The sequence below is a fragment of the Marmota marmota genome, unplaced genomic scaffold (genome assembly GCF_001458135.2).
Source record: "Marmota marmota marmota unplaced genomic scaffold, marMar, whole genome shotgun sequence".
NCBI classification, from domain to species: domain Eukaryota; kingdom Metazoa; phylum Chordata; class Mammalia; order Rodentia; family Sciuridae; genus Marmota; species Marmota marmota.
In genome coordinates this window covers 23,870,029-23,941,785 of record NW_026000082.1, presented here as the reverse complement: position 1 = coordinate 23,941,785, position 71,757 = coordinate 23,870,029, and the positions used below count along the sequence as shown (strand labels likewise).

Genomic DNA, 71,757 nt, shown 5'->3' with positions numbered 1-71,757 from the left:
CACACGTGCCAGGCAAATGCTCTACCACTGAACTACAACTCCAGCCCCCCTATATTTAATTTTAATAAATTAGGATGTTATGATATTTTGCAATTTGAGGGGTGAGAGTTTTGGGGGGTTTGTTGTTTTCTTAAGGAGTCAATAACAGGTTTATCTCCTAGAGGTGCCAGGAATTTTCCATATGGCCAGCACAGGCATCATTAATCAAAGTGTTTGAATAGAATATGTTTTTCTGCTTCAGTTTCATGTTGGACTATGGCATTTTTACATTCTACATATTTCCTTCAAAGGATTAAATTAACCCTCATTTAAACTGAAGTTCTTCTTACTCTGTTCTCCACAATATTCCTTGAAAATGTCAAGAAAACTTTTATGCCTTTTATTGAATGATGATAAAAACTCAACTTCAACCTACATTCAGAAATCAGGCCTTTCCTTTTAAGTTTAAGCTCAGTTACACCTCACTGCATTGGTTTTCTTTCATTAACCATTTTTAAAGGTAATATCATGACTATAAATGAATTATAGTACTTTTTTGATCAAGCACACTAAAAGCTCTAAATTAAATTTTGTCTCTAAGTTATTTTAGAAATATACGTGCTAATTTCACTTAGGAAATAATTCTAAGTTTTTGGAACCTTCTTTTTTTGGAATTGTCTTCAGAATCAATTTGTCAACCACTCAGGGCAATCAAGGTATTTTTTTTTAAGTACTTTTTCAGTTGTTGTTAGACCTTTATTTTATTTATTTATATTTGGTGCTGAGAATCAAATCCAGTGCCTCACAACATGCCAGGCAAGTGTGCTACTGCTGAGCTACAGCCCCAGCCTCTCAATCAGGATATATATAGTTATAGGAAGGAGTTGCCTTTTCTCAGCTCAACAGTTTTCCCTTATGTCCTATATGAAGCCCACATTTCGTCCTACCTAGTGCTTACCATTCCTGTCCAATCTATTCTATTCTTCTCTATTCAGGTCCCTCATCTGAGAAACTCCATAGACAACAGGAGGAGGGGTAGAGAATCCATTGTTCCCAGCCTGATGTAAGAAGCCTGTGAAAGGACAGCTGTGTAGGTCAAGGTGGCAAGGATCATGCAATGGTCTGTCTGTTCCAGCTCACTGCAAATTAAGAGTCATGGAATTTGTAATAGGGTAATCTGCATTTCATAAATTAGTTTGTCTCCTTTCTCAGGTGGAAAAAGAAATACAGTACAATAAGTTAAAATGTATTTGCAGTTCTAGACAAATATAAACTGCCACCTAAAGAGTTTCTGTCACTAATCTCATTCTCTTAATCTCTACAAGATTTTGTCAAGAAAAAATAAAGTCAAAACTCATTAAGGCATAAGTTTAAGACAGAAAAAAATCAAAACTTTATGCTAAGTTCCATCCAATCATCTTGGATTTCCAAAATTCTCTATTTGCCTTTTTTGATGAAACATCCATATTAATCAAGTTCTAGGTTTTTCCCACCTCTAAGAAAATGTTATACCTTGAGACTTTTTTCTTTTACCCTATAGAAAGATTGCTAAAAATATTCTTTTATTTATATGTGGATGATAGATTGTCATTTTTCCAATAAAACTTTATTTTTTCTGATTACATGCAAATTTTTAAGAATCAAATACAAAAACTATAATAGAAACAAAAAGTGGAAAGCAGATATCTGAGTTTATGAGTCCTAATGTTCTGGAATAGGATTGGGATAGAGGCTGGGGTTGTGGCTCAGCAGTAGAGTGCTTGCCTAGCGTGTGTGAGGCACTAGGTTTGATCCTCAGCACCACATAAAAATAAAGGTATTATATCCACTTAAAACTAAAAACAAAAATATATTTTTTTTAAAAAAGGATCGAGATAAAGTTTAGGCTTTATAAATAAAAATGTAAAAATTTACATAAAAATAAAATGTGCAACTGCAAGTTTGAAACAAAGCATGATATCTGACAGCAGGAAAAGTAAAAGTTGCATTTAAAAAGGCAAGGTAAATAGTAAAAATAAAGGCAGAAAAAATAAAAGTATACCAGTTAGTATTATTGGTAATACTAATATTATTAACTGCAAGTGAGTTAAACTCCCTATGATGAATAAACACTTTTTTTATAGGCACTTAAATCTTTTTATAATTATAATATAAATAAGACTCAAAACATCTTATTTCCAGTGGTTAGAGTTGATCATCAGACACATTGCTACCCTGTACTACACAACATATCTGACAAACATATCTGACACTACACAGGCAACAATGGAGTATGTCACTTTCTGAAGGGTACCCTCTTCCTCTGGTCTGAAGTACAATGTAGAGTTTCTGAGATGTAGGAGCAGTGAGGAAAGAAACTACAGGACCAAAATTGTCTTTTCTGTACTGTTATTTGAATTGCTTCTTTGAACATTTGTTACTGATTTAACAGGCAGTTACTCAGTTTTAGGGGTTGGTTTTCTTTCTTTTCTTTTTTTTTTTCTTTTTGCTTAAGATTATAGAAAATTTCAAACATACAAAAAAGGTAAAGAGGAACGTACAATGAATTCCCATCTATGTACTTCACACCTACTTAATAAAATTGTTTTCTCACATTTCCAGATGTCTTTGACATTTAGTATTCTAGTACTGGACATATATGTATATTGTTCTGCAGAGAGCTTTCCACTATTGATTTCATTCTTTCCTTGCATATCCTCAAACCTACAACATGATTTTCAAGAATAAAACCAAAATGTTATTTACATTCAGTTCAAACATGTTCTTAGATTTCCAGAAGCTTATTTTTCTTTATTTGAAGTCTGTGTTTTTATTTAGTCGTCAAAAACATCTGAAATAGTCATGTGTAATGTTAAGCAGGGTATCCTCCTTCATACCCCCTTCCCTCTATGATATGTTATTTGGGATATTTTTACTTTTATTTTTCCCCCGCTTTTAACTGAAACACTCTAGATGCCACTCTTTCCTTTTAAAAAAAGTATTTATACTCACAGATTGATTTTTCCAATATGAAAGTTTCTTTTTTATATTTATAAAAGAACTGCTTATTAAAAGATATGCACAGTTGGACCTCCATATGAAAGGGTTCTACATCCATGAATTCAAACAAAATTCCAGGTCAGAAACAGTCAAGAAAATGGGTTGTGTTTGTATTGAATGTGTAAGATGTTTTTCTTCTTATTATTCCCTAAGTAATACAACACAACTATTTCCAAAGCATTTATATTGTCTTAGGTATTATAAATAACCTAGAAATGATTCAAAGTATACTGGAGGATATGTGTGGGCTATATGCAAATACTATGCCGTTTTACTATAAAAGTGACTTGAGCATTGCTGATTTTGATATCTTCGGGGTCCCTGGGACCAATCCTCCATGGATACTGAGGGGCAACTGTATATAAATTTTTCTTTAATGAAGAAAGTATCATCTGAAATCTTATTTTTCTGAGAAAACCATTACTAATACTTCAGTTTCCCTTTATCATTCATCTCTTCATACCTCTATATAAAATAAGGTCTTACATAAGCATGTAACACAAGTTATATTTATCAGGAACACACTAAAATACAATCTCTTTATTTTTCTTTACTCACCTTTTATTATCCCATACACAGCCATTTTGTCTATACTCTTCCATAAGTAGGGAGGGTTTGGGATGATGTTTTAGAAAATAATTTTATTAGATATACTTCTCTGCTACAAGCCTGGCTTTCTCCCAGAAAGAACAAACCTTTGTGTTTGATGACTCCAAAAGTTGGGGGCCAGGATGCCCAGAAGGTCCTTGCAACACATGTCCTCAGGGACCAAATGTTTCCCGGGGCTCTCTGCTGCTGTCTGCCTCACTCTCCTACTCTTGGGGCAGCTGCTGTGCTAGAAATCTCCTTCTGGGCTTAGGGCTAGGTTTCTTTCTTCTTCCTTTTTTAATACCTTTATTTTATTTATTTTTATTTGGATCCAAGTTGTAAAGTTTGTTTAGCCATTTAAAGAAAATCTGCTTATGGCACAATTTGCCTCAAATCCATTCCAAGTTGTAAACTTTGTTTAGCCACTTAAAGAAAATCTGCTTATTTGGTGCTGAGGATCGAATCCAGTACCTCATACATGCTAGGCAATTTCTTCTACTGACCTACACCCCAGCCCCCAAGGCTGGTTTTCTTAAACTCTATGTGTGGCCCTTAGGCAGCTGCTGAATCCCTTCAATTTACCCTTCCCAGACCTTTATTGGAAAACTTTGTTTAGGAAGAAAAGAGCAATGGGCAAGGTGGGCATGCCTATAATCCCAGCGAATTGGGAGGCTGAGGCAGGAGGATCCGTAGTTCAAAGCCAGTCTCAGCAAGTTAGTGAGGCAAGCAACTTAGAACCTGTCTCAAAATAAAATATAAGAAAAAAGGATGGGGATGTGGCTCAGTGGTTGAGTGCCCCTGGGTCCAATCTCTGGTACCAAAAAAAGAAAAAAAGGAAGAAGAGGAGGAGCGGGGGAGGAGAAAAGAACAGAATGCAAGGAACATTGATGTATGAATTGTAAACATACATTGAATGCCAGTGATTTAAATAATAAATTAATTTGGGAGAAGGCTGGAAATAACATGAATATACTAGATAGTAACCTTGAAAAAGTGGGATAAATCAGGGTTAATCCTGGGAAAGGATGGAGACATTAATTTTATACTGTGTTGAGAATATGTGCTAAAAGTTGTTGGCTAATCACTGAAAGAAATAGATCATCACAAATCACTAGAGTGAAAGAAAGGGAATAAAGAAAATGTAAATACAATGGAAAACAGAAAAGGAAAACTAATGCCACAAAAAGGCATGGTAAATAGAAAACAAATAAAATGGCAGGATCGTGCCAATGTACATATCACTAGCTACAATAAACGTAAGAATAATCATAATGTTTCTCATTTGATCTTGTGGTTTTTTTTAAAAATAAATCTGCCAGAAGCATTTTCAAACTTTCATTGCAAAGTAGATAACAAGCGCTCTGCCTGAATCAAAAGATCTTCTGGTGATGCCCATCCTCAACCTCCCTCCCATCCAAACAATTTTCTACTTCTATGAGAAAGTTGGTTGGCAGAGCAGGATGATGGCTTAGGATGATGGCTTAGGATAGGGAGGCCAGTTTGGTTCAGGCAAATAAATCCTGGAAATGGAGGGGTTGTCTGGCCCCAAGTTATCTTTGGCTCTTCGTATAATGCAGGCACTTGAGAAACTCAGCTGTTGATTCTAGTTTCCAACCTGTGCTGAAAGACAAGTCCAGTTAAATACATCATATCCTGCACATAGATGTATCAAAATTTAAACTAATCTCCCATTCTTTTAAAAAATTTGTTCTTTTTAGGTATACATGACAGTAGAGTGTATTTTGACATATTATACATACATGGAGTATAACTACTCATTCTTGTGGTTGTTCATGATGTGGAGTTACACTGGTCATGTATTCATATGAACACAGGAAAGTTATGTCTGATTCACTCTACTGTCTTTCCTATTCCCATCCTCTTCTTTTTATTCCCCTTTGTTCAATCCAATGAACTTCTATTCTTCTCTCCCTCCTCCTTATTGTGTGTTAGCTTCTGCATATCAGAGAGAACATTTGCCCTTTGGTTATTTCAGACTGGCTTATTTCACTTAGCATGATAGTCTCCAGGTCCATCTATTTGCTGGCAAATATCATAATCATTTTTCTTTATGGCTGAATAATATTCCATTGCAAATATAAGTCACATTTTCTTTACCCATTTATCTGTTGAAGGGCACCTGGGTTGGTTCCATAGCCTAGCTGTTGTACTTTTTATGAGTTTATATTTTGACATTTTGGGTTTGGCTAAAATACTTATTTCTTTTTTGTAATCTGATTGCCCTTGGAGGGAAATCATTAGTTTAGGTTTAAGATTCTTAATTCATCCCATCCTCCGTCTTCCAGCAAGGAGGCAAGCTCTGAATAGGGGCCTAGAAGAAATCCCTCCTGAAAACATCTGCTGAGCCTGTGGCACATGGTGGAAAGTCATGCCCTTGAGTCTTTCTTGGCAAAGGTTTTTAGATTGCTTCCTTCATTGTCCTGATAAGAGGCATCAGTCAATGTGGATACTCACGACTCTAAACTTACTTAACAGCCAGCAGAGCACTTATTAACTAGCCAAGCAGAATGACACCAGCTAGCACTCTGTACCTGTGCTCCTGCCCTGAAAGGCAGCACAATGAGAATGCCAGGGCTAGCCCACTGGCTACCTACAAGAGGGTAAGCAGGCAGAGCAAACAGTATATATTTTTCCATGAAACTGACCCCAAAGTCTTGAGGACAAGAACAGAATAGGGGAATGAGATTCTGTACTGACCTAAATTAGAGTACATTATGTGTCAAAATACAAAAATGAAAAATGACATCCCTATCCTCAAGATTCTCACTGTGGCAGAGGAGATGCAAGGCCACTATTAACACCTGATGTGTTGCAACTGTCAGACAGGAAAGGAATACGTGCTGTAGGGCACTAACGAAGAGAGCAAGTGGACTGCTGGGGCTGTGTGGGCCACAGACATCAGGAGAGCACTCTACTGTGCAGCTACGGTGTTCTACGTTCAGTGGGGCCAGTCCAACTCCTCATCTGATGACTCCTCCACTTCAGTATGGCATGGTTGTCTGACTTTTGCTTAAAAACCCCTGCTTTTATAGTGCTCCCTCAAAGAGGAGGATCATCAGGTGGGTACAGAATAGTTTGCTTAAGAAGCTGGAAAAACCTGACAGATCTCCAAAACCTCAGTGCACTCAGTCTGGGCTAACAGCAGGCATTAGGACACACGGAAGGCTGCGTGCAGGTTCAAGTCCCACCCCCAAAAAATGGCAGGCAGGGGTTCTTCCCAGGCCACAGACCTTACACACACCTGCCTGCCTTCAGACTCAGGTGAAAAGTGGTTTTATGATCTGGGTTGGTTCCTTTAGCTCTTCGTATGTATGGTGGGAATAATCACCTCCTTAGGGTGTTGCAAAGACTGTATTATCATCCATGTCCAGCACAGAAGACTAACTGTTTGGTCACTCAGGGGAAATTCTCAAGGCTTTAGAAATAAAACACAGACACACAATTTATCTTTAAACCAACCTCCGGGACGACTCCTCGGCCCTCGGCCCTCGGCCTCAAGCTCTCCAAGGGGAGAACGAGAACTACACGAGAGGCTGGCAAGAGAGAGCAATCACACTTTGGAGTGGACTTTTATTAGGGGACTCAAAATTCTTGGGAAATCTCGTCCAATGAATGTCAAGGGGGGCAGGGTTGCAAGGAAGGTGAGGTGATTAGATCCCAGGGGATGTGGAGAAACACGCCCCTACATGAAGACACAGTCACTGGAACCCTAGAAGACCAGGGCTGCCTGGCAGTGTGACCGTGACCGTGACCGTGACCACTGCAGGACGCCACACTGCTCAGCAGGGGAGTGGACTCAGTCACTTGCGAGATTGGTCCCCCACACTGCATGAGGTAACTAACACATGGAAAGACTCTAACATAGGCCTCAGCACCCATTAGCTGCCATAATTATATTTTCTTAGGGTTCCTAAAATTAGCAATAAAAGGAAAGTTAACAATAAAAGGAAAAATTAACAATAAAAGGAACAAAGATACTAAGATGCTTAATTCAGTCTTTCCTTGGGACTCTGGAGACAGTGTAGCATTGTCTTCTCTCCTTTGATGTGGCAGAGAGATCATTCCACTCTTATTCTCTTTCCTAGAAAGTAACCTGTTTTCTTGATCCTTGAAAATTAAGAAATTTCATCCAGATACATGGAGATGTTACTTCATTTTTTTTTTTTTTTTGTACATTCTGGTGCTGGGATAATACTTTCTTTTCTTTTTAAAAAATATTTATGGGGCTGGGGATGTGGCTCAAGCGGTAGCGCGCTCGCCTGGCATGCGTGCAGCCCAGGTTCGATCCTCAGCACCACATACAAACAAAGATGTTGTGTCCGCCAAGAACTAAAATAAATGAATAAATAAATATTAAAAAATATATATATTTATGTTTAGTTATATGTGGACACAATATCTTTATTTTATTTTTATGTGGTGCTGAGGATTGAATCAGTATCTCATGCATGGTAGGCAAGCGCTCTACCGCTGAGCCACAACCCCAACCCTGGGCTAATACTTTCAATCTAAAGAATCAAATTCTCTTCCAGATTAAGTACATTTTCATGATTTCTTCTTTACTACTTCTGTTCTTCAGGATACTTTACATGTATGTAAGTTCTTCTAGATTTGTTCTTCATGATTTAATGTTTTTTCATAATTTCATCTTCAAATCCCTTTCCCTGAAGTCCTGGTGGGCTTCTTCAGGTTGATCTGTAGTGACCGATGTGATTTTCTGTGTTCTCCAGTCTGACACGCTATTGCCTGTAGCCTCCATGCAGACTTTTAATTTGACAGTCTTATTTCTCACTTCAGTCATCACTTTCTCATGCTCTGAGCTTTCCCTCTCCTCACAGGGAAGAACCTCTAGGATTGTGCCTGTGATGGTCAGGGCTTCTGCCGGAGCACAGCTCTCCACTGTCATCAACGAATCCATGCTGGAGAGAAGCTGTACCCACAGTGTGCCAGGTGTGGCAGGGCTTCTGTCAGAACACAGAACTCTGTGTGTGTTTAAGAGCCTACACGAGGGAGGCTGTTTGAAGTGGAACTCCTGAAACACAGACCTTCATGCTGTTTGAGTGAAGCCATTGGTTGGAGGAGAGTGGCAAGGACTTCAGCAGAGCTCTCACCCTAACAGTCTCATGGAAGAAACTGAAGAGGGCCTGCCACGTGACAGTGTGGAAAGGCTTTCAGCCAGAGCACAGATCCCTGAGTTTATCAAAGACTTTACCCAAGAAAAACACTTACAAACCCTGCTTGAGATGAAATCTTCAGTTATACAAGACTCTTCTTGTCCATGAGAGTCCACACAAGTGGAAGGACTGAGAAGTAAGTTCAAGTCTTCACAACGACCCACTTCCACACAGGAGGAAAACCCACAAGTAGGGAGACTGTGGTAAGAACATGGAGCATGTAGTGTCCCCTCTACCAGAAAGTCTGTGTCTCCCACAAACCTGTGCATTCCACAAGAATGAAGCTATGTGTGCTTTTCTCACCTGCATCCCCAGCTCCTAACAGTGACTGGCACAGAGTAGACACTTCTCATTGCTCAATGAGAACCCATGAGTGAGAAAACCCCTGTTCATGTGGTATGTGTGGCAAGGGCTTCAGAGTCCACGATGAAATCTTCTCAAAACATCTGTTATGTAGTAAAGATTCCATCCGATCACGGATTTCATCATGAGTTTGTCCCTGCAGGTCAGAAGTCCTGTTAACCTGAAGAACTGAGCAATGACCTTAATCAAAGATATATATTCAAATTATTGATCAGTGTTATAACTTTAAAATACCTCATCTTCAACACAATCCTTCAAACTGTGTAAATTATAAAATGTTAGTCAAAACTCCTAAGTTAGAAAGTATAACTAATTACCATCAAAGAAAAGATCCTGTGAATAACCTAAGTGAATTTATGTGTCTGTACTGACCACGTTGACATAGTTTGAGTCAGCCAGGTGTGGCTATTTTGTTTTACATTGCATCCTAAAAGACAAGTCAGACTCATCAAACAGGTTATCCAGGACCAGTGACTAACAAAGTCTTCCTTCTGGAAAGGGCCTAGCAAAGGGGCCCTTTCAGGCTAAAAGCCTACTGACCCTAATCTGGTGTCTTTATGTGCGTCATGTCACCAGGCAACTTCACCAAATAAGGCATCTTTAGGATAAATGTCTACGGAAGAATTAGTTAGAGAAAGAGTCTAAGGCGGGGTCTAAGGAAGGAGATTAGACAAGAGGAAAGCAAATCGAAAGGAAAAGGAAAGGGAGAAGAATCAGCTTCTGAGAGCTGAGTGGCAGGGCAGGGAGAAGAAAGCTTACAGGCTTCTTCAAATGTATAGACCCCCCCACAGGGCTGCCCTTGGAGGTCTGTGATGATGTTATGGTTTGGATGTGAGGTGTCCCCCAAAAGCTCACGTATGAGACAATGCAAGAAGGTTTAGGGGAGAAATGATTGGGTTATAAGAGCCTTAATGCAATCAGTGAATTGATCACCTGGTGGGATTAATTGAGTGGTAATTGAAGGCAGGTGGGAGGTGGCTAGAGGAGGTGGAACATTGGGAGCATGGCTTTGGAGTATATATTTGAATCTGGTGAGTGGAGTCTCTCTCTGCTTCCTGATTATCATATGAGCTACTTCCCTCTACTACATTCTCCTTCCTCTATGATGTTCTGCCTCATCTGGAGTACCAAGGGATGGAACTGGCTTTCTATGAATTGTGACCTCTGAAACTGTGAGTCCTCAAACTTTTCCTCCTCCACAATTGTGCTGGCCGGGTCTTTTAATCACAGCAGCAAAAAGGCTGACTAAAACAGATGGATAGAGAAGGACTCCACTGACATCAGGTCCAAGTGGCACCAGAAATAGAGGAGCTGCTGTGAGGGCCTGGGAAGGCAGCTCATGCTCCAGTGTTTCCCAAGTGGCCCTAATCAAGGGGAACTGTTGTCCCTTGAGTGGGACATAAAGGTATGAAGACAGTAATATGGCTGGCCCACTTCAGGTGGCATAAAAATCAGGGATCAGAGCCTGGGGACCCAGTGCTGAAGAGGGAAAACCTCGGGTAGTGGAGTAATGGGTAACATTCGGAAGGAATCAGTGATGGAGTCTCATCACTAAGTCTGTGAAGAGAGAAAGCATCAACATTTCCACCACATCTTTCACCTAAAAACAGGCATCCCCTCTGAGCTGTCATTTCTGGGGAATGGACACCTGTTTTTAAAAAAATGCAGTGGGCTCTTTAGGAGGACTGTGCCAGTTGAGCTGTCCAGGAATGTTTGGGCCAAGTTGGGAAAGAGGGTTGGTGTCTGCAGGATGGCACTCAGATGCTGTGGAATGGGCTTAGTAAGGTTCTCTCGACTCTGAGGATTTCTACTCTGCTCTCTTCTTTCTCCATCTCTTTCTTTGTCTTTGATTCTCTCAATTTTTAGATTAAAAAAATAATTTAAATTATTTTGATAGCATAAAATATTTTAGGCATACAGAAAAAATTAGGAAATACAATAGACAACCCTTTCCTCGCTATTGAGATTGTTAAAAATTTTGCACAGTGGTGCATGCCTGTAATCCCAGTGGCTTGGGAGGCTGAGACAGGACAGATCTAGAGTTCAAAGCCAGGACTGGGGTTGTGGCTTAGTGGCAGAGTACTTGCCTTGCACATGTGAGGAACTGGGTTTGATCCTTAGCACCACATAAAAATAAACAAAGATATTGTGTCCATCTATAACTAAAAAATTTAAAAATATATATTTTTCAAAAAGAGTTCAAAGCCAGCCTCAACACAAGCAAGGCACTAAGCAACTCAGTGAGACCCTGTCTCTAAATAAAATTAAAAATAGGGCTGGGGATGTGGCTTAGTGGTCAAGTGCCCCTGAGTTCAATCCCTGGTGATTCCCCCCAATTTTTTTTTGCCATGTGAATTTCAAATCTTTGTTGTTGTCAAGGAATAAAACAACAGATGCTGCTAAAGCCTCATGGCCTGTTTCTTCCGCTAGCTCTGCTGGGAGGCAGCCACATTTCCTGAATTGCTGTGTATTGTCCTGTGGGTTTTGTATTTTGATTATGTGGATGTCCTAGTATTAAAAATGTTTACATCAATTATATTGCATTATGATTACCATTTCCTTTTTTCATTGAACATCACATTATTAGATTTTTAAAATATATATATATGTATGTGTAGATATATATAGATAGATAGATATAGATATAGATATATAGTTGTAGTTGAACACAATATGTTTATTTTATTTATTTATTTTTATGTGGTGCTAATGATCGAACCCAGGGCCTCGCATGTGGTAGGTGAGCGCTCTACTGTTGAGCCACAACCTCAGCTCACATTATTAGATTTTTAGTGCTGAAGCTTTAGAATTAGTTTATTGATTTTAACTTCTGTCATAGAGATATTTAACAGATTCTTATAAACTTGTGATAATGACACATTTTTGACTATTACAGCTCTGTAGAAATTGTTGTGGCTACTTAAAGCCCTTTATTCTTTCAGACAAACTATAGGATCAGCTTGTCAAATTCCTTGAATGAAATATGTTGAATTAGGCGGGGGGATTCCTTTTCTCTCCTTTCTTTTCTTCTATTGGATTGTGTTTTATTTATTCTCCATTTCCTCTACAGAATTAGTAGTCAATTTTCTCTCTTTGATTTATGTTAGCATATATAATTTAACAAAGACCATAGGGGCTGGAGTTGTAGTTCAGTGGTTGAATGCTTGCCTCGAATGCGTGAGGCACTAGGTTCAATCCTCAGCACCATGTAAAATAAATAAATTAATTAATTAAAGATATTGTGTCTATCTACAACTAAAAAATTTTTAAAAAGACTATAATTTAACAAAGACTTTAACATATACAATTTAACAAAGACTACAATTTAACAAAGACTCTAGTTTTCTTTCTCCCATGTTCTATGTTATGGGTTTAATTTTGTCACATTTTTAATGTGATCCCAAATTTGTCATTATTATTAATGTTGTAAATAGCCAGTGCAAGTTTGGATTAATCTACACATTTGACAGTTTCTTACTACCGGTTTTTACATTTCCTTTTTCCTTCTGAGTTTAATGTCTTTGGCCTCCTGGAGCAGAGACAGCTTATGTAGTGGTAAAAGCACCAATTCTGCAGCCAGATGGCCTTGGTGTGATATCTAGCTCTGTCACCCTCTATGTGTGCCCTTGAGCAGATTAATTCATTTCTTTGTGTCTTGGTTTCTTCATTTGTGAAAGAGGGACAATCATATTATTTACTTCATTAGGTTATTATGGATCAAAAAAAATCAAACAAACAAACAAAAACAAAACAAAACCCCAAACAAACAGCAACAACAAAAAGGATCAAATGAATAAATATATATAAAATAGGGCCTGGTACACAGTAAGCCTTATAAAAGTATTTTGTGTATAAATAAAATAAATTATCCCGACTGGGGTTGTGGCTCAGTTGCAGAGCACTTGTCTCGTACATGTGAGGCACTGGGTTCGAGCCTCAGCACCACATAAAAATAAATAATAAACAAAATAAAGATATCGTGTCCATGTATAACTAAAAAAATTTTTTTAAATTTTTTCTAAATACTTAAAAATTTTTCAACAAGTCTGAGAGTAATAAATTCTTTATTTCTGTATTTTTTTTTTTTTTTTTTTTTTTTTTTTTTTTTTTGGTACTGGGGATTGAACTTGGGGCCCTGAACCACTGAGCCACATCCCCAGGCCTAATTTGTATTTTATTTAGAGACAGGGTCTCACTGAGTTGTTTAGCATCTCACTATTGCGGAGGCTGGCTTTGAACTCACAATCCTCCTGCCTCTGTCTCCTGAGCCGCTGGGATTACTACAGTTACAGGCATGCACTACTGCATGAGGCTTGTCTCTCTCCTTTACTCTTGTATTATAACTGGGTATAGAATTCTAAATTCAGATTTATTTTTCCTCAGTGATTCCTTAGCCTCTAAATGCTGCTTTTGAAAAATCTAGGGGTTGGGGTATAGTTCAGTGATAAAAAGCATGCTTAACAAGTGAGGGGGCCCTGGTTTTAATGTACAGCACCAAAAAAATGAAAAAGAGTCTGTTATTAGCCCTATTAATAGTCTGTCTTTTCTGTATGACCAGTTTTAAGATTATCCCTTACAAAAACAAAGCAAAAAAAAAAAAAAGATTATTCTCTTATCTTTATTTTGCAAAACCCTCAAAAGCAGAAAAGTATCCTGCCATGTATCTATGAATTTGTTTATGTTATTCCTAATTAGGACATTGTGCTTCTTTCTAGATGTTATTTTTATTTTAATTTTTAGATCTTTATTATAACTTACTACTTCTTTTATATTTGTCATACTTTCCTGTCTCCTTGAGTTGCGTGTTTAGAGCTTATTATTTTAGTCTCTCTTGTTTTCTTATAAATGTGTTTCAGTGAGTTACATTTCCTCTGCATGCTTTGCCAGCATCCTTTCCAGAATACAGCTTGGAAAAAGTATCCAAAGTCTTCAAAATATTTATGCCGATTGACTCAGAAATTTCTTAGCTAAGAATCTCTGTTAAGCAATAATCAGATGCAATGTAAAAAACGAATACATTAGCATGTTACTTGTACTATTATTATTGTTTTTTGTGGTACTGAGGATTGAACTCAGGGGTGCTTTATTGCTCAACTATATCCTCAGCCATTTTTAATTTTTTTTGAGACAGGATCTTGCTAAGTTGCCAAGTCTGGCCTCAGACTTGTGATCTTCCTGCCTCATCCTCCAGAGTAACTGGCACTATAGGTCTGCACCTTGGCATCTGGCTTTATTTTCCAATTTTTAATGGTACCCATTCTAATGGGAGTGAGTTACTATCTCATTGTAGGTTTGTTTTTTTGGTACTGGGGATTGAACTCAAGGGCACTAAACCACTGAACCATATCCCTAGGCCTTTTTTGAATTTTAGAGACAGGGTCTCACTGAGTTGCTTAGGGCCTCGCTAAATTGCAGAGGCTGGCTCTAAACTCACCGATCCTTCTGTCTCAGCCTTCCAAACTGCTGGGATTATAGGCATGCGCCACCACGCCCTGAACATTATAGTTTTGATTTGCATATTCCTAAATATTAGTGATGTTGAGCACATTTTTATCTGCTTATTAGTCACTTATATAACTTCTTCAGAGAAGCTCCTATTTAAATATTTTGCCCATTTTTAAATTAGATTATTGTTATTGTGGGGTTTTAGGAGTTCCCTACATAATGTGGATATTAATCCCTTATCAGATATATGACTTGCAAATATATTCTTTTATCCCATGGGTTGCCTTTTTATTGATAGTGCCTTTTTTTTTAAAAAAAAAAAAAGTATTTTTTAAATATTGTTTAGTTGTCCATGGATCCTTATTTTATTTATTTGTATGTGGTGCTGAGAATCGAACCCAGTGCCTCACACATGCTAGGCAAGCGCTCTACCACTGAGCCACAATCCCAGCCCCTATTGATAGTAGTGCCTTTTGATGCACAAAAATTTTTACATGAACTCCAATTTATTTTTTTTAAAATATAAAGTCAAATCCTGTTTTTCTTCTTTTTTTGTAATTTTTAAAATTTGTTTTAATTATTTATACATGACAGTGGAATGCACTCTGACATCATACATAAATGGAATATAATTTCTCATTCTTCTGGTTGTACATGATGTAGAATCACACTAGTCATGTAGTCACATATGTACATTGTCGGGAGCCACTCTGGACTGGAGCTTGTGTGTGTGGCGAACCAGCCATGGGCTGTGTGTGTGAGCATTTTGAGTGCACAAAGCAGACTGGACTGATGGTGCTGCTCTGTCTGGGCTGTGAGCGTTGTGTCCCTTTGGCTTGCTCTGCCTTTGATCCCCACACAGCACATGAGATGGGCATGGCCTTCCAAGATGTCAGTCAACCTGCTGACCTGCTAGACACCTTGAAGCTAGATTCAACCCCCTGAAACCTGACTCCTGGCCTCATTTGGATGGCTTCTCTCCAATAAAACCAGGTTCTAGGCATGCTCTCTCTCTTTTCTTGCCTGCCTTGCCTCCGTTGTGGGAGCTGGCTCAGAGGGGCCAAAAACAGAACCCAAAGAAAAAGGTATTTCTCTGTCTGTGTGTCATTATTTCGGATCAACCCAGTTCTCCTAGAGTGACCCTGACTGGTTTAGTCCTGTGTCGTGTCAGTACATAGGGCAATAATGTCAGGTTCATTCTATTATCTTTCCTACCCTCTAAACTTCCCCTCCCTTCACTCCCCTCTACCTATCTATTCCAAAGTAACTCTATTCTTCCCTAGTGCCACCCCATTTCGCTCCATTGTGAATTAGCATCTTCATAACAGAGAAAACATTTGGCCTTTGGTTTTTTGGGATTGGCTTATTTCACTTAGCTTGGTATTCTCCAGCTTCATCCATTTACTGGCAAATGCCATAATATCATTCTTAGTAAGGCTAAGTAATATTCCATTATACACACACACACACACACACACACATTGTGTGTGTATGTGTATATATATACACACACACATACACACCACATTTTCTTTTTTAAAATGTTTTTAAATTGTCAATGGATCTTTTATTTTATTTATTCATTTATATGTGGTACTGAGGATTGAACCCAGGGTCACACATGCCAGGCAAGTACTCTATCGCTGAGCCACAACTCCAGCCCTATACCACATTTTCTTTATCCATTCATCTGTTGAAGGACACTTAGGTTGGTTCCATACTTTAGCTACTGTGAGTTGGACAGCTAAAAACATAGCTGTGGCTGTGTCACTGTAGTATGCTGATTTTAAATCCTTTTGGTATAAACCAAGGACTGGTTTATAGATAGCTATATCTATTGCCAGAAACTTCCTAAAACACCCCTCATAATGAATTTGGAAATTCAGTTAAGCCTCCATTGCTGTCACTTGCCACTGAGTCATCTTCAATGTTGTTTCTTTTCCCTGGATGTCACCGCCATAACAACTCCATCTCTTTAGCTCCCATTCTTCTTTTAGAAGTCCCCCAAGAAGTCTCTCTCTCTTCCCTGCACCACCAAGTCTAGCATGGGCACCCTCCCATGTTTTCCATGGCACCCTGGGCTTCCCCTATTAGCACTGAGCTCCCTAAAATGGAGGAAACATCTCTGCTCTGTGAGTTTCTTTTTAAAAGTATTTTTTAATATTTATTTTTTTAGTTGTAATTGGACACAACACCTTTATTTCACTTGTTTATGTTTTTATGTGATGCTGAGGATCGCACATGCGAGGCGAGCAGTCTACCACTGAGCCACAACCCCAGCCCCTCTGCTCTGTGAGTTTCTAATGTGGAAGCCTAACACAACAAATAGAGGGAGATTCTAAACTCTCCTTGACCCATTCTCCTGCTCCAAAACCTTCCCTAGGTTTCCATGCTAGTGTTTAGTTTTTTTTTCTTTTCTTTATTTCTTTCTTCATATTTTTATTTGGCATAAAATAATTGTGTTTATGGCGTATTATGTGAAAATTTGATATAATGTATACTGATAAAATCAGCATAATTAACACTTCCATCTTTCTAAATACTAATTGCTTATTTATGTTGGAAAACTTCAAACTCCTCTCCTGTGGTTCTTTATAAAAGATACTAAATTATTGTAAACTGTAGTCACCCCACTGTGCTGAAAATACTAGAACTTATTCCTCCTGTGTTTTGGTAGCCACTATCCAACCTCCCTCCTTTGCCTTCTCTTCTCCTTTCTAATCTCTGGTGACTATTATTCTACTCTATACTCCTATGAAATCACCTTTTAGGGTTTTCTTCATGTTCAGTCTCTTTCCTAGGAAATGTGCAGTGGAGTTTCTCACAGTGGGGAAACAAGGGGCTCACTGCAGGTTTAGTTACTCTGGCAGTGACTAGTGACTAACCAGGGATGTAAGGTGCCTTCCAGAATTCCTTAAAGGATGTAAGGAGAGTAACGACTTCCCCTCTGCCTGTCTAGACTGGCCCTGATGGTCAGAGGATTCCCCTCCACCCCCTGGAGAGCTCTGTACCTTTGACCCACTGCCAGTCAGCCTGGGATTGTTTTATGTACTCTACATTGGGTTCCATTCAAACTGCACCACTAACAAACTGTCAGGTGACTTTGGACACCTCGTTACGCTTTTAATTCTTCATTTATAAGATGAAGAAAGCTGTATTTGGGGTTGTCAAAGGTGTCTTGCTTCCCAAAGTGCCCTAGAATCTTAAACTTTCTTAACAGAATCTGAGTCACAATGGAATCAAGCAAAGAAAGAATGCAGAACACTGAACCCACCATATAGACCTTCATTTCTCAACTGAAAGTCATGCAGAAGAAGCTGCCCTGCCTCGTTCCTGCTCAGCCTCCTCTTCATCCCCCGTCTACCCCTGCACTGGCTGGGTCTTCGGCTCCCTCCCTTCCTCCTCTCTTGCCTCTTATCCCTGTGACTTCTCTGTCTCATCGCCCTATGACTTCCTCCATCAGCAGTCACTTAGATCAAACTAGTTCTCTTCCCATCTCCTTCCCAAACCATCTCCCTCCTCTTACCAATCTTTCCTCATCCCATCTCCCTGCATGGGTCACCTCTACCCTGGCCTGTCCTCCTCCTCCTGTCACCTACCTTCCTCCTCTCCCTCTCCCTTCTATTTGCCGTCCCTTCCGACTTGCTCCCCTCTTCTCCCATGCTTCTCCCTTTATCCCTGCCCCTCCTCTTCACCCTTCCTTCCCCCGATGTATGGGCCTTGGACCCCTTGCTTCTGCTGGAACATCTGCCCCAGCCTGCCCTCATCAGGCCTGATGATACCCATACTCCATGTGGAGGCCCCAGATCCCTACCAAGAGGGGACCTGGCTTCTCCCAGAGCTTCTGGGATTGTGGTATCCAGCATCCTAGTGACCTGGTGGACATGGGGGACACTGAATGGTGACTAGCAGTAATACAACCTGGAGGAGCACCTCCCTCAGGTAAGAGTCTCTTTCCCAAGATTGCGTTCTCAGCCAGTACCTAGACGTTAATTCTCCTGCTGGCTGAATCCAGTGCATTCCTTCCTCCTTCCCCAGGATTATTTTTACATAAGATACTCCATTAGGGAGGAAAGTTTAGGAAAAATTCCAAGTGAATTCTGATTATCTCTAATAATCACAATTGTTAAGTCACATGTTCTGACATACAGACACAATAGGACACAGTATATGCACATACAGGTTACTATAACCTTGCAGAGAGATCAGCATGGACATATGAGGCAGCTTTAGCCTGATGGTGTGAGTGCAATGCTCCTAAGATGTTTTGTTTTCCCTTCCTTTTGATACAATACCAACAACTTGATTTGGATCTCTCAGTTTAGTTCTATTTCATATTTATCAGTTGAACTCCATTTGGTGATAGCATACACTTAATCTTGGAACAAGATTAAGCTCAGGAACAAAGGTCCAAGCTAACCATTCTTAGTTCATATCCTGATTTTATCATTGGCCTGTGCAGGGTCTCACTCTTGTTTTATTTATTTATTCACTTTTTTTAAAAAAAAATTTTTAGTTGTCGATGGACCTTTATTTTATTTATTTATATGCAGTGTAAGAATTGAATCAGCTTCACACACACTAGGCAAGTGCTCTACCACTGAGCCACAACCCCAGCCCTATTTATTCACTTTTAGCCCTTTTCCCACTTGTCCTCACCTCTGAAGAGACAGGAGGACTGCAAGTTCAAGTTCAGACTCAGCAACTGATTGAGGTGCTAAGCAATTTAATGAGACCCCATCTCAAAATAAAAAATAATAAAAAGGACTGAGGATGTGGTAAAGCAGCTCTGGGTTCAATCCTCATTACCAAAAAAAAAAGGAAAAAGAAAAAGACCTCTGAACACATTTTTCTATGTGCACATAGATATTCTTGTAAAATATGTGGCTCTTATTTTGTGGATTATATTTTTAAATTTTGTACATATCATGCTCGAGATTTTATTAGCCTTTTCCCCTAGCAAATTTTTTTTTTTTTTTTTTTTTGTGGTGCTGGGGATTGAACCTAGGGCCTTGTGCATACAAGGCAAGCACTCTACCAATTGAGCTGTAGCCCCAGTTCCCCTACTCTCTATTTTTAAGATCCATCTCTGCATGTACACATCATCTGCATTTCTAACTTTTGCACTGTATGTACTCCATATTGTACTTACCTCTGTTACATGCATCCATTTCCCCAGGGACAGAGGGAACCTAGACTGCCTCAAACTCTCCACCTCCATGGACTGTCTTTCACATGTTCACTTTTAATACCATGTGAGAGCTCTGTCAAATTGGTACCCAGTATGGGAAGTATTGGGTTAAATAGGTTGCTCCAATCTAAACTTCCACACTTACAAATACGTGTCCTCCCTGGGATTGAAATCATTCATCATATGTATTCATAAGGTCAGTTCAGTAAGATCCCTCTGGGCCATGGACATGCCTGAGACCAAGTGTGGGAAGTGATTTTATCAAACCCACAAGAGGAATTTTAGTTTTGTTGAGGCAAAAATTTTTATAACTAGTTTATATTTTGCAGATTCTCCTGTCCTTGTGGTGTTCTTTTATCCATCTATGGAGTTTTGATATGTGCACGCGCGCATGCGTGCACACACACACAAATTGAGACTGTAGACTCCCCATTTTACCACTGACACAGCAAGCATTAGCTAATGGCCCAGGGTCGTGTTAGGGTTATTTTAATGGAGCCACTTGGCAGACTTCTTCTGCAGCCTCTTTACAACTTGTTCTTATAGTTATTACTACTATAGTATTGCTATTACACATCCATCCACAGTGCCTCCCACTTTTCAGAAGCTGGTGGGATGTTCAGCAAGTTCCTTTTCCTTAGGCAGGTTGCTCCCCACCACCCCCTTATCATCTGTGCTATGCATATTATCAGTAGTGCTGAGTAATACCCCATAAACTAATATGACACAAACTGTTTTTCCATTGCACTTGTAGGTAGATATGACGATTATGCATATGTTGCCTCTTAACTCCTAACTTGCTCCTTTTAAGCTGTCCTTTCAGTGAGCACAACATTGAACTTTGTCAGTAGATGGTGGCAGGGGGACATTGCTGGTGGAAGGAACTCCTCATCCTGGTTCCAGTGTGCTCCTGTTATATCCTCCTACTGCCCTGCTGCCATTTGCATGTGTATGGACATCCATTATCATTCTGCCCCAGCTGGGTGTCCCCATCAGTACCCCTGAGTACACAGTCCTAGTCCTCCCAGTGAGGACTCCGTACACCTCAGGTCTTGCACTCACCCTGCAGTTGAGCAGGCCTTGACACTTTTCTCTGTGCCATTCCATTCACCAGTGTCTCCCCCGCTGCCCCTGCCATAGGGGGGTTGTTTCCAGTGGTCCTCCAGATATGGACACCATGCCTCCCAGGCTTACACCTCTCCACCTGCAATCAGGTTCCTGCCTCTCTGACTCTTCCCTGCTACTCTTTGCCTGCCCGTCCTCAGGAGATCTGCATATAATTGAACCAGAGTGGTCCACAATGACTGCCTCAAGCTGCATTCTCAATAGCTTCTCTGAGGTTTCTGTATCATCATGACCCATCATCATTTAACATTATTCAACTTTCTCATTTTTTGCCAGCCTATTATAGGTACAAAGTGATGTCTCATAATTGCGCTAATTTGCACATTAATAATTAACATTACAAGTTCTTCTTTGTCCTTAAGTCACAAAAATATTTTTCTTACATTTTCTTTTATCAACTTTATATTTTGCCTTCCAATTGTAGGTCTATTAAACCACATAGGGCTTATCTTTGTATCTCAGATTAGGTAGGGATACTTTTTTTTTAATCCTGATAGTGAACTAGCTTCTTTAACATTTAAAATAATCTGTCATTGTTTTAAGGTTGCTCCTTTGTCTTCTATTGTTTTCCCAGATATGTATGTGTTAATATTTGGGCATTCTCTTAAACAGAGTTGATTGAACCATTCAGGGACTTGCATTGCTTCATCTAAATTGGAGAGTAAGTTTTGTTTAAAATGCCAACTGAAATTTTGATTAAATTACATTGAATTTATAGATTGGGGGAAATTACTCTCTTTATATTGAACCTTCTCATCCAAGAATAGGAATGTTGCTCAATTTATTCAGATTAGCTGTTTTCCTAGCATTTCTAAGTTTTCTCCAAAAGGTCTTATATACTCTCAAATAATCCCCAGATACTTAGGGATTTTTTTTGGTGGTGGGGGGGTTATGGGGATTGAACTAGGAGCCCTTTTTCACTATGCTACATTCCCAACCCTTTTTATTTTAGATGGAATCTCACTAAGTTGCTGAGTCTAGCCTGGAATTTGGGATCCTTCCACCTCAGCCTCCCAAATTACTGGGATTACAGGCATGTGCCATGATACCCAGAAATATTTAATGAGTCTTATTGCTATTGTGAATAATATTTTGTTATTATTTGTTGGTTTTAGCTTCTATAGAAAAATGCAGCTGGTTTTTGTAGGTTGATCTTATTATCCAGCAACCTCGATGAATGATCTTATTAGTTCTAATAATTGATACTTTTTTAAAAAAATAGGTAAATAAATTATCTACAAGTAAATTTTCTCTCTTCTCTTTTAATCCTTATGTCTCTTATTTCTTCTTTATGGCATCATAAAGATTTTCAAAACTATCTGAAATGATAGCAGTGATAGTGGGCCTCCTTGTATTGATCTTAAAGAGAATGTGTTTTCCCACAATATTTGCTGTAGGTTTTTTAGAATGTGACTTTTATCAAATTAAGAAAGTTACCTTTTGTTCACATATATATTTTGGATGTTGATGGGCCTTTATTTAGTTCATTTATTTGTATGTGGTGCTGAGAATCGAACCCAGTGCCTCACTTAGGCAAGTGCTATACCACTGAGCCACAGCTCAGCTCCTGTTCACTAGGATTTTTTATTATGAGAAGAATTAAACCTTATAAAATGTCTTTTCTGCATTAGGATAAACAAATTTTCTACTTCAGTCTATTAATGTGGTGAATTATGATGATAAACTCATCTGATAATAACCATCCTTGCATCACTGAGATAAACAAATACTTAATTATGAGGTATTTTCAATACACTGTTAGAATTCAGTTCTAGACTGAATTCTTCTAGACTCTATTTTTTTACTTTAGAGATTTTTAAAATGTATAATTAAGATTGAAGTTATTCAGTATCTTCACCCTCCTCAAGAACATTCCAAGAACCAATTTATGGGCTGAGGTTGTAGCTCAGTGGTAGAGCGCTTGCCTAGTACATGTGAGGCACTGGGTTTGATCCTCAGCACCACATAAAATATAAATAATAAAGGTATTGTGTCTATTTACAACTAAAACAAAGTTTTAAAAAGAACCAGTTTATGTGCTATTATATTTAATTTTACAGATTCAACATTATAATTTTATAATCTATGTTAATGCATAGTAATTTTTTTTCTTTGGGTACTGGGGATTGAACTCAGGAGCACTCAAACACAGAGCAACATCCCCATCCCTATTTTGTATTTTATTTAGAGACAGGGTTTCACTGAGTTACTTAGGGCCTCACCATTGCTGAGGCTGGCTTTGAACTCATGATCCTCCTGCCTCAGCCTCCCAAGCTGCTGGAAGTACAGGTGTGTATAATTACTGCGCCTGGCCCTAGTAATGTTTTTAATCTATTTCTTTGCTCACTTCCTTCTTGCCTCTTAGCTTTTCCATCCATGATCATCTTCCTTAATGCTGACATATGACATTTACCATGTTCCTTATGTTCTCTGAGCATAGGACAGTGAGTTAAACACACTACCTCACCTTAATCCCCCAATAACCCTAAGGCATGTACTATGTTCCTTCTGTCTGAAGAACATCCTTTAGAATTTCATTCTTTGGATCTCAGTTTTCATTGTCTGCCCCTTTGTCCTTTGAGAGGTAAGAAGTAAAAACCATAATCCTAGGGATTGCCAGAGTTCATATATTGGTCTCCTGAGCTGTCCCTCAAGAGATGATACCCATGGACACCGCAAGGCCAAAGGCCATGAGTGTTGAGATCACCCTGGAGGGCTTCGGGGATGAAGGATGCTGGCCAGCACTAGCTATGACAGTGATACACTTCCTTCATCCTTCTTCTGTACTCACCAGTCCCACCCCTAAGACGACAATGGATCTGCCTAGAAGTGACCAAATATTAACACACCTTTCTGTCCCTCTGAGAAGAAGGCAAGGGGTGCTGCAGGGGTCAGTTGTAGTTGTAGTTCACAGCACTAGAGGCTAACTGCTTGTCCCAGGTATGGCTGAAGTTGGCGAGACTGACCCAGCCACATGCCTGAGCAGATCCTTTGCCCCATTTTATCTTACCCTCTATTTGGACATCCCTTGTGGAGTATGTGGAACAGAAAGTTTTGAAGGTCAGTAAGTAGGGACCCTAGAAGACAGCTGGGAAGCTGTCTGAACCAGTCTAACTCCATAGCCCAACAGAGACCCCCCCAGCCAGGGGTCAGAGCCCAGGTCATATCTTCCATGCTTTTTTCTGAGATGCACTGAGGCACTCTTCTGCCTCTCAAGCAATGTCTTACTCCTCTTCTCTTTTTAGTCACCTGGAACCCTGTTTTCTTCCTCCTAGAATTAAGAATTGCTTCCAAAAATGCAACACAAGGCCAATTTCAAATGGACTTTAATAATTTTTTTTTTGCTGCCCAAATACTGTACATGCAGAAGCCATGTGAAGAATTTTTTTCCTCGAGAGAATTGGCAAGAAAATCGTACAAAACAGCCGGCAGTCCCTCCCAGCTGTCCACCTGCCACCCAGGAACTACACGTTTGGAAAGATGCTGCACATAGAAAATGTATAGAGCACGGATATAAAAGGCAAATTGCTTCTTATCTAAACAGTGTGCTTGTCAGTCCCTAACAGCTCTCTCTCTTTGCAGGGTGCATTTGGAGATTCTAAAAAAGGGGTTCCTGCCTTCTGTGAGTTTAAATGCTAAAGGAGTTGAGAGAACTCTTGGCCCTTTCCCTAAGGAAGTAGCCACTCTGCTTTCTGAGATGATGTCTGGTAAAAGACATCTTGGAGGGAGGAGTGGTTTTAAAAAGCAAAATAGAAGGGAAATAAGTTCCTTCTCTCCTCCCATCCAAGAGTATTTCCTTTAAAACTCTGAGGTCTTCAGCTCTCCCCACTGATATCTTTTAGAAGCAGAAGTGAGGATGACCCAGCCTCACCTGCTCATGGGGACACTGACTTATTCAGGATGCAACTGAAGTGGTGACATCACACCAGCCCCTTGAAAACTCTCCGTTGTAGACAACCCTTAAATATATTTCATCATGATACAAGAGTAAAGGAGGGAGCGCAAACCACAAAGAGGTGAAAGCAGAGTGTGTTAGGGTTCCCAGAGTTCTTGTCAGAAGCAGCATCTGGGCATGGACAGGATCAGGACTGTGCCCAGCTTGGGCACCAGGGGCTGGATGATACCAGGTGCACCAGGCTTGCAACCCTCCACAGCTAGCTCCAACTAGCTGAGGCTCTGATTTTGCAGATGAGGAAGCTGAGGTCCAGAGAAGTGAGGAGTCTCAAACAAGGTTCACAGCTTCTGGCAAAATGGTGTAGAGCAGCTGTCCCTGTCCAGGTCATTGGCTAATAGAGGAAAAGTACAGTTGTCTCTAGAATTCCAAGGCCCTGTTTCTGTTAGCCAAGTGGTATGGAACCCAACCTCAGGGACCCTTCCTGGTATGATGCAAACTCCTTGGGGGGGGGGGGGGCGGGGGGCACAGGCTCTGCCGCAGGGACAGGGAGAGGCAGGATAGGCCACCCCTAGAGATTCCTCAGGGCAAGTCACATCCACNACCCCTTGGGGGGGGGGGTGGCGGGGGCCCAAGGCCCTGTCCTTGCTGGCCAGGTTTCCAGCCAGAGCCCTGGAAGTTTTCTCTGAAGCAATAACATTCATGCTTTTCAACAAGCACCTGCCCCAAGCCATTCTAGGACCCTGGAAAATGCAAGTTCCTCTCGCTGATGTGGCTTCCTTCACAGGCACAGCCATCCTGGGCCTGCAGAAGCCCAAGCTTGGGGTTGGGGGGAGGGGGAGTTGCTTTGCTACATGGAAAGATTAAGCCCTTTGTCAGAGAACAAGGTCCCATGCTTGGGCATGCCAACATCTGAGCTGCATTTGTGCAGCTCCACCAACAGAGTTGGTGCCCAAGGAGGCCAAGTTGCTCTCTTTGGCATCACTGACATTGCTCTGAGATGCTCAGGCACTCTTTCAAAATAAACCTTTCCAAGCTGTACCAGGCCAATCCAGCTACCATCAGGGCACACCTGATTGGTGGCTCCCCTGCTCTTCCAGCATGATTATTTTGTTTTGTCCCAGTCTCTTCTGACCTGGGTGAGAAGCAGACTGGAGGGAGAAAGCAGGGGATGAGTCTGCATTTCCATCTCCTCCCTGATCATCCTGTGAAAGACAGTCCAGCAGAGGAAGCAGCATTTTAAAGAATCTCTCTACCTGTCAGGACATTGGAGAAGTCACCTCTGAGGAGAGGAAGAAAAAGGAGGCAGGGAAGCAGGCCTCTTCTTTTCCACCTCCCTGCAGCCACTGAAGAAATACTACCCAACAACCTTCTGCCCTGAATAAAGGGCCAAACCTCTTGCCACCCTGGTGAGAAAAGCAGTTCATCTACCTCAGGCAAAGGCAGCAATTTCTTGCAGAGTTTGCACAGTGCTAGAAGCAATCAGGGAATCACAGAAGAGCAGCCTTACCAAAGCCCTGCTGCTTTCTGGGCCAAGGGCAAAGGGGAACATGAGGTATTAGGAGCCCTAGGGTCCCGGGGAAGAGGAGCTCCACATCTCCTGGGCAGCAGGGCCTGGAGTCCAGCCCCAAGATGCATGTCAGGGCTCCTGGTATCGCAGTCTAGGATTGTGCTACATTTCATTTCCAAAGAAGTGCCCTTAGTGGGCTCTACTGTCTTTAAAAACGGAGGCTTCTGCTCTCCTCAAGGCTGGCAGTGAAGAAGAGCTTAGGCATGCTTCCCTGGTGTGGGAGTCAGGCCTCTGGGAGAGCTGGCTGACCTTAGTGCTCCAACCAGCAGTGATTCCATGAGAGGAGTGATTCGGATGCTCTCCCTGAAGCTCTTCTAGGTTCTGCCTCAGCCACACAGAATGCTGGCATTTACTGGGACCTGCAATCCCAAGACCTAAGTGCTCCTTTCCTAGCAGAACTGGGTAGAAGAGGAGACCGGATGGAGAGTACTTTTGGAGATGTTCTTCCCTGAAGGATCAAATCCTCCTTGTCGAACCAGGACTTGGCCCTCTTACTGGAGCCTGCTTCATACCAAAGGCCCATTGCAGACTTCCTGAAGGGAAGGAGTCCATGAAGAAAGTAGGACACTGAGCAGAGCAGAAATATGAAGACAGATGCTCTGAATCATCCATCACTGTCCCCAACCACAGCCCAGCATCACTGCAGGGCCACTCCTGTCTTTGCCACATCCTCAATTGAACCCACCCAACCAGAGGACATGGAATGACAGCCCTCTCTTGTAACCACTGCCAGGTTTCATTTGGAGTGAGGGAGCAGCTGAGTTGGCTCCATGGTAGGGAGACCTCAGAAGGATCATGTTCCTTCTTTCCTCACCATCTCCTCCTCAGAAGGTAGGTCTCTTCCAGCCCAGTGTAGGCCAGGAGTCACACTTGTGCATGCTCCTCTTGTAGGACAGGCTAGCTCCAGTGGTTTCTCAGGCAAAATGTGCATCCAGAACTCTGAGGAACAGACCCTAATGCAGCCACTCTCCACCATGTTTGCATGTCAGCCTCATCCTTGTGGGGGGGGGGGACTCCAGGTGGAGGCTAGTAACTTATTTGTGGAAGTGTTAAGAATTCCCCAAGGTCAATTTGTAGAGAACAGCCTATCATTAGAGAGGTGGAATAGCAGAGTGGCCCCACTCCTGGGCAGTATTGACAGCCAGGAATTGTAGGCAGTCAGCCTAAGTTACCAGCATATCAGGCTCCTCTCCCTATGCTGACCCTCTTCAGAGGCAAGGGGAGCCAAGACCTAGAGCTACAAGGGCAGCCTCACTGCTGGCAGCAGTCTCCTTCTCCCAGTGCCACCCAGGATACCTAGAAGCATGAGGATATTGACATCTCATTTCCTGGGGGGTGCCTTTATGCCTTATCAGCAAATGTCTGTGCCATCCATGGGTCACTAATACTTCCCCCCACTCCAAAGGTGTATTTTCACACCATCCAGAGGGTGACTGTTCTAGAGGTGAATACACCCCAAACAGGAGGCAAAAATATCCTTTTGCAAGAGTTTCCTCCCTACCCTGTCCCCACTGGGGTCAAAGAGTACAGAATCCTTTGTCCCATTTTTAGGAACATGGGAAATACATGTATTTCCAGTTCAAGCAGGACTGGGGAGAGTGCTTCTGCCTAAAGAGGCAATAGTCCAACCACCTTCTCACCCTCTGCACACAAGGATCTCTTCTCTGAATATGCAATAACAGAGACTCAGGAGGAGACAGAAGCCAGTTTTGTTCATTTTTCTCCCACCCTTACCTACTTACTTTTTGTCTGTGGGAAGGGGATCCTGGTTTCCCCTTGTTTTCTTGGGAGGGAGGTTACAGGACTCTGACTTCAGCTCAGTGAAGATTCTTGCTAGACAAGGAGGTCCTCTGGACTGAGATGGTCCCTATACCCCCTCCAGCTTTGGTATGAAGACAGTCATTCCCGAGACCTCAGCCCTGCAACCCCAGGCAGTTCTTCCTGCCCCAGGCACTTGGACTAGATGTTAGCACTTGAGGATGAGGACTGGGGAAGAGGCAGATAGCCTTCCCCATGTCCTGACCCCTCCTGCCACCTCGTCCCTCCCTCCTAGACATGAACCCAGGGCTGCTTTGTTCCTCTCCAGGGCAGCCTCACACCCTTCACCCTAGACTGAGGAGGAAGAGGGACACGTGTGACATTTCCGAGCCAGACTTCAGGATTCCCAGCAGACCTCTCACAGGGTGCTGACCAGGCAGTGGTTCCCCCACAAAGTAGGTTCCAGCCGTCAAATCGAGTCAGGGTCTAAGTGGCTGGGAGAAGCCCCAACTAGACAAGGATGAGAAATAAAGCAGAGGCATTTGGGGTGCCCAGAGCAGGCCACTTCCTGGAGGGCAGCAGGATTGTGCAAGACAGCAGGGAGGCCAAGAGGGGTTAAGTATTGCTTGTACAGAGCTGGTGACTGTGCAGATTAGAGTCCAGAGCCAGGCTACTCATAGAGCCAGGAGGCTAGAGTCCAAGTGTGTGTGACAGGGACCCTGGTCTGGAAATAAGCAAGGACTAGAGCTCCAGGTAGTCAGCTTCATGTAGTTCATCCCCAAAGGTCAGACAGTATTCCCAACAGTGGCTCAGAACAAGTCGCCTCAGCCCTCCTGATTCCAGCAAACAGCCACGCCCTCAGCACCTCTTAACAAGCCAGGTCCCACTAGGGACAAGCCCAGAGTGGGACAGGACCAATCTCTGGGCCTGGGGGTGGGGAGACTGTCTGCTTTGGCAGATGACATGCCACTGAGGCTGACCTCCTGGGCCCCTGGGAGAGCTCCTTTGGCATGTTGGAGGTGGCTGGGAGGGAGAAAAGGCCTTGAACAAATGCTGAGGGAAGCACCTGGCTCTGCCCTCTAGGGGACCTGGCCAGCACCCAGGAGCGAAGACCTCCTCATGCTAGCTGGTAGGAAGCAGGTGGTTCTAGCCTCAGGGGAAAGCAATCTCAAAGCCCTCTATTCCCCAGGCACCCTCTGCCTCCCTGGGGCTCTGGCCAGGGCACTAAGTGAGCATGCTACGTGCTGCAGGATGCGTTTGGTGGAGAGAGCTGCTGGAGCAGCTCAGGTGGGGAGAGGGACAGAGGCGGGGGGTTCCCAGAGGAGCCCAGTGTGGCCCGCTGCAGTGGATGCTACATTCCTCAAAAAAGAGCAGCAATGCTGGGAGAGGCAAAGGGTGAAACAAAAGACAAGACAGAACCAAGCAGAGACCACCAAGGGGCGGGGGGCACAGGCTCTGCCGCAGGGACAGGGAGAGGCAGGATAGGCCACCCCTAGAGATTCCTCAGGGCAAGTCACATCCACACAATACTCCTTTGGGTTTCTTTTCAACAAGATACAAAGAGACATGGATTCCAGCCCATGTGTCACCAGGACTGACTGTACCGAGACAAATGAATACATAAAAAGTAGTCACACATACATACACACAAATAGACACACACACACACACACACACACACACACACACCTCCACTGCCAGCTGGGACAAGCCCAGTAGCCAATAGGCATGCAGCAGGGCAAGGGGTCCAGAAAGACACAGAGACTATGTACAGGGGAGGTAGAGGCCAGCAGGCCCCCTTCTCACACCACCACCCGGCCTCTGGTCCTGAGCAAGGTTCTTAGGAGCAGGAAGGGCTGGTGGCACTCTCCAAGGAGGACTGGGACAGGCGCCTGGTGAGGGATCCGAGTGTGGAGTCTGCCACGGAGGAGGTGGGGAAGAGTTTGTACCAGCCGGTAACCACAGCGCTCAGGTCCAGTTCATCCAGCATGATCTGGGCCATACCCATGAAGCACTTGTGATCCATGCGGCCATAGTCTCCCCAGACGATCACCTGCCAGCAGGGGAGAAAGAATCAGGAGCCGAGCCACTCTTCTTCAGCTCCAGGACTGGGAAGTGGGCCTAGGAAACTAAGTTTTGCCAAGGTACAGATGGGACAGAGAGCGCCCGAACCCAGATTGATTTTGGGCAACAACTTTCTGAGCACTTAAGATGTGCCAGACTCGATCCTATGGACTTTACATGTGTCATTTAATTGTTATAACAACCCACATGGGTAGCGGTGCTGCGTGTATTAGTATTTATACTTAGAGGAAACCACGCTCTGAGCTGATTTAACTAACCTAAAGATATAGTCATTTATAGCAGACCTGGGGTTAGAAGCTGGGTGTGTTTGACTCCAGGGCCTCCAAGCATCCTAATCGACAATTTCCCCATTGTGCCTCCAGTTCTGCTGCTGGCTCCCTGTGGGTCTTGCATCTGTCCTGGGCCCTCGTGTACCTCAGTGTTTCTATTTGTAACTTTGGTAGTGGGAACAGATTAGCTGAGTGATATTCAAACTTGTGTTTTTAAACAGACACATGATATTATGCCCCCTGCCCCAGAACCCTACAGTTCTGTGGTTTTTAAGTTTGGCAACTCAAGGGTCCTTGTCATAGAAACACCCCAGCTCAGAGGAGCAGCCCTCTATGGTGTGGATAAATGTTCCCAAAGGCCAAGGTGTTATCGGCTTAGCCCCTAGCTTGGCACTAGTGGGAGATGGTGGCAACAATGGTTTCAGATTTTGAAGGTGTACCCTGGAGGGGGATAGTATGGTGCAGGTCTCTTCTCCTCTCTTGTCATTTCCCAGCTGCAGGAGAAAAGCAGTTTTTTTCATTGCTCACTCCTGCCACCACATGCTACCTCTTGACAGGCCCAGAAGCAGTGGGGGAAACTAAGCACAGACTGAACTATCAAAAACTGAGCCAAAATAAACCTTTCCTTTTTTTGAGTTGATTATCTCAGGTATTTTGCTACAAACAGAAAGCTGACTAACAAGAAGACACATAGCCCAGACAGGCCTGACTCTAACCTCTTCTCTTGCTCAGGCAAGACCAACTGCCACCATCACCATTAAAACTTAGCAAGTAGCTGTCTAGGTGCCAGGTGCAATGTTAGGCTGTGTAGGTGCCTTCTTTCAATCTCCACAATATACAACCCATAGCTAGTGAGTGTCAGCTGGAATTTGAACCTAGAACCACACTCAGAGACAGACCCACCACAGTGCTGAAGGCCCACATGAGCTCAGAGTCTTTGTCTATGGAGGGGACCTGATGAGCCTTCCCTTGCAGTACTGCTGTGAAGGCCAATAACACACAGAGCATGAAAGGGCTTTGTCACCCTCAAAGAGTTGGGATAAGAGCCACCTAAACTTGACCTCAGCTCTGCTAATCACTCACTGAAACCTCAATCAAGTCACTTCATCTACCCAAGACCGTTTCCTCATTTGTAAAATGGAGGAAATCACATCTACTTCATGGGGTGGTCCCGAGGATGACATGAGATCATATCTGGAAAGTCCCGCCCTCAGCTGATGCACAATGAACATCAGCACCAGGTAACAGAAGGAGGCAGTATGGAAATGAATCCTGCTTCTCCCTGCCAGCTGTGCAAGCTAGGGAGCATCTTATCTACCTTGAAGTCTTGGTTTCCTTCTGATTCAACTGGGGGCAAGGACACCTCACTGGGGTTGTGAAAATAAATGGACAATATAAGCAATGCACCTGGTACAATGCTTGACATAAGGATGAATCATCACTGAAGAACCTCGTTATGATTTCCAGTTTTTGAGTCGACCCTGGCCCACTCACCCTTAATACTCACCTGCAGCACCTTGCCCTGGGGCCCCTCATCAAAAAGCAGAGCCTGCTGGTACAGGGGATCACAGGTCTTCTTAGCCACTTTTGTCTTCTTCTTGGCCAAGCAGGCCCCATTCTCAAGCAGATAAGCCTTGATATAGGTAGCTGAGGGGTGAGGGAAAGAATGATATAGTCCAAGAGAGACAACTATGGCCCACCCCATCCCCAACCCCTGGAGGTTGGGGATGGGGTGGGCCATAGTTGTCTCTCTTGAGCAAGGTAAATAGATTGTGCACTGCAAAAGGAAGAGGCTGACCCCTCCATCCTCTCCTGCCCCCACCTCACTCACTGGCCTTCCAGGGAAGGTGTGACTCCAGTCAAGAACACTGATGTAGGCCAGTGGGAGCTAAGGATGGACTACATACAGTTCAGCTACATACCCCTCCCTTCTAGGGCCTCCATTACCCAAATCCGTCTCCTAGCTGCTCAGCCTCACCTGGGAGAGATTTGGAGCCTGGTTTGGGGGTCAGGCCCCGAGCCTCAATCACTTCCACCTCCAGCTGGCCACCCCGGTCCATGATGGCAATGTGCACATCTCCTGCAAGGGAAAAGAGGGACAATCCAGGCAGAGTCAGACCAGGGATTGAGGGGCAGCCAGCTTCTGGTGAGCATATCAGTCTGCAGGGAACACTGTAGCAGCATCAGAAAGGAACATGATGGAGCAAGCTGCAAGTGTCAGACTGTTCTCAGAGATCACTTTATATTTTTAAATTTTATTTTTTGGTACTGGGGATCCAACACAGTGCTATACCACTGAGCTATATCTCACTAAGTTGCCAAGGTTGGCCTTGAATTTGCAATCCTCCTGCCTCAGCCTATATCATTCTTTCCCTCATCCCTAAGTCACTGGGATTACAGGCATGCAGCACTCGGTTCTTAGAGATCACTTTAAAATGCTAGGTGAGATGGTACATGCCTGTAATTCCAGTGACTCAGGAGACTGAGGCAGGAGGATTGCAAATTCAGCCTCAGCAACTTAGTGAGCCCCTGTCTCAATATAAAAAAGACTAAAGATGTAGTTCAGTGGTAAAGTACCCTGGGTTCAATCCCCAGTACCAAAAACTGAAATTGAGTCACTTCCAAGTGACTGCGAAACACTTTGCTAGATCCTGTGGCATGGGATGGGGCATGACCCTCAAGGGGCATGCTTGGATCACAACAACTGGCTGCCAAATTCCCATCGTGTAGCTGACTGGGAGGCTTCTGTTTCACTAAGCAGAATAGGCAAGTTTAGGGACAGAGAGCTTCCTGTGTCAGGAAGCCTGTATGCTCTCTTCTTCATCTTCCCCTGCAGCAGCCCTCAGCCACTCCCCATTAATTTATCAAATACTGAAAGAGCGTTAAGTGGGAAGCAATGCTAAGCTGAGATGGCCCAGGATACAAGGCACTACCTGGAAATGGGGCCGCTCAACCCTCTGCCAGAGGAGCACAGAGAGCTGAGTGCTCACAAGGTCAGGTCCTGTGTCCAACAGAATCAGATCCCATGTGTGGAATCATAGCATTACGTGATTTCTAGGAACTCTTAGCTTTGTTCACCATGGATTTAGAATTATGCAGTAGACAAGTGGAACAGCCTTCAAAGCAGTAGATAATCATAAGCCTGATCCAGAAAAATTAAATGGGCCAGACTTCTGATTCAGCCACCCTTTACAGATTCTCTGAGCCATTATGCAATTATCCATATTTGCATACGAAAGAGGACAGGGATTTACTACTTTCAGGAGGTATCCTAGAATTCATCTTCCTCCAGTGATTCCTGACCTCTTCATGGGGGAAAGGAGGGTCTTGGGAATTCATTTTCTCCACACCTAGCTATATCTCACTTCCCAAATGAAGGAGAGGAAATGCAAACCTGCTTTCCCAGTTTTGGACACAAGGGGGCACCACACACAAATGTGCAAGGCTGTGATGGCACACTGGCCTTGTGAAAGTGGTTGGCTCATTTTGCTGCTTCTCAATTTATGGTCTAGGAGAGAGGGAAAGCAGGCCCTTAAGAGGCTGCCAGAAAATGGTGGGAATTAGTTCAATCCAACGCAAGAGCCAGATGAGAGCTGCCTCTAAGGATCCCCATGGACCCCTCTTCCAAGGGGCTCTATGGCCCCCCTTATTATTTTTTTTTGCCATTATACATGAACGTGCGCTCGCTCGCTCTCTCTCTCTCTCAGTATGGACCCTTTCAAGGAAGACAGGGTAGTGCTGTGGCAAGAGTCCTGGGCCTGGAATGGAATCCCAGACCCGTTGTGCACAGTTGCCTTCCTCTTTTGCTAGGAGGGTCAAAGGTCGAGTACTATCTGGATAGGGACCCTGGGCTTCTGGGTCAGATAATGCTCAATCAGGCCAGACTGATGGGGACACGAGGGAAGGCAGGAAGCACCTCTGTAGAAGCCAGTTTGGAGAGAAGCTGCTTAAAGCAACATAGCCTGAGGGAGGGAGAAGTAGTCCCAGAGTGCACGAAATGACCCAGACTGCAGCTAAGAGGACCAAGCATAGGCTTCAGAATGTCCTTCCTTGCTGCAAGGAAGAGGGATGAGAAAAATAATAGACAGCTTCTAGGTGCCAGGCACTGTTAAGAAAACAGTCAAATCAGCTCAGTTCCTACAAGCACGTTAAAAGATCTCACTGCAAAGCATCTAATAGAAAGGAGCTCAATCAGCTGGTGTGAGATTGCAGAACTCAAGTGGGTCGTATTATCTCCATTTTACAAATGAGGAAACTGAGGCTTAAAGAAGGGAAGTGACTCATCCAAGTTCACACAGAGAACTGGTGAATCAACTCCAGGACAGCCAATGCTACATTCAGGTGATGGGCGAGTGAAGTGAGGGAGGGGACGTGCTGCAAAAGGTGCTGCGGGACAGCAGGCAGAGAAAGGCTGCCATTCCTCCCGTCTTTGATGAGGGAAGAATTGATGAATGCTCCACCGACTCTTCATTGGCACAAAAGCCAGAGGAAGGGCTCCGTTCTGCTGCCTGTACCTTGTCATGACCCCACCCCCACTGCTGGCTCACCCTCCCTGCCTTTTCTGCCATTACCTACTCCCCACTCACCCTGCCCTCAGGAAGACTCACCCATGGGGGGTGTTGCCAGCGTCTGTCGCCCCACAATTTGGGCTGGTCCCAGCCCATCCAGGAAGTCACTGAACTGGCTTTCAGCTCCCAGCCGGGTGGTGGGGAAGATGAACCTGCAGGAAAGGCAGACAACTGTTCATTTCTGCACATTGAAGAAAAATTCTTTGATGTCACTAAAGAGACAACATTTAAAATCTCATAATGATGGTTTTCAGTCTTCAAGTTCCAGGGATTTCTGAGGTGACCCTTAAAATGCAGTATCTGCTGGACACCTGTGTTCCTCACCAAAGGATGTCAGGCCAGAAATCTCAATGCCTAGAGCAAGTTCTAAGAACTGAGGTTTGATTTGACCATAAATTTAAAATCCTAGTCAATAACTGCAAGGTGGTGCCCTGAACAGCAACTGAGACCAAAATAACACAATTACAGGGTTGAGATGAATGGCAAGAGATGGTGGGTGGTCCAGGGTGGTGGGGGGCCTGGAAATAGTAACAAGAAAAACTGCCAGTGATTAAAAGCTGACCAGGTGCCAATGGGGTGCTAAATGTTCTAAGTGCACTACTGTGTCTTCCTTTTTTTTTTTTTTTTTTGGTACCAGGGATTGAACCCAGGAGCACTTAACCACTGAGCCACATCCCCAGCCCTTGTTATTTTTTACTTTTGAGACAGAGTCTTGCTAAGTTGCTTAGGGTATCACCAAGTTGCTGAGGCTGGCTGTGAATTTATTGTCCTCCTGCCTCAGTCTCCCAAGCCACTGGGATTATAGGTGTGGGCCACCACACCCAGCATACTGTGTCATTTTAATCCTTACAATCTGTTGATAGGAACTACTATCCAATTTTGCAGATGAGAAAACAGAGGCTCCAAGAATAAAGCCTTGCCTGCAAAACAGAGATGATGCTCAACTCATAGACTACAGTGCAGGCTGGGCAGAGGGTATGGGAGGAGTTCAGGACAAACAGGAAACAACAAATGGTAGTTAGAGTTGCTGCTGCTGCTGCTGCTGCTGCTGCTGCTGTTGTCAAGGGGAAAGTGCTATTTTTTCATGTCCTTAAGCTGGATGTCCAGGTTGTGGCCAGCAGAGAAAGGACAGATAAGGAAGGGTTGGCCCAGGCCTGCTCAGGGGCTACAATGGACCAAAGTATAAGACCTCTTGGCTAGAGAGAGAAAAGGCTATGCAGCAAAGAATCCCTGCTGGACAGGTTGGCCTAGAGTCCCAACTGGCCAGTGACAGGCAGGGAGGTATATGCTCATCAGAGAGAGGCTATGTCTCCTCTACTACTTGGAGCCTCTACTCCCCCAGGAAGGGGCTTCATGGCACCCACTTTTTATTGATCATGATCAGCAATCACCTAGTATCACCTTCTTATTACAACAGGATCTGAGGGATTAAAGAAATGTAGCCTCTCAAGGTCACAAACTTTTGGGAGCTTAGTATAGAGTAAGTTATCCTCTACCTTAGAGTAGAGATTTGAATAAAAGTTATAGAGTCAAATGGCCCTAATTAACACCATTTAATACTTAACAGCCATGACCACTTAACAGCCGTGACCTTGAGCAAGGTTCCTCCCCTCCTCCTTGCCTCAGTTTCCTTACTCATAGACAGAGATAATGATAGTTCCCATGTTCCTTGGGATGGTTATAAGTGTTAAATGATCACCCCATTCCTGGGCTGATTACAGTAGGTAGATTCCAAGGCAGGACTCACTGATCTAAGGTACCCAGTGGTGATCTGCGCATGGGAAGTTAAATGTAGCAGCTATTCTCATTCATGGAAGTAGGTAGGGAAGGCCCTCTGTGTCCATGAGTTCCACATCCACGGATTCAACCAGATTGAAAACATTATTGAAAAAAAAATGTGCCTGTATTGAACATGTGCAGGCTTTTTTCCTTGTCATTATTTTCTAAACAATACAGCCTAACAACTGTTTCCATTGCATTCACATTTTAATACATGGGTATTAAAAGTAATCTAGAGATTATTTAAGTAACAGGAGGATGTATGCAGGTTATATGCAACTACTACACCATTTTATGTAAGGGCCTTATGCATCCGTGGATTTTTTTGTCGGTGGAGGTCCTGGGACCAATCCCCTAGAAATGCTGAGAGTTGACTGTATAGTAGTGAGATATGATCACTGAATATTAATAATGGAGCCCAGAATCCTGAGACTGGAGATTACAGAGCGTTAATGAAGCAGAAGCAGAGAGTGTTAGTCATAAACTATAGTTTCACAGATTTAGAAGAGATCTAAGGGAATATCTAACCCAGTGACTTTCAAATGTTTTACTGCAACCCAAATGTAAGAAAAGGATTTACCATCATGATCTGCTACAGACCAAAGTATATCTATACGTGTAAAACTGAAACAAAAGGACCCAAGGTAATTCATCCTCACTACTAGGATATACTTGAGTTCTCGATTTCTTTTTCTAATGCTGGTTCTGACCCATGGTGGTGATTTTATGCCTTGCCTATGAGTCACTACTGACAATTTAAAAAAACACGGATCTAGTCCAATCTCTTTTCCTAAGCTCCAAGAAAGTGTACTTGAGAGGACTCCACTCATCTGAGCCATAACAATCGTTTTAGAGCTAAAGGTAATTTAGGATCACATTTTCCTTTCCACCCCTCTCCTTCTGAGTAGGGAGGCATGGAAGCAGTAGGAGGCAGGAGGCACAGGTCCCTTTCTGAAACACACAGAAGGAATTCACTGCTCCTGGGCTCTAGGGCACTCCAGTGGAGCAATAGTAATACCTAGGGGCCAGACAATGGATGTCCTGAGAAAGGGACAAGGGAGTCGGAGGCATAGAGGAACCCAGACATCTTGGCTGGAAACCACACAGGAAGGTCTTCCTGCCCTGCCTGCTGGTTGTGTGACCCAAGTCGAGGAGGAGGAGACAGAATGGGCTGAGCAGGGGTGCACATACGTGCCATCGGAGCTGTTGCTGTTGGTGCTCCCATCAGTGGACTCCCGGCTGCCCTGGCGTGTGACGCGACTTCGCATCTCCACAGCAATGCCGGTCTCTGTGCTCCGTCGGATGTTGCTGCGCAGCTTCTTGGTGGCCCCTTCTGAGAACCCCACCCCAAAGGAGAGAGAGGAAATCAGTTTGAAACAACCTAAAGCTTCTTGGACAGTGTGGCCAGTTCCCCTCTGGGAAGGGGCACGCAAGCAGAGCTGACTGGAGTGGGGACATGACTGAGCTACCCCCAGAACTGGTCTACAGCCTGACACCTGCCCTGCCAGGGGCAGTGACACAGACAAAGTGGACTAGAAAGATGGCTAGAGGGTCAGGATGGTGGAGAGGGGGCTTGAGGCAGAGCTCCTCCTACCAGGCTCCCCTGATGCCAAGTGCGCACTCTACTTCATCCCTTGCCCCCAAACTCATGTTCTTCTCCCCTCTCCTTCTCCCCCAACTCTTCTGGAAAGTATGTCTTACAAGATTTACAAGATGTCTTTCCTTCTTCCAGATCCCCCAGGAACCCCATCACACCCAGACCCCACACAACCTATTTCTCTGATACCCTCATAGGCCCTATTAAAAAAAAAAAAAAAAAACAAAGGGAGCATGACCACTCTCAAACAAACTTCCCTTCTGAAGGTAGGTCCAAATGTGGAGAGGGACATGGGTGGCAAGCTGGTAAGGCCCTTGGGGAAGCAAGACTTTGAGAGGGACTGCTAACTTGACCTGAATTGACTTTGACTTTAAAGGAAAGGTCTGTAGAAGAGCCCATGAAGCTGTGCAGTGCAAGCCTGCCTTGTGCCTCTGTATTCTATACAGGGCATGCCCTGCCCAGCACCCGTTCTCCACCTGACAGGGGCAAAGGGGCACTCTCCTCCTTCTAGCAGTGTACCATCCTACCTGGGTTTCCATAGCAACCTCTTCAGCATTCAGTGTGGTCCCTTCAGATTCACTCTCCTCTTGGGAAGTGAGGTGGGGACAGATTGGGGTTTTGCAGGAATTTCGCATGCAGAAGCTTGCTGGCCAGAGGAATTTTATAGGGAGGAAGTGATGCTTGGATGGGAACTATATCAAAGGAGATATCTGCTGTCACTGGTTAGATGCCTAAGCAAATTAAGAGTGGATTTCTCTACAGAGATGGGGGAGACCTGAGACATGGGTAGGAGACACAGCCCCTGAAAACAGTGGAGATGGGGGATCTGATTACCCTAGCAGTCTTTTCTCCTACTCCCATCCAGTTGTGGATTGGGGAAGGAATGTTCCCGACTCCAGCCTGGGAGAAGGAGGACTTTATTTCTCTTTCTTTGCTCTATTTATCTTTCAAGAAGTCTCCACTGTGGGAGGGAAGGTTGAGAGGGCTAGTATCACCAGTGGATGGGATGGTAGTGGAGGGGAGGAGATGGGAACAGGGCTGGGAAGTAAAGGGGAATGACTCCTGTAAAATCAGGCCAGCATCTAGGACACGGGAATATCTAGCACATCTAGGATCAGTGAGATCACTGATAAGTGTGTCTGTCTCACGCACACACATACACATCTCAGCTTACACTATTTCTTTCACATAGACGATCATAAGCAGACATATACAAAGCTGACGATTACATATATGAATACAGTTATCTCACATACAAGGTCAATTATGTTAGTACAAATTCGCATGGTCACAAATGGTCCCACCAGGTCTTGGCCATATGTACACATGACATGCTCTATCAAATGTAGTTAGATCACATACATATGATGTTTTGATGTGAACTCTCAAATACCTGGAGTTGAACCAGTCCACTATATCACACACAACAGTGCCCATCCACACACGGTGTGTGACCTGCCACACACACAGAAGGCTGGGCAAAAATGGGGAGTGTAGGAGGATTCTCCCTGTCCTTGGCTCCTAACTGCCACATCCCCTCTAACCCAGTTAGGAGACAGATGGGCTCTGAGGGCTGCAAGTCACCCTTCCTCCCCCTCACATCCTCACCTCCTCAACATTCACTCTTTTAGAGCTTGGGAAAGCTCTGACCCATTTGGATGTGAATTTCACTTCTAAGACTTGCCCAGTCCAATGTGAATCCTTGAATGGGGGAGGTGTAGGACCCTGAAGAGGTTAAGAAATAGTTTGCTAGCCCCCTCGACCATTTCTCAAATAGGGAACTTGAGGTCCAGGTGTCAAAAGAACTGAGACTAAATGCCAGGTCTCCAGACTCCCAGTCAGCTGGTATGTTGCATCTCTCTCCCTTCCCAATGTCCCATCTATGTGTAATGTAACTCATCAGAGGGAAGGTTCCATGTCTTCAGAGGGAGGAGAAAGGTCTTGCAGCCTTAGGGGAAAAGTCCTTTACTGGCTTCATCCCTGTGCAGTTTCAACCCCATCAATCCAGGGAATAACTTCATGTAGCTTCTCTCTAGAGCACCAAGCCAAATTGCTTACAATAATTCTGTAGTCCCCAGATACTGAAAAACTTCAGGAACCATTCCATCTGTCCTGTCACATACAAGAGAGGGGCAGTAACAACCTGCAGCAATACACCATTAGGGACATCTTCTGGAATGATCCTGAGATTTCTGACCCAGAGCCTAGAGAGAGCCCAGCAGAGAAAAGCCACTGTCCTTGGTACTGAAAAGAGAAGCTCCATTTGGACAGGGGCTGAAACAGCCCTGGATGACCCTGTGTGGAGCTAGCCTAATACCAGACCAGATTCCACCTGTGCCCTGGGACCCAAAAGCCCTGAACTCACCTCTCTCATTGCTCCCACAACTTACAGAATTATAGATCTAGAAGGAAATATTGGGAGGGAGCATTTTTTTAGCTCCATTTTACAGAAGAAAAAACTGAAACTCAGTGGGAAAGTGACTTTCCAAAGGTCCCATGGGGAGTTACAGAGCCAGGACTAGCCCTCTAAAGCACCAGGGTGAGTTTTTGAAAGTCCACTCTAGGGCAACATAATGAATAAACTGGTAGGGGGTGGCAGGGGAACCAGGAAGGAGGTTGGTACAACACTCAAGCTAGATATTATGAGGTCTGAACTAGGGCAGAGGCTTTGAAACAAAAAGGGATGGGCAGGGCTCTGGCTGAAGCAGGGTACAGATAAACTAGGATAAAGGGGGCCACTGGGAAGGGCAGACCCAGAGCCCAGAAGGTTGGGTCCAGAAGAGGAATTCCTACCAACTTCACACAGCCCAGCTCTGCAAGGAACTGAGCTATCCCATATTGGGGCAGTGGGGGGCAGCAGGGGGTACCCTTATGGGAAGTTTTCCCAGAACAACAATTCCAGGGCCAACACCCACAGTGAACTGGCACCATACAGCCCTCTCATGCCAGACTTTTCCAACCAGGAGGAGGCCCCAAGCTGGGATCCTCGAGGCTTGGAGAAAAAGAAAGAAACATTTTAACTGGGAAAAGGAATAAAGATGGGAGAGGTGTGGAGGCTAGAGGCCTTACTTCTCTTTTGACTCTACTGTGCCCAAGTGTAACAATAACAGCACCAATTTCACTGAGTGTCTCCCATGTGGCAAGCACAAGGCTGGCCACCTTCCCATTCATTATCTCATTTAACTCTGGACACCTCTGCAAGGCATGTATTATTGTCCTCATTCTACAAACAAGAAGCAGGCTCAGAGAGATACAGTAACTTGCCCAGATGGATCACCTAGTAAATGACAGGGTGTGGCTTCAGAAGCCACCTGAGATCATTCTCCAGGAAAATGCCTTCTCCCCAGGCTTTGAATGTTTGTCATAAATGAGTACAATGAACTAGATGACCTCGAGGGGCCCTTCCTGCTCTGACATTTAGCAATTAGATGACTCATAGGGACTTCAGTTAGAAGGGCATCTGGGCAATTCTCCTGGTCCCAGCCCCCGGCCTTCAGTAGCGCCCTTACATACCAAGGAGACAGGGATCCAGAAGCCCCCATGGCCATTCATCTCCTCCCAAGGCAAAAGGTCTTCCTGGCATCTGCCCCATCCCTGCCTGCCGTCTGTAAAGTCTATGCAGATCACTGCAATATCTCCCAGGGACTCAGGCCCCTGACTTGGCCTTGGGAGACTGTCCCTCCCAATCACTCTGGACAAGAGAAACCTTTGGGCCTGAGACTAGATTCTTGGGCGTGGTCTGCCAAAGCCAGACCCTGGGGTCTAATACCTCTATGACGTCCTAATCTTAATACCCTGGCCCTAATCCCACCCCTTGGCACTATCCCTGTCCTCCTTGTCCTATCCCAAGTTCGGGATCCCCAAATCCCCACCTCCCTTACTACCTAGTCCCAGGCCGGCACTGCTCACCCTAAGGCACTAATAACCTCAAGCCCCTTCCCCATCCAGCCTCTCCCTGTGCCAGAAACCACATCATAGAGTGATTGCTGGAAAAGACCATCCCGCATGCTCCTGTTAAGGGCCTTGTAAGAATCTATTTTAAGGCCTGGAAAAGTCCCCCACCCCCAGCCCCAACTGGGAGTCTTGATGAGCATTCTCCCTGATCCTCCAGCAACCCCACCCCCCACCACCCCCATCCAGCTGCCTATTTGAAGGTTTCTCGGGGAAGTTGTTACTCTGAGCAAAATAAGCAGGAAGAGATTTTAAAACAAAACCAGCTGGTGTCTGGGCTGATGCCACAAAGTGAGGGGGTCTTGGTGGAGAGGGCTCGCTCCTTTGTGACACGGGGTCCATGTGTGGCTGTGTGCAACAAGGTGGGTCTCCTACCAGTCTGAGTATATCTGGGATTGTATAAGTGCAGACCGAGAAAGCGTTCGTTTTCATGAGGATGCGACTGTTAAGGTGTGTGAACGTGGCTCTGTCAGGCAAGTGCGTACCCAAGTATGACATGTTTCTGTGATCTGAGTATGTGTATCTGTGGTTCTGGTTGGTTTTATTCGTTGCCATGCAGAGTCTGAATGAGAATGATTGTGACATGCTTTCCTGGTGATAGGACTGGCTCAACTGAACACCTGGGCACTCTATGTGATTGTACAAACCATGAATCTGTTTCTCTCCTTTCTCTTTGTAATATCTAGGTGTGATGTAACATCTCTTTGTAACATCTACTTGTTTCTCTTTGTAACTATATTCATGTGGCTGTTATACTTAGGAAACTCAGAGATGACAGATGAGACTGAATCTTGTGGATGCGTATGTCTGGAAAATCGTGGTGTCCTGACCATGGTGCCAGGAACAAAGGAGAATCTCATAAATAATTACTGATTAATGTATAAGTCTGTGCAGAGCCAGCACACTGTAAAAATTCAGGGCATGAAGTAGGAAGCCCAACTACGCATGTTTGAACCCAGGCTCCACTGTTTCCCCACTGTGTAATCTGGGACAGGTGCCTAGCCTTTCCTGTGCTTCTGTGCATGCCTGGTGAGGCTGAGGATGACAGGAATCGGCATACCTCCTCGGCCCAGAAAAGTACCTAGTATGTGGGAAGTACCATACAAAGTGTGGGGTGTGGTCAAGCACATGTGACAGTTAAATACCAGGGTACGCAGGGCAAAGTGACCCACCCCCTCCCCTCAGTGCCCTGGGCCCCTCACCTGGCTGGGGGAGCTGGAGTGTGCTCTTGCTCCACTGGGTCAGGCCCACGATGGCCACCATCTTGGCACCCAGGCTGCTCCGCCGCTTCTTGGCAGTGGTGGTCCCGGTCCCACCCCCAGGTTGCTGGGATCCACAGATTTCACCACTAATACTGGAGCTCCGCACCACATTCCTGGAGGCTCCAGCCGAGGCTGGACCTGGCTCCCCGTTAAACATGATCCCAAGCACAGGAGATCTTCAGGCAACCCTGAAGTGGGAGGGAGACAAAGAAATTTCACATCAGACCCCAGTAACTCTACAGCAGTCCCACTACTTCCCAGCTGTGGACCCTGGGCAAGTCACTTAGCCTCTCTGAGGCTGTAAGTATTAAATTAACAAATAAATATCAAGGGCGTGTACAGGGTCTGGCTCAACAAACAGGACTATTCTTGTTAGTGTGTGGCTATGAAGAAATGGCAGGTGGCCTGGTTTTGCAGTGAAGACTAAGGCTACAGAGTCAGATGGCCTGGGCTTGAATTCCAAAGGCCTCCAGGCACTAGCTGTGTGACCCTGTGACCGAATATCTTGGGATCTCAGAAGACACTTTAGCAAAATAAGAAATAGAAGCCTGTACCTTATAGGACTGCTGTAAGAACTAAATGAGATAGCACAGGTAAAGTGCCAGGAACAGTCACAGCAGAGAGAGAATCCTCATGAGCTTAGGGTTGATTACTTCCATAGCAAATAATAAGCACAGGGAAAACAAACCAGGCTCTGCCCACACAGCCAGTGGAAGGGGTCCTCCTGGGTGAAGGGGATGGTTCAGAAAAGCATGAAACAGCAGGCCCAAATCACTGCCGAGAGGCAACCACCACCAGTGTTTTAACCCAGTTCCTTCCAGTGTCCTTTCTGTGCATGTACCAAAATAATTGGACTCATACTGTAAATACAATTTATATCCTGGTATTGTTCATCTAACATTATATCCTAAGTATTTCCCAATGTCATTAACACTTTGTATAAAGGTTTTAATGCCACCATAATAGTCTGTTGTATAGAGGTAGTATAATTGACTTAAATATTTCAATACAGCTACCTCTTGAATCAGGTCCAAGTTTCTCTTGCCTCTCTTTTAAATAAACACTGAAATAAACATCTTTCTGCACTGGTTTAGTCTGTTGATGTCCTGGGGATTGACTCCTAGAAATGGACGGGCTGGGTGGGAGGGTATGGGAATGGCTGGTAGCTTCCCCCATGTGCTGCCCCACTTCCTGCATCCTGGCAGAGTAGTGGTTTTATCCAGGTCCCACCCTGTCCTTGTTTTAGAGGCAGATCCTGATTAGTTTCGGGACTTTAGTGAATGGCGTACTCCTTGGTGACTCTCACTCATCCAAGGTGGGCATATGACTAAGTTGGCCCAGTTCAACTTAAAGGGAGATTTGGAGAGGTGGGGGTTTGGTGTCTCTTTTTCTCTCTCTCTGCCCCCCGCCCACAGTGGGCCCAGTCAGAGTCTGAAACCAGTACTCTGGAGGGTAACACAGCACACAGACCTAAAGGTCAACAGGCCACACCTGGAGCCTGCCTTTCTCTGGCCTTCCAGTTCTAAGTAATAATACATTTTCCATTGCTTAAGCCAGTTTGAATCAGAGCGCTCTGCTACATCCAAAAGCATCCTGCCTGATACTAAGGGCATAAATGGTTTTTGGATTCTTGGACCATATTGCCAAATTCCTTTCCAAAGTACAGAAATTTACTCTTCTCATTAGCTGTATTCAACAAATATTTAATTTCCTAAAATTTCAAGGCCAATGCTGAGTGCCAAGAGTACAGCAGTGAGCCAAGCCAACTTGGTCCTACCCTCCCAAGGCCTCCAGTCCAGGAGGGGAAATAGACAGTAAATAACTAATTATGCAATTAAATATTTAATGGTGGTTACGATAAGTGCTAGAAGAAGAGGACAGAAGGCTCTGAGAGCCACTCTGAGGGAGGGGCATCGTGTGTTGGCGGCCCATTTCATACAGAGCAGGGGGTCTCCAGCTGTCAGCCTCTAACTCAGTTGCAAAGCCTAGTGCTGCAGTCTGCTCCTCTGCTCCAGCAGAATACAGGGAAGCCATGCTCTGCACCCAGCACTTTCCTGGCTCTGTCCCAGCCCACAGTTCTCTTCCTGGGCAGAGGCACATCCCAGGGTTCAGGGCATTCTTCATGACCCTTATGCCCTCAGACCTGTGACCCTGAGGGAATTTGACTTTCCAAAAGGACATAGAAAGGGGACGAAAATGGGGGTGGGAGAATGAACGCACCACTCTGGCTGATGAGAAAGATAGTCCCCAGACAGGGGAGAACGGTCACCTGGTCTCCCAGTCAGCATGGCTCCTGCCAGCTTGGTGAATTAGGACCAACAGAGGGGATGAGTCAACGCCTTGTTTTGCCTTCTTTGTGGCTGTCTGGACTGTTCTCATTCACCCAGAGATGTGTGCAAAGACCCGGATTGTATTACTTCAACCCCCATCAACCTTGTAGCTAATGGAAAGTCCCCCTGGACTTTGGCCTGTGATGATCTCTAGTTTCCAGCTCTAGTGCCAGTTTGTGTGTTTTTTTGGGCATCGGCATGGTCTTTTGGTGGAAGGTGGGACAGGGCTTATCTGATATTGTGAATCTGCCAGGGCCTAAGTTTAATTTGCTCATTCTAACATTTCTGCAAGGTGCATAGTTATCTCTACATGACAGATGAAAAAATTGAGTCTCATAGAAGTAAAGGAGTTGCCCATCCTACTCAGAAAGGAAGTGGCAAGGCTTGGGCTCAAATGCACATTTCCTGTTTCCACAAAGAGACAACATGCTCAGCAGCCCCTGTCCCTTCAACTCAGAGCTCATCCAAAGATGTGCATCCATTCCTCAAGCTCTGGCTCTGCCCTGGTCTCTAAGGTCTTTGAGAAAACTGCAAGAAAAGTGCCTATGATAAGAAAACCCCCTCTCTGTCCCATATTCTCTCAGCTGGCATAAGCAGCTAAGGGGCATCCCCACCCCTCAGACCATACCTGGAGAAACAAGCACTTCCCTGGTGAGCCACACCCCAGGGTGAGAAAGGAAGAGGTAAAGGACAGAAATCCTGACCCTGCCAACTATGGGAGTTCATGTTTCCTTATGAATAATGAATGGAACCTACAAACAGATGGCCTGACATCCAGGACTCTGCACCATACAGAGCCGTTTTCTCATCCTTAACCACCCAGGAGAACTGGAGAGCTGATGAATGTCTGGGGGTGTGCAGCCTGCAGGCCACTCCCCAAGGTGGGCAGAGGAGCCAGATCCAAACACTAGACCAAGGTCCTAGGGCCTGACCCTCTGTTTAGCAACCGTTATAAATCATGACATGGATTAAGAAGTGGAGAGATTCCTTGTACGGACTTCTCTGTTCCTTAGCTTACTCATCTGTGTTAAATAAAGGGTCAGATTAAGTGCTCTGGAAAAGTCCTTTTGACTAGGAGAACTGAATTTATAAATGTGTGCTGCAGTGGAGGGCTCAGAACCGGAGTTCTAGCTTCTCTGGCAGTCACTCTAGCTCAGGAAGGGTACGCCAGAGAAAGACAGAGATGGACACCTGGCCCCTATAAGGAAGGAAATCCACTCCATAGCAAACCCAGAGCCATCAGACCACAGGGATGGAAAGGGGAAGGAGGCAGAGATGAGGGCAGTGTGATGAGGGGCCAGCAGGACACAATACAGCATTTCACATTCAGGCAGTTCTACTGATTACTAAATGAACTACATCCTTTCCACAAAAGTCACTGCAACAATTCCTCTGCTTCTGAGCAGGCCTGTCCCTGCCCCAGCTTAGTTCATCAAACCTCAGGCAAGACATCCTTCCCACGATCTCACTGAGCCACAGATCTCCTTCTGAAGTTCTCCCTGGTCACTGCCATTCACTCCTGCAGCCCAAGGAACTCAGCTCTGATTTGTCCTCCAGGGAGGAGGAACTACTGCCCTTCCCCTGAAATTTCAGGAGACATCACACAAGCTCCCCAGGAATAAGCGTGGTGTTTTCTTCCAGCTCTCAACATCAGGCCTCTGCCTGGGATCTCCCCACACTGAGGGCTCTCCAACCTTCCCTCAGTCCTAAAAACAGCAAGTCTCAGGGCCCTGACAGCATCCACCCAACCCTGGGGACCACTTGGTTCCCTTTAATCATGTATCTAACCAGCTAATAAGCCTTTCTGACACTCAGTGAGGTACCTAAGCTTAAGATGAACCCAGCTACCCACCCTTTCAACAGGAAAGGCAAAGGAATCCATTTTAGGAAGCTGGATTGTTAGGCTGGAAGGGGCTAACCTATGACCCCTACCCATCCTCTTCACAGCAGCCATCACTAAGCCATCTCTTCCGTAGACATCAGATTGAACCTCAACTTCCCTTTCAACACACTCCGCCAGCACCAGCTGATGAGCTAAACTGACTTGCCCTCTCTCATTCCAACCTTTCATTTTGCAGAGCAGGAAATCAAGGCCAGGATTGGGGAAGAGACACATCAGACCAGGGCCGTACAGAAAGCTGATGGCAAAACCAGAACTCCAATCCAAGTCCCCTGACTCCCAGGTGCCATGTCACCTGGCAGGTACTACTTCCCACCCCTCACCTGGAAGAAAACCCAAACTCACCCAATTGATGAATACGAGTGAATGAGCGAGTGAGCATGGAGTTCTGCATCACAGTGGGCTGTGCCCCTCCCAACAGCACACCCCTAGGGCATTTGAACAAGGCTTCACTTAACTTCTGCTGAGACACCAATTTTCAGGAAAGGAGATGAAGGCAGTCAGGGCAGCTCCCAGAGAAGAGGTGATGTTATTAAAGGGTCTGGAAGGGAAGAGTTGAGCTCAGAGTAAGGGCTAGTGAAGACATCTGTCCTCAAGGGCTTCCAGCAAATAGCTTGTGGTATAAAAAGATAGACTTTGGAGACATCTGTGGGGCCTAGAGCAAATTACTTCAACTTTCTGATTCTTGGCTTCCTCCTTTATAAAACTGTTTGAACTCCTGCATTCCCTAATCCGCCTTTAGGCACTTCAATGTCAAACTGCTGAGGCCCTGCAACTTTAAGGTTTTTAGATCTGGGGCTGTGGTAAAGCACTTGCCTAGCATGCATAAGGCCCTGAGTTCTATCCCCAGCCCCACAAAAAAAAACCAAAACACAAGAACTTTAACACAGAGGGACTCATCCAGGACCAATTGCTGAGGAGTTTTAGACCTATTCTTTCTTCCTCTTCCTTCCCTCTGATGGTGTCTGTGTTCTTCCCTAGACTCTCTGGGCATGCCCAACAGTCAGAATAATGAGGCACTCCTAGCTCTACCCCCAGCCAGGTGACCTAGCAAGTCATTCAGCATCTCTGATCCTCTATTTCCTTTTCTTTGAGTCTGATAACCACGTGAACCCCACTCAATCCTTCCAACTAGACTGGGAATCAGATGAACCAATGAGGAGAAGAACAGAGTGATAAAAACACAGTGCTCTGGAGGCAGGCAGACTTGGGTGTAAAACCTGATCTGCCATTTACAAGCCAGTGGTGGAGGGCCTCTCTATCAAGCCCAAGCCCATTACCACACATCACTAAAATGGGGATGACGATGTGTGTCAAGTGTTAGATCTTGCAAAACAAGGATTGGTACGTGCTCAATGCCCAGGAGGGCAATTACCTGGTTATTACTAATAAGGTGCCTTATACTTGGTAAATGATTGTCCAAGTGTTAGTTCTAATTCACCAGGTGCAACTGCTCCAGGGGAAGGCTTAGAGGTTAATAGGATCACTACCTCCTGCAGCCCTGGGGACACCAGAATAAGTGTGGATGCCAGATCCTGGCACCTCTCAGTTGAAGTGGGAGATGGCCCATGAAAGCAGCACCAGTCTCAGCTCCTGAGCCTTTGCTGGATGATGGGTCTGGCATTTGAGACCCCTTCCCCAACCTGACCTGGCATGAGGATTGCCTATCACACCACCCATGACATTTCACACATGTCAGAGGCCAGTGCCGGCCTGCACAGAAGGGGATGAGGGGACCTTGCCTCTAACCTTAACCTTGCCCACTTAGAGAGGAGTGAATGGGTGACAGGGGTTGGTATGTGGTGGAGAAGGCATCTGAGCCAAGGAAGCACACTCTGCCAGAGTGGGGAGACTCTGTGCCAACTCCTCTCCTGGCTGTGCCAAACTCTGTTTCCCCAGATCACTTGAAAACACACACACACACACACACACACACACACCAAACAAAGACACAGGGCACCGAATTTTATATGGGGGAATCACACACAACACAGACCCACACAGAGGATACACATGTAAAGATACAATCACATGTGTTCACAGATATTCACAACATACCTCATCGAGATGCTCACCCACACAAAGTCACACAGAAGCAGACACCACAACAGCCTCAGACATTCAGACTCATGTGGGTACACACCTGCAAACACTCATGCATAACACACACACATACACACACCCTTTCCCTGGCCCCTGCCCAGGCAGAGGGGTGAGAAGAGCTCTATCACTTCAGTGGGCAGGGAAGCAGGAGGTGTCTTACACCAAGCCTTGGGCTCCCTGGGCTGAGACACACACACTGGTCCTGAGCAGATGCTAATGTGAGCTTGAACATAAACACACTCATACATGCTCCAGCCCCCAATCCCACCCTCCTGGCCCCCATCCCTGCCAGACCGGACAAAGGATCTCATCGGTGAGGTTTGCAGTGAGGAGATGAGAAGGCTGGCAGGGAGCAGCTGCAGTCACCATGGCTACCAGCTGACCCACTTCTCCTCTACCCAGGCTGGCCCACCCAGCCCAGGCTGGGTAGAGATGGGAGCTTGGGGCAGGATGGGCCCTCTCCCATCATGCACAGGAAAGGGATGGGCCTCTGCAGGTGTGATAAGGGATGAGTTGAGCACCAGCTAGGCTGAGTCCTGTGTACGGTGGCAACGCAGGCTCCACACTTCCCCTGAGGGGAGCAGGGTGCTGAAGACACAGCCTTTGCAAGAACCTGGCTTTTCCCAGCAATCAAGCCTCTGACCTCAGGGAGGCACATGGGCCCTGGATACAGTCTCAGTCATAGTCCTCCCAGCAATGCTTGGGGTGGGATGACCCGGCCTCACCCTGTATCCCCAGACGCAGAGGACATAGCACACCCATGGTAAGGCAGAGCCAGGGCTGAAGAGTCCCATCTCTTGTTCAGGGCAAGGTTCCTGCAGGCTAGTGAATCTCCCACACCCTGGCCAGGGGCTGCTGGGGGCAGGCCATGTCTCCGTCCCTGGACAGAGCGGCCATACTCCTTCACAGCCAGGAGGCTCTTAAGGATATGGCTACATGTCCTCCTTCATGACTACAGACTTAGAGGAATAACACAGCCTTCCCAGTGCTCCGTCTTGGGAGGAGACAGCCTACAAAGCAGGATGAATCACTGCCTCTGACACCCTGCCATGGCACCTCATTTCCTTCAGGATAAAGAAGGCAGCCCTTATCAAGGCCCACTGTGACACAGACTCTGATTTCTTCTCCCAGGTCCCACCTCCTCTGGGCCTCTGACCCCTGTCCCATATTCAAGCCACACTTGCTCCTTTTCATTCTTCAAAAGTGCCCTCTTTGTCTTCTGTCTGCCTGGAATGTTCTTCCCTGCCGGGCACCACCCTTGTGCTTGGGGGACCCCATACTGGTCTGGCCCTCTTCCCCTGCTAGCTTAAACCCTGTTCTTCACTTGTTCCCAGTTTGAAGGTCATTTCCTAGGAGAGTTTTCCCAGGAAAGGTCAGTTATTCTCCTCCAGAATTCTGTATTGCCCTTGCACTTTATGGGTTAAATTGTGTCCCAAACTCCCCAAAATGTTGAGGCCCTAAACCCCAGTGCCTATAATGTATCCTTGTTTAAAAATAGGGTCACTGCAGATGTGATTAACTGAGGTCATATTGGAGTAGGTTACCCCTAATCCAACTAGTGTCCTTATAGGAAGCAGTGCCAAGAGACAGGGACACAGGGAGAAAGCCATGTGACAAGAGGCAGAGATTAGAGCGATGCGTCAACAAGCCAAGGAATGCCAAGGATTACCAGCTGTCACCAGAAATTAGGGGAAAAGCCTGGAACAGATTCTCCCTCACAGCCCTCAGGTGGAAACAAACCTGCTGACACCTTGCTTTCAGTCGTGCTGCCTCCAGAACTATGAGAGAATAAATTTCTGTTCTTTTAAGCCACCCAGCTTGTGGTGCTTTGTTATAGGAGCCTAGGAAATGAAGACACTGCTGTTTCTAACTTGCTCAGTGCCTGTCTCCCACACCCCACCCCCTGGCTGTGAGTTGCTTAAAAATAGGAACCATATTGCCTTCCTCACCCCAAATCCCTGGTACCTGGCAGAGGTCTGGAGCATAGCAGGACTGCAAACACTGTTAAATGAACAAATGGAAATCACAAACATCAAATTAATACTATTTACGGCATAGTAGAATTGTGAGTCATTTTTATTTTCTTCATGTGACATATTGTGTTTTTTAAAGTTACTACTTTAGAAACTATTAATGCTGTAATAAAGAAAAAACAACAAATATTTTTTCTTTTCAAAACATACACTAAAATAACAGACGTTTCCACAAATGTGTGTTTTCAGAACAGAGAAAAGTTGTTATATGCTTAATAACTGCTTCTTATTGATTAATTGATTCCTCCTCATGTTGTTAGAGTGCTTTCTGGAGTCAGTTTTACAAACTTAAAACTGACTTTCAGGCACTAGTTCTTTCAGGCTATAGATCCCATGTGGGAAGGGTCCTGGCAAAGTACACATCCTTCTCAGCCATCTCTACCACTTACACCTTCCATGGCTTGTGGGATCTGGCCAGACATGGCACCTGTCTCCTGATGGGCTAAACTTGGCACCTGAGAAGACTGTCCACCCTGACCAAAGGCCATGCCCAGAAAGGAGATCCTGAACTCCAAGAACATGGGTCAGGGCTTTCCAAACTGAAATGTGCACATGAATCACCTGGGGATCTTGCTGAAACACAGATACTGACTATGGGCCACAGGTGGAGCCCAACATTCTACATTTCTCACAAGCTCTAGGCAATGCTCAGGCTGCTGGACCACCCAAAGCATTGAGGGGTAAAGATAAAACATTCTGATTATCCTGCAGAAGGAATGAACTCTTTAGGCTGGGAGAGGCAGGGAAGACATCATTAAGATGCGCGCCGCAGAGCACCTCAAAAGACAGGTGGGATTTGGCGAGGCAGAGGTGACTCTAAGGAAAGCAGTGGCAACTACTAGGAAGATCCCAAGAGAAAACAGTATGCTCAGAGGCTGGTGAGTGGAGCTGGGCAGTTAGAGCAGGAGGTAAGTACAACTGTGGAAGAGGGGGTTGGAAAAGGAGGCTGGGAGCAGCCAATGAAAGGGCCCTAAAAGTTCTAAGAAGTGTGGCTTAATCCTGTAGGAGTGAAATATGACACAATTCAGATGTAATGTTTTATAGAGATCAATCTGACACTGAGGTGCAGAATCAGAAGCAGCTGGCAGCAGGGAGGGCTGCTACACCAAGGCAGGCAGGCAGGGCTGTGCTGCTTCTAATCACACGTGTGAAGAGGAAAGCATGACCAGGAGTTGTGGGTAGGGTCAGGGAACTGCCTGAAGTTGGAGAGAGGAAACAAATGTAATCCCAGATGGTTTGTAGGAAGGTTGGGGCTTGAGGAGTCATCAGCTGAGCCCCTAGGACAAACCTGGGTTAAGGAGAAGATGAATCCTCATTTTAGTCATGATGAGTCTGAGATAATCTTGCAGCTTCTGCATGGAGGTGCTGGGCAGGTAAGCAGATCCACTGAGCTCAGGAGAGCTACATGAGTGGGCAGGAGTGGGGTGTGTTCCCAGAGGGAAATGTGGGGTATGGAAAAGAAGGGTAATACCCAGAAGAGTATACAGGTGAAGAAGGGTGACAGGTGATACCCACAGTCAGAGATAGAACAACAAAATGAGGGAGTTCAAAGTAATACTCAGAGAAGATGCCATGAGTACATAGATGGCCAGTCTGGCACCCTACAAAACCATGATGCTGAGACCAAAGAAAGGCCTGAAAGGATGAGATCCAGAAAGGATGTGAAGATGCACCCCAAAGCCCATTCTAAGGGGCAGGGGAATCCCAGACCTGAGAAGAAGCACAGAGCACAGTTTGAATAGCAAGCAGCATTGAGACTGGAAGAGAAGGGGGCTGGATCCCTAAGAGAGGCCTAGGCTGCAGAAGGATCCCAAGGGCCCTGGGGCTCTCTAGCACTTAATTCCAGCTCAGCCCTGGCACGGGAAAGGCAACCCTCCTCCACTCTCCCCACACATGCAAATCCTGTGATTTGGCTCCTGGCTACAGAACCTCCAGGGCCAAGCAGAGATCTTGGAGAACAGGTCTGTGGATCAAAGCCCTATTGCTGGTGAGCAATAATTTATCATCCAACTGAGACCAAGTGAGCAGGGACACTACTAACAATCACACCAGGACAATGTGTACATGTGTGTGTTAGGGTTACCCTAGGCAAACCCAGTTATATGGTCACCGTAGCCCCGAAGGATACTGGATCCCAATAAGATACCCTGCTCCCCTTCCTGGATGGAGTGGGGGAATTGACCAACAGCCTTAGGGACAGTCAGTTCGTCCTGAGAGTAGGAGCCCTTCACTGAGAGTGCTGGTGGCTGGGGCAATGTCTCCCTCGTCCTGGCCGGCCCTCTTCTGAGCACTGACGCCCCCAACTGGGGCAGACGCAGCAGCACCAAGGACAGCGGCCGGTGCTCACTCAGTGCCGCCCCTCCCCTGGCCGGGCTGCTCAAGAGCTGATCAATATTTCATGGGGGGAAGGGGCTCCAGTTACCAGGTCCGCGCCAAGCCGGAAGGCGCCGCTGCGCCCGCTGCCTGCCCTGGGGACCCTCCTCTGGAACCCAGCACAGCCGCAGCCCTGGCTGGGCTGACACTGCCCCCACCCCCACCCCTGGCCCCTTCCAGGCATGCCACACATCTTCACTGGGCCACCCAGACACACAGCTGTACAAAGACGACAACATACTCAAAACGACGAGCACACACCACACCCAGCATGCGAGCCTCGTCAGGGCGTGCAGATGCCCCGCGCGGAACACACAGAAACACACACGCAAGCGTCACAGACATGAATTGCACGGAGATGCAGTGACCACAGACTCACCCGCATCACACACAGACACGAGATCCCCTGCCACACACACAAACTCGCATGCTGCACGAAAACTCCCTCACAGAAAACCTCAGACATATTACGCGAGGATCCATTCACCACAGACGCGCTCAATGCACCTTCACCGAGACCCTCATTCCCCACGGAAGCGCAAGCACCCACATGCGCTCTGCTCAGGCCCACCACCCCCAGGGCGCCCAGGCCACACTCCCAGGGAACATGGGAATGGACAAGGTGTAGACAGGACTCCCTACCTCCTAGCTGCCCTCTCTGCTCTGACTCTGGTCTTGGGCCCTGCGGAGAAATCCACTGAGTCCTCTGAGGCCTCCTGGGATCTGCTGCTTAGTCCCCAGGGACAGGCAGTCAGCAGCACAAAGAGGTGGGTGAAGCAGAGGAACAGGGACCTCTGAGGTATGCTATCCTTCAGCCCTAAGCTCTGGGGCATGAAGCTCCAGGGACTGCCTCACCTTTACCTGAAGCTCCCAGAGCCTCTCTATTCTCTGGGATTCCAAGCCTCTAGGAAGCCCAGAGGCCAGTGTTATGTACTTGGACCAGAACTGTGGGTATGTAGCTCTTGCTTGTCACAAGAGGTCTCAAGTTCTGGCCTCAGAGATGAGAGGGCATCTAACTCCATCCAGACACCCCAGCTGCAAGAGCCTCCCTCTCAAAGCAGGTTGTAGGGTTGGTGGCACAAATTCTCCTTTGGCAGGATGACCACTGCAGGAGCATGCAAAAGAAATGCAAGCCAGGGCACAAAGGAAACAAAGGGGATCAGGCAAGCATAGCAGGGACAGACCACCAAATTTATCAGGTAGGTGGAGGGAAATCTTTCAAGGTTAGGCCAATGGTCCACATCTGACAATTCCATGTCATTTCTCAATTTTGCATTATTCACATACCACTGTAAACCAACCACCTCACAGTTTCCAACAGACCCATATACTACTGTACTACATGTTATTTATTTTTAAATTTACACTTTTAACCTAAATCCATCAATTTTAAATAGAAACTTGGTGTTACTACTATAAGTAAAAAGCCAATATCACTTTTAATAAATATAAAACACAGCAAAACAAATACCATAAAAAAAGTTATATTATAAAATTTTAGCTACATCGAGTTGCCAGCCAAAGTTCTCAGCCTAGTCTGAGATTTCTCTGTTCAAAAGGGAAGCTCACAAGTGTTGGGAAGTTGTAAAAGCACACAGGCAATGACACACTTTCTCCCTGAGACAATTTCAGATTTGCTACAGTTGAGAGGGAACCAATTTTCTATGTGCACTGACATTATGTGTAATGACAGGTCCATGAGCCCCTAGAAGTCATCTGGAGCCCCAAATGGCACATTGGCAGTGTACATGCTGGGAAGCTTATCCACATTGCCCACCTCTTGCAGGAGCTAGGCACAGTGTCCAGCCAGCACCCCATTTGCTGCCACCCATTCTGGTAATGACAACTCTTTAAAAATTGCTCACAAGTTGTCACCAAATCCCTTCTAATGTGAGCCTCACAGCAGGAACTATCATGTGTGTGCATGTGTGAGTACATGTGTGTGTTTACTAGGAATTGAACCCAACCCTTTTTATTTTTATTTTGAGACAGGGTCTAGCTAAGTTGCCCAGGATAGCCTTGAACTCCTCCTGCCTCAGACTCCAGAGTAGCTTGGATTACTGGTATTTGCCACCACAGCCAGTCTATCATCCTCATTTATGAATGAGAATACTAAAGCTCAGGAAGGTTAAGAGACTTGTCCACAGTCACATGGCCAAACAGGGTAGATCGGCAAGTAGAAGACTGGCCTCCAAGCCAGATGCCTTTCAACTCTACCTCCATCCACCTGCCTATAGCCAGGGGCCTTGGCTCTGGGCTGGTCCTATGTTGGGCAGTAGAGAAAGCGGGAAGATGGTAACCTGGTACCTGTGAGGCCCCCACAATTCCAAAAGGCAAACAGGCAAGTGAATAAGTTGTTGGGATTAAGAGCTTTTACTTTGGAGGAGTTCAAGACTAGCCTGCTGTGTATTGCTAGTCTATAAATTCTACCTTCAGAACCTCAGTTTCCTTCTCCATAAAATGGGGACAATAATAGTACCCATCTCAAAGGAAGTGAGGATCAGATGAATAATGCATGTGCATGGTATCTGGCACAGAGTAAATACTCAAAAAAATGGTTATTACTAGGAAGGTACAAAGAACAGAATCAAGATAGGCAAAGAATGACTGACTGGGGGGAGGGAGAATGGGCATGGTATAATTCATTCATTCATTCTTTCTTTCTTCCTTCCTTCCTTCCTTCCTTCCTTTTCCTTCCTTTTCCTTCCTTTCCCTTCCTTCCTTCCTTTCTGGTGTAGATGGACACAACACAATGCCTTTATTTTTATGTGGTGCTGAGACTCGAACCCGGATCCCACCTGTGCTAGGCGAGCGCTCTACCATTGAGCCACAATCCCAGCCCAGGCATGGTATAATTATTCAATGAGTAAAGGAAATGAGTTAAGTCTTAGAGAATGAGTAAGATGTTGGTAGGACACACCATCCCCTTCCCTCTCTCCCTACTCCAAAGAGAAGTGAGGAAATTCATGGTCTCATCTCCTTTTCTCTCTGCTCAGGCCTCTGACTTATAGGTCACAGGTTCTTTAGAGCCTGGCCACTGATCCCAGGAAAAGGAGTCCCATCTAAGTCATAATTCCAGGTCCCTTTTCTCCAAATGCTGCCCACAAGGAAGCCCGGGGCTCAGGCCGGACTGCCTGAACCCACTAGCATGCTAAGGATTCTAGCAGATGTCTTTTAAAGTACTAATCCAGGTAAGAACCCTCCTTCTCTGAAGTGGGCATCAAGAAGAGCCATGTTCACATGTCTGACTTTGTGATCCTCCCAGCAGGCGGCAAATGATTGATCCAGGGTAGGTACATGACCCCCTCAAAGCCAATCAGATCCTCTCCTGGGAGTCTAGAAGAGCCCTGAGTTCTATCTCTGAATATGGCTGGAACTGAGTGCCACAATAAAGGAACTATGGGTGGCTTGGTGCCTGGAAAAGCAGAGAAATATAGTGTGTGGAGAGAGAAAGGCAAAGACAGCCATCAGTGTGTACAGTACAGAAAACAGTTGATTCACATTCCTCTGGTCTTCTGGGTTCCACTTTCCCCCAAGTCTAACTTTTCTTTCCCTTGAATTCCCAGGAATTCCAAAGCTGGCTCAAGTGGATTTCTTCTTTCTTTCTTTCTTTCTCTTTCTTTCTTTCTTTCTTTCTTTCTAGTTGTAGATGGACACAACATCTTTAATCTTTACTTTATTTATTTATTTTTATGTGGTGCTCAGGATCAAACCCAGTGACTCACACGAGAGGCAAGCTCTCTACCACTGAGCTACAACCCCAGCCCTCAAGTGGATTACTGTACATAACCAGAGAATTAATTAAGACAAGGGATATATATGGCACATGCAATTCCATGTAATTCCAGCTACTTGTGAGGCTGAGGCAGGAGGATCACAAATCTGGAGTCATCCTAGGCAACTTAGCAAGACCCCATCTCAAAACATAAGTAGATAAATCAAAAGGATTTTTTGAGGGATATACCTCAGAGGGGTAGAGTGCCAGTGGGTTCAATCCCCAGAACCACCACCAAAAAAAAAAAAAAAGACCAGAGATAAGCTGGGAGCTAGAGATAGATGAAAACATGAATAATTATGAGGAAAAAAAAAAAACCTGTAACTGCCTGCAGTGAAGGAGTCCAGTTTAGCAGGAGAGAGCGAGGAAGAGATTTAGGTTCCGCACAGATGTGGCAGAGGGAGGGTGGGCTAACTTTCCAGGAGGGGTAAAGGGTTCCAACACAGGCTTTGCTGCAAAGATGTTAGCTGAGCTGATTAAAGACTGAAGGACATTCTCCACAGTGACAAAGTAGGGGAGGGGAGGCACTATGAGCACAGGGAACAGCAAGTGCAGGTGCACAGAGGTACAAAACAGACTGCCATGTTAAAGGAACAGCCAGGTGTTCAAAGTGTGCTACGGAAGCATGGGAGATGCGGCTGGACAGGGAGTCGGGCACAGATCATAAAGAGCTTTGAATATCATGATAAGAAGCTGAGGCCTTTTCCTGTCAGCAATGGGGAGCGATTGAAGTATTTTAAGTAGCAGAGGGTGACAGGGTCAGTTCTGTGTTTTGGAAAGAACTCTCTGGGGCTGTATGGAGAAAGGACTAGAAAAGGCAGGCCTGAGGGCAGAAAGGCCACTTAGGATGCTCTTTGCTTTCATTCACCAACCCACTCATTGAGTACCCACTACGTGCCAGAGCCACGCAACATGGGATTCCTGACCCATAGAATGTACAGGCTAGCAAGAGAGAGAAACATGATGAAAGAGAAATTCAAGTGTGGTGAGTGTCATGAAGAAGTACAAGCTTCTGTGGAAGGAGCAGTGTTTAGTTCCTGATTTTTAGGCTTCCCTGAAGAAACAGTGCTAGAGCTGGTGACCCTGTGAAGAATAAGTGGGAGTCAGAATGACCCTGGGAGTGGGCCTACATTCCAGGATCAGGGACAACATGTGGGCAAGTCAAGCAGCTGAGGGAGAGGGAGAATGGTAGAAGATGCTACAAAAAGGCAGGCAAGGACCAGATCACACAGGGATGTGGAGACTGCGTCACTGAGTCTGGATTTTATTCTAAGAAGTCCTAGAAGTCTTAAGCAGGGAAATGACACAATCAAACATTTATCTTTAGAAGATTGCTCTGGCTACAGTATGAAAAATAAAATTAAGTGGGGCAGGAACAGAAAGGTACGAAGTCAAAATATGAAGCTGTCACCAATGTCCAGATGAAAGACAATGGTGGTCTGGAGGGGGCCGCGGGTAGGAAGAAGGTCCACAGACCAGACGGAGGTACGGAGGAAAACTAACAGGACTTGCTGAGGCTTGGCTGTAGGGTGTGGGGGCGAAAAGAGAGAGGCGTCCAGGAGAATTTCTAGCTTCCAGCTTGAGCAAGTGGGTGGATGATGGTGCCAGATATGAGATGGGGACCCTGGAAGCAAAGCAGGTGCAAGCAGTAGAGCTGGGGACCTGGGTTGGAACCTGAAGCCTTACTGTCTGTGCCCAGGAAGCAGTTAGACCTGCAGGTCCTGAACCAGAAGATATCATTACAGTCAGATGACCTGGGGGTGTATTTGACCTCCCACACTGGCATTCTGTTGATGTTGGAGAGGGGCGACTTCAGTGCTGGCCCCTTCCACACNACCTAAACGAAAGGCATGATCATTACAGTCAGATGAATGGCTCGGGGGGGGGGGGTGGCAAAAGAGGGGGATGGCAGAGAAAACAATGTGGTTTAAAAAAAAAAAAGTGGCGGGGGGCGGTGCAGCTCTAAAGAGCCCATAGTAGCAGTGGGACTGGGGCTCTAAGCTTGGAAAATCAAAACTATGAAATCCAAAACTTACCTATCTCAGCACCTGGTGTCTTGGCTTTAGCTCCCATTCTTGGCCAAGCAGCATCCCTAACCACCCCCTGCCCTGCACAGACACTTCTCATCTGAGAACACCCTCCATCTCCTCTGCACCTTCTTCCCACTGAGCAAAGCCAAGTTCTCCTTCAGGCTTCACTCTGTAGTCCCTCCTCCTAGGTGAAAACATCCCTGGTCCAGGCATTACCTCAGCAGCTCAATAACCTGACTTTGAATTCCAGCTCTGTCACTTGACAACTATGTGGCAACCTTTAGCCAAATAACTTCAGTTTCCTCATCTATACAATGGAAATGATAATAATACCCACCTCATAGGGCTGCTTGAAAATGAGTATGCAAAGTGCTACCAAAGCACCAGCACACAGTAAGCACTAAATAAATGTTACTATGATTAACATCCCACCCACCTTCAGGCAGTTAGTCATGCCCTCCACCTTTCCTGTCCTCTACTTGGGAACTATTTGCAGGTCTATGTTTCTCCCTGTCTATTCCTATCCCTCCTCGATTTGTGGGCTATATAATATGCAGGGCCCAGTGCTAAATCAAAGTGCAAGACCTTCTGTTCAAAATTAAGAAATTCAAGATGGTGACGGCAGAAAATTAAACCAAGTATGGGGTCCTTCAGAGCCCAGTGTGACCATGGACTCTTTTTTAATGTTTTTATTAGTGCATTATAGTTACACATAATAGTGGTGTTCATTTTGATATATTCATACATGCATGAAATACATTTTTCTCCAATATAGTCCCCAGTACTTCCACTTTCCCTTTCTCCTCCCTCTGACTGTCCCTCTTCCTCTCTTCTACTGGTCTTCCTTCTACTTATTTATTGTTGTTTTAATTGGTGGTTCACAGATATATAAAAAGGTGGAATTTTCTGTGGTATATTCATCCAAGTATGTAGCCTAATTTGGTCAGTTTCATCTAAAGTTCTCCCTTTTCCCATGTCTTCTCCCTAATCCCCTTCTTCTACTCCAAAAATCTCCCTTCTGTTTTAAGACATTGGACTTTTAAAACCCACCCTGCTCCCAAATCCTAACCAGCTCTGGGCATGGTCTACAGTAGGTGCCAGCCCCCATGCAATAGAGTAAAAAATGCCAGCAGACACTGAGATAGGGCTTTGTGATTTCCATCTAGAATTTCATTTTATCCTTCCCATAGACAGACTGATATCAACCCCACCTTACAGTTGAGAACACTGAGGTACAGAGACAGGGTGTGCCTTCCTCATGGACTACAGAGCCGGGATGTGAACACAGGCCCGTCTGGTGCCAAAGCCCTGCCTCTTGCCCTTCTAGTTCCCCATGGAGGTTGGGAAAACCTGGCCCCAAGGGCTGAACTTTGTCAACAAGGCTGAGATGCAGCTCAGCCCAGAGAGAGGGAGCTTGAGGGACTAGGACTGGCCCTCTCCCTGCTGAGGCAAGCCACATAAACAACCACTCCCTAGGTGCCAAGGCAGAAGGCAAACTGTCTCTTGAGAGAGGCTCTGCCTGGGCCCACACAGCCGGGGCCACACAGCCCAGTCCATACCCTGGAGATCTGATCCCGCCCACCCTGCTTAAAACCCTGTAGGGGCTGCCACTGGCCTCAAGACAAATCCCCAAGTCCCCAGTATCCTACTAGACCAAGGAGGTCTGGCCTGGCTGTCCCTGGGCCTGCCTACACCTCCCCCTGCCCACCACACCAAGCCTGTTGCCACCATTACCAGGTCCCCAGACATACTGTTCCCTCGCTTCTTGCTTCTTTACGCCCTCAACTCATTGGCATATTTCATGCCTTGACTAAGATCCCACCCTCTCCAGGAACCCTTCCTAGAACCCAGAAAGTAAGAGAACCTGTCACCTCCAGTAATGGGTTCTGGAGCCTCCTTGAGTCCCTCCTTTCAACACTTGTCAAATGTGTATAGTTACCTGCTGGGGGTCATGATACTACTAGAATGTTGGCTCCAGGTGGGCAGGGGCTATTTGGCTCTTAGAGCTTGGTATATCCTCAGAACACGGTGAATTGAATGCATCTTCCTGCAACAGAGGCAGGAGGGCCTTGCACTGTTTCTTCTCACCCCTCCTCCATGACCCTCCTTTCCTTGTCTGGGTATCTTGTGCTCAATGTGTGAAGAGCCCAAACTTGCAAAGGAAAGGGAATCACTATCGTAGAGTAGGGGCCAGGCCTGGGCTCAGTCCTGTATGACCACTTCCTACACTGAATCCTCACCACTTTCCAGATGGGGTGGGCCAGTATAGGTACAAAATATTCCTACTTGCTGGAGGGGATGGAGACTCAAGAGTTGAGGCCACAGAGTGAAGTGGTAACAGGTTCCAAATGGAGGACAGAGGATCTGAACCCGGCTGTCTGATGCTCAAGTACTTTGTCTCTTCTGTGCCCCAGACCACACACCCCTGTGACTCACCACTGCCAGCCACCTTACCCCCACCCAGAGAGCAGTTTCTAACCCACACCGTCAGTCTGCACACCCCAGCCCACAGAGCTCCTCTGTCAGGACAGCAGTCTACCAGTGTGGAAGGGGCCAGCACTGAAGTCGCCCCTCTCCAACATCAACAGAATGCCAGTGTGGGAGGTCAAATACACCCCCAGGTCAGCCAAATACTAATGGGGGAGGCACCCACCCCACTGTCAGCAAAATGCCAGTACAGAAGATACACTGTGTACCCCAAGTCAGCAGAACGCGAGCAGGGGAGACTGCTAGCCAGCAAAAGGCCAGTGCAAGAGACACTTCCCTACACCCCCTCTGTCAGGGCCCATGACTTGGGTGGGTGTGCACAGAGAGTCCCTAAGGTGGGGCTCCTGGGGTGGGAAAGGCCCTGGGCCCACTGTTGCCTGGGGGAGAAGGCTGCGCTGGGGAGTGGGGCAGACTCAGGTGAGAGTTCTCACATGGCACTAATGAAATCAACCACCAGCCTGCCCCTCCTTCCCCAGGGACCCTCCAGGCTCCAGCTGATGCAATGCCCAGACCGGATAATTGTTTTCTTGTCTCCTTAAAGGGCCAGCTGCTGTTACTGCTGCAGACATCACCCAGACCCCTGACAGAACCCCAAAGAGCCCAGCACCTGGGCAAGGAGAGGAGGAGCCCAGAGAGTAGCAGCCTCAGGCCTGGGCTCTGCAGAGTAAATTCAATTAACGTCCATCCAGAGACCAGAAGTGTTGTTGAGCAAGAGGGAGTGAAAACAGTTAAGACAGTGACAGAGACCACATGTCCTCAGGGAAGGGAGCATGGCCCCTGCTGAGTCGTCAGCACCTGGCTCTTGAACACCTGCCCCAGCAAGTGCTTGGCAAAGGATTTACTCATGAGTTCAGCAGTTATCTACTGAGCTGTCCTGAGTGCCAGGCACTGGGCTAAGACCTAAATCTACCATTTCATTTACTCCTCTGAGTAGGTGGGTCTTTTTTATTGAAAGAGGCTCAGAGAGGGGAAGTGATTTATTTAATACCACACAGCTAGAAAGTGGCAGAGCCTATGTTTGAAGCCAAGTTTAACCAACTCTGGGCTTCATACTCTGCACAGGGTCAGGTAAGTGTAAAACCCCAGGAAGTCCCTTAAGCCAGGTAGCTGTGCGCTGAGGACAGGGAATGGATGTGTGGGCCCCAAGCAAATTCCAAAAGACCTGGTGCTTGGTTTAAGCACAGGTTGTATGGGTCCCCTTCCCAGCAGGCCCCTGACCAACCAAAGAATGCCCCATTAGGCTGCCCACTTGCCCTAGGGATGTTGGCAGCTGTATGATTACAGACTAATTGGTGGCTGACAGCAACTATGGGAATGGCTTGTTAACCCCTTGGTGACCAAGCCCAACCCAGAGAGACCTTCCCCCCCATTGTTCAGAACCCAAACCCAAGAACCTCAGACCTGAGAAATCCTGGGTAGGATGGGACCAAAGGTATAGCAGCCTTCTTCTCCACACCCAGACAACGCATCTGGGGCTAGGGTTGAACACTGACATTCAACCAGGTTCCAAATCCCCAAAGGGCCACATTCAAACAGCCCTCAGGTGGCAATGCCAGCCAGTGTCCCTTGCTCTCTGCCCTTAGGTATGGCATTGCCAATCCCAGGCTAGGATCACAAGAGTTATGAGCCCTTCCTGAGTTTCCAGGCCCAGAATCCTGGAAAGAAACACTCCTCAGGACTCAGTTGTCTAGAGAAGGTGATGGGGGCATGAGCTCCAGGCAGTCAGGAGGCCAAGCATGGAGATATCCTTCCTGGGACCAAGAGGTACACAAGTTGCCCACCAAGGGTCTTGTCAAGCCTCCTTGAACCCTGGCTCCCCACGGTTCTACTGGCCAAATGTCTTTCCGAGCTTCCCAGAAGCCCCTCTTCCCACTTGAGACTGGAGTGAGTACCACCCTTTCTTTCATGGGATGGCAGGAGAGGGGGGGTCCTAGGAGCACCATAATGGTGTCACGTTGGGAAGAAAAAGTGGCCGCTTCCCAACCAGGGCACAGGCAGGAGGGAGAAAGGTAGGCTGCCTTCCAGTTCCCTTTCCAAGAGGAATTTTAAGCACTTTCCAAAAATGCCAAGCGAGGCAATGCTGTTGAAGACCTAGGGCCCCAGGTGCTCTGAGCATCAGCAAAGAACTCAAGACTCTGGGGCCCCCTACCCCATTTTCCCCGCTTCCTCAATCACCCCACGTCCCCCTCTTATACCTCAGCCCCCGCCCCAGAGCCGTCACACTCGCTGTGCTCATCCCTGAGCCCCCGCCCCCCAAACCGGCACACTCGCAAGCCTACGTTGCGCTTCACCGCCAGAACCCCCACCGCGTGGTCCCCCAGCCTGCAGCCCCCTCCCCACGTCCACTCCCAGGCGAGCAAGGCCCTACTGACTTACCCCGAGGTGGGGCCGGAGTCCAGACAGGCAAGGGGCTCCGCAGGCCGTGGCAGCTCCGCAAGGCGGGGCAGGTGTTCCCCGGGACCCCGCCCCGCGGACCCGGCGGTAGGCGCGGCCCGGCCCCTGGCGGGCGCGGACTTTGAGAGGGTAGGGACGCGGGGCGGGGAGGGGCGACGAGAGAGGTTCACGGGGGCATCGCCCGCCACCGGGCCAGGCAGCTCCGCTCCGCCCGCCTGCGCTGCCGGCTCAGCACCCGCCACCGTTCTCAGACGCCGCCGGGTGCAAAGCCCGAGCCCGGGCTGGCGGGAGGCGAAGGGGGAGGCGGGGCTTGCTGAGGGCGGAGCCTCTGGTTGGTGGGAGGGGCCACAGAGACGGGGCGGGGCCAGTGCGCTGGGGCTGGTGGTGGGCAGGGCCTAAGGAATAGGGAGGGTCTGGATTTGTCTGGTTGGGGGCCACGGGGGTTGTTGAGGCCTTGAAGGGGTGTACCTGGAAGCAGCAGGGTCTGGGAATGCCTCAGGCTTTTCCCTGTCTCTAGGATGCTCCTACCTTCTGCCGGCCATTCCTCTCCTCCACCACCCCTGCCATCTATTTTTTTCCCATCCTTCTTGCTCTTTGAGGCAACTCCCAGGACCTCACTGGCACCGAGTTGCTCCTGCTCTACCCTGAACTGGATCCAGGAATGTCAGATGGTGAAAGAAGGGGAAACAACTTACAAATAAATACCAAGTCCATTTTACAGATGAAAAAACTGAAGCTCAGAGAGAAGGAAAGACTTGCCCAAGTGCCTGTGAAGAAAAAGAATACAATGTGCCTTTCTGACAGAGGGTAAGGGAGGACAGAGTATCCTTCCCGTGACCTAAGTTAACCTCCTTCACCCGCCCTCCCTATTCCTTCTAGGACTGTAATTTTCAACTAGACATTTCACACCCCCTCAGGGGACTTTTGACATTGTCTGGAGACATTTTTGTTTTTCACAACCTAGGGGGATCTCTCAGAAGAGACCCTGGATGCAGTCAAACATCCTGTACAGGCCAGCCACCAAACAAAGAACTATCAGGTCCAAAATGTCAATAGTACCAGGGTTGAGAAACCCTATTCTAGGGCGTGGCAACTGCCTAAATGAACTCCAAAGTGGATACCCTGAATCCATGATCCTTAGCAGCTTGGGACTTGAGGAGCATGTGTTTGAGCTTGCTTAGAACAATTCAGTTTGGTGTTTTTAATTTCACTCATTCTAAGAAGGACCGTATTATTATTATCATTATTGGTCCTGGGGATTGAACCCAGGGGCACTTAACCATTGAGCCACATNCCCCCTTTTTTTTTTTTTTTTTTTTTTGAGACAGGGTTTCACTAAGTTGCTTAGGGCCTTGCTAAATTGCTGAGGCTGGCTTTCGACTTGCCATCCTCCTGCCCCAGGCTCTCAAGCCACTGGGATTGCAGGTGTGTGCCACTATGCCCAGCTAGAAGGACAGTATTTTTAAAAAACCTTTTTATTGATGTGTAATAATTGTGCACAGTGGGATCCACTGTGACATGTTTGGACATGCACATAACATAATTTGGTCAATCTCTTCCCTAGAACCTCCCTTCTCTCCCCACCTCTCTCGCCCATCCCCTTCCTCTACTCCATTACTTTCCCTTCTATTTTCATGAAATTCTACTACTTTTTTCCCCTAGAAGTATAATATTATTAAAATTTGTTGGAGCAGGTAAAGCAAGTATTCATCCTACTGAGGATACAAATTAAATGTGAATGGGGAGTGGGAGGTGGGATGTACAAGGGAAATTATTGAAGTTAAAGGACCTCCTGGGGACTGGGATGTAACTCAGACTTATCTGATTTGGGAGAAGGGTCAACCAAGGTTCAGCAAAGTGAAGAGCCTAAAGCTGGGTCCCAAGCTGGTCAGAGGTGAAGCTGAGACTCATGATTTTATCTAGTAATTAATTTCAATGTTATCATCTAATCCACATCAATCCTAGTCTAGAACTAGGGCTTGCTCGCCTGGGAGTGGACGTGGGGAGGGGGCTGCAGGCTGGGGGACCACGCGGGTGGGGGTTCTGGCAGTGAAGCGCAATGTAGGCTTGTGAGTGTGCCGGTCTGGCAGAACAATTGCTCTGGAGGGAAGGGGACTAGGTTAGGAGAGGCAAGATGAGGGCCAGGGAAGAGGTGAAGATAGGAAGAGCAGGTCCTCAGGAGAAGAGAAAATCAGGCTTCCTTTGTGCTTTTACCTTGCCCCTGTCAAAGAGACATGCAAATCAGGTGCTCTCTATAGAATCATGATTCCTTTGCACATCTGATGAAAATTTTAGATTTTCTCTCCAAAGAGAGAGTTCAAATGTACATTTTTCATATAATTTCAGAGACTCCAAAGTTCCATATGGGCTTTCAGAAGGGTTAGATGGAGAGGGGATTGATTCTTAAGTGTACATGCAAAAATTAATATGCAGAAATAAAAAAAAAATCTTAGCTGGGTGTGATGGCACATACCTGCAATCCCAGCTGCTTGGGAGGTGTGTCAGGAAGACCATAAGTTAGAGGTAGCTTGGGCAACTTAGCAAAGCATAGTCTCAAAATAAAAATTTAAAAGGGCTTAGTTTATAGCTCAGTGGTACAGCCACTTGTCTACCTTGTGCAAGACCCTGGGTTCAATCTCCAGTATCAAACAAAAGCAACAACAACAAAAAACACCTAAAAAAATAAAGAAAAAAGTCTTGCTTTGGGCTGGGGTTGTGGCTCAGTGGTAGAGCAATTGCCTGACACGTGTGAGGCACTGGGTTCAATTCTCAGCACCACATATAAATTAATTAATTAAATAAAGATTCATTGACAACTAAATATATTTTTAAAAAAAGAAAAGAAAAAGGTCTTGCCTTATCTGATATCAAAATATATTACAGGGGCTGGGGTTATGACTCAGAAGTAGAGTGCTTACCTAGCATGTGTGAGGCACTGGGTTCGATTCTCAGCACCACATATAAATAAATGAATAAAATAAAGGTCCATCAACATCTAAAACAAAATTTAAAGAAAACATATTACAAAGTCAACGTAATTAAAACAGTACAGTACTGAAGCAGGACTAGGCAGATCAATAGAACAAAAGAAGTACAGAAATGAATGAGCAATGACTGTAGTTCACAATAACCTATCACTACCACTAATACTACCATTATACACATATTTTTCTGTGCTGCAGTTCAAACCCAGGGCCTCATGTTTGCTAGGCAAGCATTCCACGACAGAGTTACCCCCCTAACTCAACCTATTATCAATATTATGGATACTAGAAGAGAGGAAGTGGAAGGTCCCAAACACAAAGTAACATTACGGAGATGGAAACAGTTACTCTGCTTTGGTCAGTACATGTTTGAACTGTACTGAAATGCCACACTGTGACTGCATAAATAAATACGTTTATTAGATGTTAATCAAAAATTTTAAGAAACTGTTTAAGGAGAGGCAAATGTTAACTATCCTGATTTGATCATTACACTATATATGACACAGTACCCATAAGTTTGTACAATAAATAAATAAAAGTGACCCACCCACCCATGGGAATATGGTGTATAATGAAACTAGAATTTCTGACAAATGTGGGAAAGATAGGCCTTTCAACGATGGGCAGAATAACTACCAAATCATTTGAGGAAACAGAAGAAAATTATGTCCTTATCTACAGCTAAATAAATTCCAGGGGGAGCACATATTTAGATAATAACACCATAATAGACCAGAAAAAAAGAATTAGTAAAAATTTTTCAAAGTTTCTCCTGTGTTCTTATTCACCACATATTCCCTCTACTCCCTTCTTATTTGTCAGTGGACCTTTATTTTATTTATATGTGGTGCTGAGAATCGAACCCAGTGCCTCACACGTGCTAGGCAAGTGCTCTACCACTGAGCCACAACCCCAGCCCTCAGTAAATATTTTGATAAGATGAAAAAGATGTTCTAAGTATGATGAAACCCCCAGAAACCAGGCAATAAGTGTGACTGTAAAAACTTTCATACACAAGAATTAACCATAATCAGGCTGGGGATACGGCTCAAGTGGTAGCACACTCGCCTGGCATGCGGGCGGCCTGGGTTCGATCCTCAGCACCACATACAAACAAAGATGTTGTGTCCGCCGAAAACTAAAAAATAAATATTAAAAAAAAAAAAAGAATTGACCATAATCGATTTCAAAGACAAATCACAAACTGGATGGCATAAATCCCTGTTGCCCGCCACTCTGCCGCCTGTGGCCCGTTAGCCCTTCCGCAAGCCTCGAAGGGACTGTGGGAATCTAGACCGAACATATCGCGGAGGCTTCTCCCAAGGCGCCCGGACCAACATCCACCTGTTCAAGGACTGGGAAGTCCCGGAAACCCCAGCCCTGCCATCTGGGTCCCCAGCAGGTGCTTTAGCACAGCGGAGTTAGTCCTCCAGGAGGCTGCTCACCACTTCCCTCGCGTGGTCATCCTAGGAACTACAAGCATCGATTCCAGTTCATGTCCCATTCTGAATTTAAGTTGAGACTTTTTTTCTCTTCAAATAAATATCTGGGTTTTTTGTTTATTCTTTTGTTTGTTTTGTTATTGCTTTTGTTTTTTAGGGAGATAACCTCATTCCAGGTATTGTGCTAAACTCTAGACATAGAGTATTTCATTTGACCTTAAAACTTTCTCTCTTCAAGGTAGGTCAACTATATTATCATTTTCATTTTGGGGAAATTGAGGCTTGAGACAGGGGACTTGTCCACCTCTAAGGGGTGGCAACACAATTCAATGTCTCATTTCTGGGCCATAGGTTTTAATGTGATAGACCCAAATCTCTGGGGAAATTCAACAAAACATGTTAGAGTCTGTAAACAAGTCAAAATAACACCTGGCATTTTGCCAGGGGAATGTTAGAGTTCGTAAACAAGTCTGGATGGTGCCTGGCAAAATGCCAGAGGGAGTGGTTTGAGAAGTAACAAAAGCGAGCCATTAAGTGTGGAGATTCCTGATTGGTTGACTGCTGTATCTAGTTTATGTTAATTAGATAAGCTGTGTGGAATGTATAAATACTGCTCCTGTCCTGCAATAAACGGCTCCTACTCCTGCTGTATCAACGTACACAAGTTATTCGTCACCCTCCGCTTATTTTGCCCAGCCAGCCGGGCTGCGGCAAAAACAAGCTTTTTTGAGATTTACCTTGCTCTGAGCCTTGTTACTGGGTGCTGGGGATTAAGAATCCAGGATGAAGGGAGGTAGGCAGAGAAACATTCCTCATACAGTGAATCCTTGAGACCCCTGGAAGGGGTGGGAGGGCAGGGAGGGATCCCAAGGAGTCTTGTGGAGTTTGAGAGTGGGAAGGTAGTGGAACTTGGGGGAAAGCAGTGGTCTCTGAACCCTGAGTTTAGGTGTAGATTGGAGACTAGGTTGGATAAAGCACACCAGGACCAAGCTAAAGAGTTTGGGCACAAAAGATTTTTAAGCACATTTCCATGTTTCTGTTGACTTGATCTAAGGGCTGCTTGCTCTGCCAAACCAAGCTGCTTCTCCTTCAGACACCCTCCACTCTGGTCACTGTAGTTTGAATCTCAAGTGTCCCATAAAGGTCCCTAGTGTGACACTAATGGAAACTGGTGGAAACTTGAAGAGGTGGAGCCTGGTGGGAAGTCATCAGATCACAGGGGGAGAGGGGAAGTGCCTTTAGAGAATTGTGGGGTCCCACTAGGAATCCCATAGTCTTACTTCCTCTTACTTCCTTTATCTCTTACTTCCCACTTGAGAGATGAATGGTTTTGCTCCTTCACCTGCTCCTGCCATCATGTGCCACCTAGACCAAAGCAATAGGGACAACCAGTGATGGACAGGATCCTCTAAAACTGTGAGCCAAAATAAGACTTTTCTCATTCTAAGCTGATTAGATCGGGTATTGTTATAGAGACTCAAAGCTGACTAACACACTGGTGGGGGTACCCACTGTCCAAGCCAGAAACCCAGGAATCATTCCACTCGGCTCTCCTTCTTACCTCTATCCACTTAGTTATCAGGGCCAGCCCCAGTCAGCCACATCCCCTCTTCCACAGGAAACTTTTTTCATTGATTCATTCAACAAATACTAAGTATTTTTTATACGTAGAGTACCGAGGACACAACCATGAGCAAAACAGTCATAGAACTTAAAGCCTAGTGGGGTTTAAATAACCGCCCTAAATAGTTATATAATTAAAACTGGGATACAGGGTATGAAAGAGTCTGATCTAGCAAGGGAGCTCTTCAAATGTATTCCATTTGAAGTCTGAATAGTGGGCAAGGATGGGGTAAGAGTTTATACAAAGGCTCTGAAGTTGCTTCTCCTGAGTCTCAAGTTCCTCATATGTACAGTGGGGATATTTAGGGTTGTGAGGATAAAATGAGTTAATGCATGCAATATCCTTAGAATGGGGTCTAGGACATAGCAAGTTCTTCATAAGTGTTAGCTGTAATAACTATTAAATTCTTAAAAAGTGGAGAGCCATTAGAAGCCTTTCAGCAAAGCAGTTAAATAGTAAGCATTTTTAAAATGTCACTCCACCTGCAGTAAGGGACATGGATTGGCACAAGGAAAGAGCAGATTCAGAGAAAATAGTGAAATTTTTGCCAGGTCCATTGAGAGATATGGGGTGTTTTTGTTGTTTTTTCAAATGGGGGATTGAACCCAAGGACACTTTACTAC

General features: G+C 45.7%; 1 protein-coding gene across 2 annotated transcripts; it reads right to left on the bottom strand.

Annotated features, from left to right (window-relative positions):
* Nucleotides 1-27,380: 27,380 nt before the first annotated feature.
* Rims3 (regulating synaptic membrane exocytosis 3) lies at nucleotides 27,381-65,382 on the bottom strand. Of its 2 annotated transcripts, XM_048815668.1 has the most exons (8): nucleotides 65,064-65,382; nucleotides 48,232-48,427; nucleotides 43,597-43,844; nucleotides 38,038-38,179; nucleotides 35,107-35,219; nucleotides 32,478-32,579; nucleotides 32,007-32,146; nucleotides 27,381-30,198 (listed from the first exon to the last, which is right to left on the bottom strand). In XM_048815668.1, exons 3-8 carry the CDS (start codon nucleotides 43,811-43,813, stop codon nucleotides 29,986-29,988), a joined length of 927 nt encoding a protein of 308 aa, XP_048671625.1. In that variant the 5' UTR covers nucleotides 43,814-43,844; nucleotides 48,232-48,427; nucleotides 65,064-65,382; the 3' UTR covers nucleotides 27,381-29,985. The 2 variants fall into 2 exon arrangements, with proteins under 2 accessions (XP_048671625.1, XP_015340684.1); XM_015485198.2 differs by lacking the exon at nucleotides 48,232-48,427.
* Nucleotides 65,383-71,757: the final 6,375 nt, after the last annotated feature.

Bases quoted from the DNA above. Each gene is read 5' to 3' on its own strand.
- Rims3 (XM_048815668.1), bottom strand. From the start codon at position 43,813: ATGTTTAACGGGGAGCCAGGTCCAGCCTCGGCTGGAGCCTCCAGGAAT. The intron at 35,220-38,037 runs GTATGTGCACCC...CCTTTCCTGCAG, and splicing joins AGCAACAGCTCCGATGGCAC to GTTCATCTTCCCCACCACCC. The intron at 30,199-32,006 runs GTGAGTATTAAG...CCCTGCTGGCAG, and splicing joins CCCAGGGCAAGGTGCTGCAG to GTGATCGTCTGGGGAGACTA.